At 32.0% G+C, this 60948-nt stretch overlaps 2 protein-coding genes across 6 annotated transcripts; one reads left to right on the forward strand and one right to left on the reverse strand.

Moving 5' to 3' along the window:
- Window positions 1–38083: 38083 nt before the first annotated feature.
- Window positions 38084–44954, forward strand: LOC129312326 (receptor kinase-like protein Xa21). Of its 5 annotated transcripts, none has more exons than XM_054954872.1 (5): window positions 38084–38836; window positions 39985–40128; window positions 40508–40636; window positions 41823–43826; window positions 44438–44954. In XM_054954872.1, the coding sequence occupies exons 1-5, from the start codon at window positions 38149–38151 to the stop codon at window positions 44797–44799; spliced, it is 3327 nt and encodes a 1108-aa protein (XP_054810847.1). In that variant the 5' UTR covers window positions 38084–38148; the 3' UTR covers window positions 44800–44954. The 5 variants fall into 5 exon arrangements, with proteins under 5 accessions (XP_054810847.1, XP_054810849.1, XP_054810846.1 ...); XM_054954871.1 differs by having other exon boundaries at window positions 38086–38836; window positions 40493–40636; XM_054954873.1 differs by having other exon boundaries at window positions 38086–38767; window positions 40493–40636.
- Window positions 44955–58117: 13163 nt separating this feature from the next.
- Window positions 58118–58818, reverse strand: LOC129312417 (thaumatin-like protein). Its single transcript, XM_054955040.1, has one exon. The coding sequence runs from the start codon at window positions 58798–58800 to the stop codon at window positions 58264–58266; it is 537 nt and encodes a 178-aa protein (XP_054811015.1). The 5' UTR covers window positions 58801–58818; the 3' UTR covers window positions 58118–58263.
- Window positions 58819–60948: the final 2130 nt, after the last annotated feature.

Consider the following 60948-nt stretch of genomic DNA (forward strand, 5'->3'; position numbering starts at 1 on the left):
CTTGCTTTGATTTTTTTTTAAATAAAATGACATAGGAGTATTTGATCATGCAGAGAAGATTCTTTCTTAATAAATAAGTAACTACTTTATTTTAAAAAATGACTACTTAAAACTAGAAAGGAATAGCAAATCACAAGTTGTTTTATGCAAATTTAAATTTTTAATCAGTAAAGTCCAATAATTAAAATTAGTTACTACTTTGTTTTGAAAAATGACTATAACAAAATAACAAATTACAAGTTCTTTTATGCAAAAATTTTATTAGTAAAGTCCAACAGCCAAAAGTCGGTCACTGTTTTATTTTAAAAAATGATAATTTTTTTAAAATGACTATAATGAAATAGTAAGTTACAAATTATTATTTGCTAAATTTTTTATCAATGAAATCCAATAACAAAAGTTGAGTTACCATTTATTTTTTTTAAAATGACTACTTTTTTTTGGAAAAATAACTAAAACAAAATGTAAAATTACAAATAATTTTTTTATTAGTGAAATCTAACAATTAAAAATCAATTACAACTTTTTTTTAGAAAATGATTAATTTTCTTAAAGAAATGAGTGGAAGAGAATAGCAAATTACAGTTGTTTTGTGTAAATTTTTTTTTTATTAATGAGAAACTTGTAATTAATGGGGCTTTTGTAGATATAATTTATATTATAAGACCAAACTAAATAAATATTTATTATATTTTACATTATGACTAATTTATTATATTTGTTAATGATATAGTGTTGTATATCAATGATAAACCCTTATAAATTTTAATAATAAACTCTTTATATATCAATATGAATTGATCACATTTTTTAATTTTCAAAAGTTTAGTTCACATTTTGTAGCACAATTTTTTTTTTTTTTTTTGGTTTTAAGGTTAGTGAGCCAATTTACCGGTAGTTAGTTGACTATTTCGCTCTAATGATGTAAGTGTCACTTGTGGACAAGCCCATGGTGCTTAAGTGGCGATAGGCCCATCCTTGTTTGGTCTCTATTAAACCCAACCATTACTTATGCCTTCGTGGGTTCTTTTTTTTTTTTTTTTTTTTTTGGCGCCAACTTCCCTCTTCACTCACTAAATGCACGCGTTTACATGTAGGAGCACCGCATACCCATCAGCCATTTGGCTGATCTGAGCTTTTTATTTTATTTTAAAATGACATTTGTCATTTATTTTAAATAGATTTTTAAGTATTTTTAATATTGTATTTATAAAAATAAAAAATTAATATTAGACATAGACCATCTTCAATATTACTCATCAATGATGATGAGGTTTGGACCATTCAGACTTGAGAGTTTTGTATTTTTATTTTTAACAAAATTTAATTTCTTTAATAAACACTTGTTCACCGTCAATCTAACCAGTGCAGATTTAATTTAGACTAATTAATTTAACATTATTTTTTAAAATTTTACATATTGTTTATCTGGAGTATTTTGGAAAGTACAAATATAATCTTGGTGATTTAATTTAATATTAAAATTTTTATAATTTTTACAAATGACTAGCTAGATGTATTTTGAATAGTATAGATTTAATATTAAATTTTATATTTTAATAAATATAATATTAAAATTATCAAAAATTTATTTAAAATGAACGGTAGAAATCATTTTAAAATAAAATAGAGGGCCCAAATTAGCCAAACGGCCGATGAGCACGCGGCGCTCATCATGATGTGAATATCTAACTGTGAAGAGCAAGATTTATTTAATCTGGGTGATGACTCATAGGGGCCGCTTCTCCACCTCCCAAGATTGTGCGAAGAAGTTTGGAGATTTAAAACGAAAATATTATAAAGGTTTTAAATGAGTGAGAAGCTCATATCAACTGTGAAAGATTACAGAAATTTTGTTTTAAATGCGGAAGATTGGGACATGAACTGAAGAATTGTGCTCATGTTGATCAAACTGATGGAGCAAGTGATTTATCCAGAGAAATTTTAGTCCAGAACGTTGTGCTAATTTTACAAAACCAATTGGTAATTGGATCTGGATCAAAAGGATGGAGTGTTTCCGACTACTAAAGTGTAACATGAGTTGATAAATTTTTAATTTGATCTGATAATTTTAGACCCAGGATAAAATTTTTATTTTTAATTGAATAAAACTATTTTTATTTTCTCATAATTCATCGAGTAAAAATTGTTGTGAAACAAAAAAAGAAAGAATGCAAGAAAATAAATTGTATATTATTAAGTATTTGTAATGATCCAAAATTTTGAAGTAAATAAATTTTCTTTCCTCCAATTAATATTTTATTTATTTATTTTATTATTTGACAAATGAAAAATATTAGCATAATAAAATTTATATTAATAATTTATGGTTTAGAGTTTGAATCTTTCTGAAAGAAAAAGATTGGTTTTATTTTTTTTTAATTATGAAAATTTTTTTCAAATACCCATGCCTTTTAGGTGGTAAAAGAAAGGTGTTATGGGCTTTTTAAGTAATTTTTTCAAAATAGTTTTTTATTTAGAATGTCGGTCCCTTTTTATTCGATTGCCTGTGCTGAAACAGAGCATCATAATCTTTCCTTCTAGTCACCGCCATAGTATCCCTCACCGTCAAGCCGCTCGTCACTGTCAACTGTGTCTTTTCTCCTCATCACGTTCTGCCATTGGGGGGGTGCTGTCATCGCCGGATTTCCTTCCTTGTCCGCCACCCCTGTTTCATTTCTCATCTTTTCAACTTCATCCATGGTGTGTAGGGCCTAAATTGAAGTTATTTTCCTGTCCTTCAGTGGTATCCATGAATCGAAGTGCGGCTGAAGTGATGATAAATTTGGTTGAGGTAAGTTGCTAGTTATAGCAACATGAATTACTCTTCCCTCCCCGCAGACGCGCCCTTGCTTCTCTTAGTCCTGTAATGAGATTTTTTTTTTTTTTTTTGAATCTGAGTTGTAATTTTGGTGAAGGCTGTGCATGATTTTAGTTGTGATAAGCTGGATGTTGATTTTAGAATTAATGTTGGAAGTTGCTTAAATGGTTAAATGGGTGGGTGATTATTGTGAGCGGAATTTTGATGCACGAAAAAATTTGTAGAAATAATGTTGCTAAATTAATGTAATTTAACTTAGATAAATATATGTGTAAGAAGTGATTTGAACTATTGATTAAAATTTAAAGATATCAAAACAGGGTAAAAGATTATATAGGATACTTGTATAATATTTTATTGAGTCTGGAAAAAACGTAAGAATGATTGATATGATTTATTATGATTTATAATTGAGAATGAGTTACAAGAAAGTATGAGGATAAGTTGATGTTTGCAAATGGTTTGACTAACTTGAGTGTACTGGGAGCATAATTAGTTAGAGTATTATCTTTAATATTGTTGGATTAAATTTAAGCGCCACTAAGTGCTTGAAAAATTACTTGATAAATAATTTTAGGATTATGATTTATTTGTTTGTTAGGAAATTGAGAGCATCACTAGAATTAAAGAGAAAAGTTAAGAGAGGTAAGCTTTAAAATTATTTGAAAAACTCTTAGGTAAGTGGGTAGCATTTTGAATCAATTTCTAATAAAGTATTTATAAAATCTCTTTATTTAAATTTTACTATTATTCTTTTATAAATTGTACAAATATTCTAGTAATTCTAGTTTTCTAATAATTATTTATTTAATGATATTGTGTTGATTTTACTGATTTATATTGCTGATAAGTAATAATTGAAACGGATATATGACAACTGGTATTATTTCTCAAAAGCAATTTAATTATTTAATTCTATATTGATATAAATTTTTAATGCAATGATTCATATATGGAGAAAATGATAATAAATTTTGAACAAAAGTGATAGTTGAACAGTGTTTGGAAGTGAAAATTTTAAAATTATTTTCTTGTTCCATACACATTTGATTTTAATTAAGTGGATTGAGTTCAAAACGCTAAATGTTAATAGCAGTTTTGTTAGCCTTTGATGCACCATGATATACCTAGTTAGCAAAGTGTTTACAGGAGGTATTAGTCTCGTGCGAAGAATAATGCACATGGATCGGAGGGATGGTAATTCGTGAGTATTGTGCTCACGTTTATTTTCGTAGGCCTTATGCTTGCGCTTGATTTATGGCTTTTTCCACACTTGTTTCGTGGTTTTGAGCCACGTTTGATTGGTTATTTACCCTCGTGAATTATATGTCCACACATGATTGATTATTTGCCTTCGTGGACTCTGTATCCACGCTTGTTATATGCTTTGATTGAGCCCCCTAAATTTAAATTTATCGTTTCTATGTTTATTCTTTAAAAAACATTCTATTTAATTATGTCATTAATTGAAAATTTTATATTCTATGCACAATACAAATTTTGATAAATTTTTTATTGTTCCAATAGTATTGTTAAAATTTCACGATTGCATTACTGAGAAACTTATTCTTTTATTATTAGCTTATGTATACGTTTCATTATTTCATTGAATTTTTTTGAACTAAGTCTATCAATTCTATTTTATTAAATTTTTGAAATTATAATTCAAATTGAAATGCTACTCACCAAAAATTTTGTATCTCAAATATTATAGTTGACCTTGCACCTCCTGAGGATCATTGAGGGGCCATACTATTTTTGGAAAGAAGAAGCGTACCATAAATATCTCTTTTTGGTGAAATTATGTGTTATATTATGTGATTATAATTTAATATTTCACGTATATCATAGTTTGATTCTAGTTTCATTTTGTTATAATATAATTTGCTGGCATGGAGCTAGTATCTTTGTAGGTTTGTTATTGTAGAAATTTTGAGAGGTTCAAATCACTAGGGAGATTCTATTAACATTTCTACAAGATAATTAAAGCTTTACAAACTTTATTATTACATAACTTATAATTTGACACTTTAGTCTAACTTCTAGCCAATTAAGGTTTATAAAATATGAGTTCACTTTATATTTTGTGCCAGTCATATCTTTGATATCAGTATTCATGAAGAATAAAGATAAAAATATTTTTATAGAAGGATATTAAAATATACAAAATCTTTTAAGGATATTAAAATATATATTAAAATAAATTGTATATAATTTGGGTTTGATTGGCTTTGATTATGCCTTTAATTGCCTCCCGTGAGATCTTCATGAAAACTTGGGCCTCCAATTGGCTTCGCAAAGTAGTGTGTCTCGTTCAATGTGCGGGCTAATGTTTTCAGGAATATAATTGTATTTTTCTTCCATTACAAGCATTTTAAATACAGAAGTTATAATTTATTTTAAAACTAAATTTTATATCACTTATTAATGAACTAAAATTGAATTATAATCACTAGATTGATTTTTTTTTTCAACAAAATTTTATGGCTTCAAATTGCAAATGTATATCAAAGCAAGGCTTTGTCAATGTGGATATTCTCAAGTCAATTGATATATAATCGTTGTGGTGAAAAAACTGGATCACTAGAGTCAAGTGAATGGAGAAAATGGCACAAAGTAGTTAATTCTACTTTGCCCTGATTATATTATTCCTATTCTATATCTATCGTTCAAAATTATGGTACGCAAATTAATAAATCTTTATCTAGTGGAAAATATCATGTTGCCATATCTTTTCTACTTAGACTCTATAGTCGTTCAGGTAAATGACAACAAATGATAATGTTAAAATTATGTGAATATATAAATGTTGCCATGACTTTTAAAAGTCGATTGACGTGTTCAAGGAGAAAATAATGAATTTTCTGGCACACAAATTAAATATAGATTATAGTTAGATAAATGTTAAATGAATGAGTACAGAGTATGCTAATAAGGTTAAGAGGTTTCTAGAATTTGTACATGTAATAACTCTAAATTTTAAATTGAATAAAAATTATTCTAATAAATATTTTATTTAAATAAATTTTACAGTAAGTAAGAATTGGTAGTTTAGAGGAACTCATGTTGAAAATTTTTCTGAGCAAAATTTTAATTTTAAAATTGTAAGAAAATTTTGTATCCTTTCTTGTAATTTTTTTATACCTTTCCTTATGATTTTTTCATGCTCCTTTTTGTAACTTTTCTCAATTCTTTGAATGAGAAACTATTTCTTTGTGCAAAGAAAACAGAGCATCTTACTTCCTTTTCTTCACCGCCAATATACACTCTTCGAGACATTCATAGTCGGTCCATTTCTAGCCCTTCTCAACGTCTAAAGCTTGCTGTCATGGGGTGTCGATTTTCGCTGCTGTTGCTTGGTCCACTGTCATCGTTCTCGTCGGCGTTTGCCAGCTATTGTGAGTTGGATTGCTTACATTTTCCACTATCATCGTGCTATTCGATGTCACCGAGAGTCTGTCACTAGGTTGCTTTCGTTGCTGTCACCTTCTTCCTCTCCCTTATCTTCGTTCATCTATCACAGTGGAAAGAGGAGGATACGATTCTATCGTTCTTCTCTGTTACAGGGATGTCGGTGGTGAGTGCAAGTTCAGACTTCATCCTTCCTTTATTTTTTTCTGCTGAACGTTGGTGTGTGATGAAGCTTTAATTTTTAATTTTTATTTTTCTTCCTGTCAATAATTTCTAGCTCTGTCTCCTCCTTTTTGGACAGCTTAGTTGAAGTACTAACACTCTTCTTCGTTTGGTCTGTGATTTCGGTGCATAGCAGCTATTATTGCACTTTGATAGAGGTAAAACACTGATTCATCCTCCTACTCCTTCAATTCTAATAGTAACGTGAATCCTTCCTTTTCCCTTCACTGGCCGAGGTTGATGCTTTGTTATTCAATGTTTCTATCATAAGACTTGTAGGAAGACTTAGGTGTGGTTTTAGTTAATATTGGACACTTATCTTTTCTTGTTACGCGAAGCTGAAACTGTGGTGAAGAAACTAAATGTGAAAATTATTGATTTTGCCTGAGTGCTAGCAATATAATTTAGTTAATTGTAAATGTTCTTATAATGTTTGTCAGAATTGTTGAAAGAGGAAATTTATGAAACTAGGATTGTTAGATTTTATATTAGAGCCTGGAGAAATTATAAATATGCATAATGACAAGAGGATTGTTGATATATGTGTTAAATTAATTTTGAAGCACCATTAGAATAAGAAAGCAGTTGTGGGGTTGGATTGTAAGATTTTAAAAACTCAGGTGAGTGGATAGCATTCTGAATAAATCTTTAGTAAAGTGTTTATAAAAATCCTTTATTTAAAATTTTACTATTAATCCTTTATAAAGTGTACAAGTATCATTGTTAATCCTATTTTGTGTTCTAATAAATGTCTTGTCAATAAAAAAATGTCTTGATTTTATGAATGAGATAAATTGTCGATAAATAATGGGTGAAACGTACATATGATTAATGATGTTCATTTTTTTAATAGTTTAATTATTGAATTTTATGTTGATATAAAATTTTAATGTAATAACTCATTTATGGAGGAAAAAATGATCAATTTGGACAATAGAAATGATGGTTGAATGGTATTTAATAGAGAAAATTTTGAAAATATTTTCTTGTTTCATACATGCTTGATTTTATTGACGAGAGCTGAGTTTAGAATACTGAATGCTCACAGTAGTTTCATTAGCCCTTAGTGTACCATGATACACCTAGCTAGCAATGCGTTTATAAGGAATGCAAGCCCCATGCAATGGGCAACACACGTGGAACAAAGGGATAGTTATTCGTGAGCATCATATTTATACTTGTTTTTATAGGCTTCAAGCTTGTACTTGGTTCATGGCTCTTGTCCCACTTGTTTTGGCCTTTGGCCCCAATGACTAGTTACTTACTATCGTAAACTGTGTATCCATGCTTGTTATTCATTCTAATAAAGCCCTCCTAAAATTTTAAATTAAAATATATCATTTTTTAAAAATTCTCTAGAAGTACTTCATCGAATTGTATTTATTGTAAATCTTTATATTTTATGAGTAGTAAAATTTTTAATACACATATGTGATTCCATCGGCCTTATCTAAATTCACAATCACACTATTATGAATAAAATCATTATTTATTTCCAATTTTGGATAATTTATTATTTCATTAAGTTATTTGAAGTTAAATTTGTTATTTATTATCTTTATATTTTTTTTATTATGATCTTGATTAGAACAATACTCACCGTAAATTTTTTAATCTTAGATATTATAACTGACCCTACGCCTTCAATAGACCATTGAGGGCCCTTTTTCTTTTTAGATAAAGGAAACACATGGTGATTACTCTTTTTGGTAAAATCTTATATTGTATTTTGTAAATTATAAGTTAATACTCCACATACACCATAATTAGATTTTAGTCTTATTTTGTTATTGTGAAATTGCTGGAATGGAGCTAGTCTCCTTATTGGTCTAGTTGGCAGGTTTTGTTGTTATTGTGAAAATTTCGAGAGGTCTAGATTATAGAGGAGATTCTTTTGAAATTTCTACAAAAACTTTAAAACTTTAAGAACTTTACTATTATATCTAACTTGCATATATTGTTAATTTAGCTTAATTTCTAGATAATTAAGGCTTATGGTATGTGAGTCCACTTTATATTCCATGCCAATCATACCCTTAGTATTGAGGTGTGATAGTTCAAACCAATGTTTAAAATGATAGTGGGAGGTTTTATTGTTCTTGTAGATATTGTTTGAATGAGAGGCTGCTAAGTGCAAATGTAATATATGAACACTACATTTGTGATGGAGTATATAGAAGCATGAGATATCAATTATTTAGAAAACATGACAAAAAAAGGGGCAAACAATGTTATTTCACAAAATTATGGGTTGTTTGCCGCAGCCAATGATGCATTCACTATGGTGGATCACGTTGAGACTAATTTAGTCTACATAACAGTCAGTGTTCTACACATAAATGGTGAGGATAATTTACTTTGAATTTTAAAGTTTAGGGTCCAAGATGCTATTCGCACAATAGTTTAGGATTTGTGGTGCTAATTAAAAATAACACATCAATAAGAGATTGCAACATCAGCATTTTGACTAGGGCCCATTGAGTGGATAGTAATGGCATTGATGGTGAGTTAACGGTGGGGTATAATTTGCTATGAATTTAAAAGTTTAAGGTTCATTTTGTACATTTTAAGAGTTTAAGGTTTAGGGCACTTTTTGTGCAATACCTTAGGGTCTAGAAGGTTCATTAACCCTTTAATTTATCTACACATATCAAATTATATTTCTTTTAAAACAAGCATAAACAATAGGAAAAATTATATAGAGGTCCCGTAGAGTATATTTATTTACAAATAAGTCTAATAAAATTTAGAAACAACAATCAAGTCCTTTAGAACTTGAATATGATTTGAATTTGGGTTACAAAGACAGTACCATCTCTATTAAAATTACTAAAGTTACAATTGTAAAATAGAAAAGTTTGAGTTGTAAATTACTTATATAGTACTTATAAATAATTAGTATTAAATTTTTTTTGGTAACATTTGATCTATTTAACTATTAGATATGTGAAGTTATTATTAAACTTGTAATGCACGATCAATTTAATTATTAAGTATATAAAATTATAGTTGTGAAAAGTTAAAATGATAGTTGTAAATTACTAATGAGATAGTTATAAATTATTTGATTGATGTAATGTATTTTTAGGACCCATTTGTTTAAAATTAAAAAATAAGCATTTTTTAGTTAGTTTAGAGATTTTATAAAAAGAAGATATTATTTTATATTTAGTTACAATAATAAAAAAATAATTATTAGTTAGTTATTTTTAAATGAGTGTCAATTAAATTGCAAATTGTTCTCTTGGTGGGGCGGCAGCGTCTGGTGAGCGTGAGAGAAGTTGTTGGCGAGCTAAAAAAAAAAAATAAAGAGAATTACATTTAAATTTCACACAAAAAAATTAATTATTATAAAATCAATTGATAATTAAACTAAGGAGATTGATAACACAATTAGTTGTCAATCTCCTTAGTTCAATTGTCACTAAACCTTATAATAATTAATTTTTGTATATGAGAGTTCAATGTCATTCTCTCAAAAAAATATAGATGAGCTATGTATGGATACTTTCAGAATGAATTGAGGCTTTCTAAAATCGGGTAAGTATATTAAAAAATTTGTTCTACTAAGATTATTAGTTTTAAGTGGATTTAAAATTGGAGAGAGATCCTAGAGACTAGGAGGAGATGTTGAGTGGTGACTCTAGAACTATTCTGAAATGATAAAAAATAGTTTTAGAAAAACTCTAGGTGACTTTGAATAATTCCAAGAGCTGTGGATATTATTTTTAGACCTCTTTAGAATAATTTATAAATTAAAGGTGAATCTAAAAATAAATTATAATTAATTGAAATTTATTTTAATTATTTTGGAATAAAAAGTTTACTTATTGGATGTTAGGACTTATGAAACGTGCTCACGAGCACTTAAAGTTAAAAGTATTGATTAATGTGATTTAGAATTGCTTTAAGGAATTTTTGGAAAGCTTCAAGGTTAGAAATATATAAAATAAAATGAATAGAGTTTAACGAGAATAGTTCTAAAGTTAAATATAGATTTCATGAATACTAGAGGGTAATTTGAGAGTAATAAATAATTAAATATAAACTTTATGAGTCAATAATCTTTTAAATTATAATATTGTCTGTAGAGGTATTTGGAGTTCATAAGGTACTCCTTAATTTTGCTTTGATGTTTAAGTTTGCTGGAAGATCTCTTATAGAGACACTTCTATAATAATTCAAGAATTTTAAGTAAAAACTAAAATATATAATAATATATTTTAATTGAAATTATATTAATTTCAGGAACATATTTAGCAAGAAGAAGAGTTGATCATGTAGCAAGAAGAAGAGTTGATCAAGTGGCTACTATGTGCCAAGAATAGAATTTTCATTTTTTATTTTTTTCCTTCAGCTTCATCAAATTATCCTTTTGCCCTTAAAAAGAAAAGATAGGAACAAAAAGAGAGCAGAACCCAATAATCCGTATTCCTATTCCTCATCTCTCTCGTTTTTTTCCGAAAATTCAAGATCCAAAACATAGGGAGTGTGGTCGTCCTCTCCAGCCTTCTTCCCTCATCGTTCAGATCGCCGGCGATGATAGCAAGAGCGGTGGTCCAAGTCGCGAGTCTTTGTTCCTCACTTCACCGTTGATTTCTGCATCTTTCTTGCTGCCATCAGTTCTCTGCTCCGTCTTCCATCTTCTTCCTTGCTCAGCAGCAATGTTTCATTCTCTTAGCTCTCGCCATTTTTTATGTTGAGAAGAAGACAAACCTTTTAAGAATTGGAGGAAGTGAATTTTTGGAGCTGTATGACAAGCAAGTGAATAACATCATGACTTGTTATCACAATTTTTTTATAAAAAATATATAAATAAAAATATTGATTGAGTATATTTATATTTATATTTATAATATTATGATTTTCATTCAATTTTGATATTAACTATTATATATGAAAATTTTTATTATATTAAATTTTGTAGAAAAAGTTGGAATTGTGTTTCAAATGAATGCCATAAGAATTACTTTTACAAATGATATTTTAGTATTTGTTATACCTTTAACTTTAACTACTAGTTTTAATAAGGTAGGTTCCATAAAGACTAGTTATTTGAATTATATTACTTTCTTGTTGACGTTTTAAGATTAGTTTAAAACAAGGATTTTATTTGATAGTATTTATTTTTTTATATTGATTGTAAACATTCATGCATGGAATAGATAAAGCTTTTAAGACATCATTCATGAGAACTTGTGTCAAGAAAGTTTTATGTTCAATAACATTCTTTTCTAAATTTCAATTGTAGCACCTGATTCAAAATTTTCAGAGGAGGAAAATTGAATAAAAATAAATATTTTGAAGTCGTCATCAAAATTTTAAAGGGTAATTTTGAAAACTTTTTTAACGTGTGGTCTATTATAGAAAAAAGGATAAGATAGTCAATTGTGTGTAGGGAAGGTGTTAGGCACCCCACAATACCTATTCATGTGAATGGTTACCTTAAATTTGCTATATAAATTTAAATGGCCTTAAAAATATATTGGTTATCCTTAATAAAAATAGATAAAAAAGGTTAGAAAATTAAAAAGGAAAAATTTTATTTATCTATAAGTTGGACTTGACCTAATATAAAACCCTAGGGCTTACATACCCTTTTAAGGGATCAAAGCCCATGTAGTCCGAGGTAAAAATACGTGCCTCTTGGTTGAGATTTTTTCTAAAGAAAATGTTATTTATTAATTTTTTATAAAATAGTTTTAATGTTGGTTTGTGTTTTTTATTCATGAAAATACTTTATTTCTTTATTTATGGCAAAACTCTAAGAAATAATTTTGAAAAAAATATTTTAATAAGATTTATGAGAATTTCATACATTCACCTTTGAAAAAACATTTTATTTTATTTCTTTATTTTAAAAAAATTACTTTCTTTAAAGATAAAATATTTTAAAATGTATTTGCGATAATTTATCGTTGCTTAAGATAAGTTATTTAATTTATAAATTTGTGAGGACTTTGAAAGTCTCATGTAACTGATGATGTCAAAACTATATACATACAATAATTTTTGCTATGTAAGATAAATTAATTAATTTATAAAATGTGCAAGGACTTTAAAAGTATCGAGCAATCAAAATGATATAAATTTTATAGATGTACATGTTGATAATTTATCCACATGTATACCAAATTAATTAATTTAAAAATTTATGAGGACTCTGAAAGTCCCTTATAACAAATAAATTAGATAAAATCATATAATGAGGAATCAATTAAAAAAGATTTGAGATCTAAGTTTTGAAATTGCTTTTTTCAAAATTTTTGATAATGATTCTCACATGATATATACTTCCAAATTCAATTATGATGCCAAGCTTTCCCATATATTACAATCAAATGTCATTATAAAAGTAAAAGAAGTTCTCAGCCAAACATCATATCAAGCTTAAAAAAATGGTATGTGTTGGTAGATGTGGGCATAAACAATGGACTTAAAATGAAGGAGTTAAGATTCAAAGCCTGTGAGATTGTGCATATGGAGAAAGCAAGAAGACAAATAGAGGATCCAAACTCAAATCTTAGATTGAAAGACAAGAGGCCAAATAAAATAATAATGATGTGAATGATCAAGTTTCATTCAAAAAATGAATTAAGGAAAATAGAGGGTGGAAGAATAAGATGTGCAAGCATTTATAAAGTTTAAGAGGGATGAGCTTATCTCTAGTTGCCTTTATCAATTAGATCTTTTGTTCCACTATTTTCCATCATGCTATTTTTCTCTCACAATTTTTTCTTGAGTCTCTCTTCAACTGTCTCCTACTCTACCTTTGCTTTTCTTTATATAGACCCCTACACTTAGGGTTTCTCTAATATCTCAATCCTATCGTGATCAATATTATTATTTTATATACTCTTATATTATTATTATTATTATTATTATTATTATTATTATTTAGATATTAGGTATTAATTGTTATCTTTCCTATTATTATATCCTGATTATATATTGCTTTGAAATCTTCAAATCTTAATATTAGATATTACATTAACTTGAAATCTTCAAATAAGATTAGATTATATTACCTTGAAATATTCAAATCATATTATATTATATTTTGATTATTTCAATTATTAGATTGTGATCTAGCGTGAATATATTTTTTTTATTATCTTTGTACCCAACTTTTATATATATATATATATATATTTATATATATATATTCTTGTTGTGAAATATTATTTTTTATTCTTATTATTTTCATGTGAAATATTATTTTTTATTCTTATTATTTTCATTTTTATTTATTTTACTATGGATATATATATATATATATATTCTTGTTGTGAAATATTATTTTTTATTCTTATTATTTTCATTTTTATTTATTTTACTATGGATATTATCTTATTTACTTATTAGGACCCAGACAAAATACGATGTTCACATAATATTTGAAAAATGATATGATATGCTGATGATAGTTTGATTTCGTACATGTTTGTAAATATTTCGATGGGACTGAATATAGAACGCTAGTTGTTAATAGCAGTTATGTTAACCATTGGCGTGGCATGGTTAAATCCCAACTAGCTTGTCATTCATGAGTTTCATACTCACACTTGTTCGTGGCCTCCTGCTGCATTTGTTTCATGGCTCTTGCCATGCTCATTGGATATTTACCCTCATAGACTGTGTGTCTATATTTGTTAGTTATTTATTCTCATAGATTGTGTGTCCAACCTTGTCAATCGTTCTAATTAAGACCTACTCAAGAATGGGTTTTGAAACTTGTTTTTCTTATATTTGATTTATCTTGTAAAGCAAACTATTATTCTTATTATATATGAATATTGTATTAAGTTACATAATTTTTCAACGAAATTTAAATTTCTAATAATTTTTATTCAAACTCATACATTCATGATTTATATAATTGTATAATTGTTGATGTCTGTGTATATATATATATTATATGAATTTTGTATTAAGTTACATAATTTTTTAATGAAATTTGAATTTCTAATAATTTTTATTCAAATTTGTACATTCATGATTTAAACAATTATATAATTTTTTATGCGTGTATATATATGGGGTTCGTGTTATATTTTTTTAAATTGATTATTTTTATTAAATTTATAACTGAATTATGGATATACTTTTTATTATTTTTTCCAACTATAAATTGAAATGTTATTCACCGTACAAGCTACGCAGCGGTATTTGCCAGGATTTGTCTTTTTGGCTGCAACTTCCTCAATCTCTCACATCTTTATATTCTTTCACTACTACACAAAAAAGACATATTGAATCTGAATGTCTCTTAACTGTTATTAGCACTGCTGTTCAATAGGTAAAGATAAATAATATTGGACAATGGTTGTCGCAGCAACCCATCCAATATTACGCACATACTCCCTCATTTATATTTATAAGAAAAATTATTATTTTTTACTTTTTTTTATATAAGCAAAATTACATATTTCAATAAACATTTATTATACATTTTCTAAATCAACCCTCATAATTTAAATTAATGAAAAATAATTCATGCATGTTTATGTTAATTAGCATAGGGCATTTTAGTTTAATTTCTTTATTTTCAGACATAATTATTATGGCTAACTAATTTTTTTTAACTTGTGTGATATAGATTTTTTTTCTTATATATAGAAATAGAGGGAATATATTAGACGGTTAACCTAAAAAACATCTAATATGTGACAGGTTGTTTGAAACAAGCTCATACATACATACATACATACATACAGATACACACACAAATAGAGTTATTCTTCTAAATATCAATTAATCCTTTAACTTCGACTTTGCTCTGATCTTGAAACTGCACACATTAATTATGACATGATGTCGCCTTCCATAACCATTATGTCCTATAACCTATATTTATGTTAAACATCTTTCTAGTTATACTTCTTATCTATTTCCCAACAACAAAAAGGCAAGGAATTGATTCCAAATCCAAATCAAGAATAGGGAAATAAGCAACGGAGAACTTACCCGAAAATGAGCTAAGATCTCATTACACCGGAATATGTCAAATATCCGCTCAATAATTTGATATAATGATTCAATTTCCATCAAGGGAGGATTGGTAATTCCAACAATTATTGTCCCTCCTATTTACTCCCTCCATTCAATATTATTATAAGACCTTTCAACTGAAAAACACTTCGCAATGAATTAGTTCATTATCTTTAAAATATATTATATTTTCATGTTTATTTTTATTTAATAGGATGCCTTAATTAAGAAATTTTATATTAAGTATATCCCCTAACTAAGGGTATTTTTGAAAAAACCTCATTAATTGTACCATGAAAGAGTAAAAATACTTCATATTTTTTAACATTTTATCTTAAAAATATCTTATAATTTTTAATCAAGGGACTAACAAGTATGACAAATAAAGTGCATTAACTCTCCCAAATAACATGTCTTCTCCATGCGTGCGGCGCAGTAAGGTACGTTTTTGCTGATCTTTTTCTTTTTCATTTGTGAAAAAGTTTTTGTTGATCTTATTTAGGAATATTTTAAAGGGAAAACTAGAGTGAAAAAATATTTAATGAGGAAAAAGTATTAACAAATAATAGAGTGAAGTACAATGATTTCCCTTAAGTTTTCCTAACATCATCAGGGAGACCTTGCCTCTAATTTTAAGACCTATACTTTATTCTGATTTTCAAATTAAATTTGTTTAGAACATTCCGTTAATCACTGTAAAGAACTTTTTTATTAACTGTTCGTGGTTAAACAATAAATACCAGGCGTGCTAAAGACGCTGAGTCTCAATAGATAACGAAAAGGGTCCCGGGTTCTTTTATCACAGTTCGGTCGGATGTAAAAAGATAGAAGGCTTTGGTAGAACAAGTGTATAATTTTTATTGAGGTATAGAAAATTACAGACTAAAAACTAAGAACTGAAAAGGGCTAAAGACTTAAAATGTGCTAGTCTTGATTGAGTGTTGACTAGCTTTCTCTATTTTTCTTCTTTCTATTTATAATGTCGAATAGCAAAAGCTTTTCCTTTGGGACTTAGCACGTTCTACCGAAGAATCAGGAATTTCGTGCAATTTACAGCACGGTCTCTCCATTTTGATAACCATCCTGTTTCACCGAATTACTTGGGCATAGATTTCGGCATTACTTAGAATCGTGTCTTCGTGCCAACAATCTGATATTTGAAGCTGACGAGATTTTAGCATATTTACTTGTTGTGGACTTTATTGAGCTTCGGGGTTGGCTTCTTTTGTTCATATTAGGCCTGACGCTTTGATTACTTAGCCTAACTAGACTCAAGACCTATTTAAGCGACGTTTCATATTTAGCCTAAACAATGCCCCCCGCTTGCCAATGGCTGGTAACATAAGCCACGTGGCATGTTTGAAAAATCTAAAAAATTGCTTCGCTTCTGAGTGCCCTTTGCCAGTATAAACTTGTTTCTATATTCTGGTCACTTCTCTTGCTTTCTTTACCAGTTCTTGAACTTCAAGTTTTTTAGTCCGCTATATTTCTCTTACCCTAACTCTCAAATGGCTTTATCCTTCTTCTGCTGTTTCCTCTGCTACCACACCTTCTTCTACTTCTGCTGGTAGTTTTCCAGATTCTCTGGCAACTATCCGAAACCTGATTAACCAACTAGGCGGGCTCGTGACGGTATGTATTTAGTAGTCTAAAAAATCCTCTTTTTTCTTTAAACTAGTTTCTGCTCTAATAGTCATTCATTTCCTTTTAGGATGATTCCTCATTCCACGAATCAATGGCTTTTTGGTAAGTTTCTCGCTTATGTTGTCTATCCCTTCTATTTTATTAAAAAATATTGTAACTGTGTTTCCTTTTTGTCCAACACTTCACCTTGGAGTTTATAAATCTCCAATAAAAGCGACATCAGGTATTTGACAATTTCTCTCGATCTATCCAAAGTCACTACTCCCATGCAGTCGAATCCATGGCCACTAACCTCCATTCGTAACTTGGTCTTAGCCTAGATGACCTTGACCTTCCCCGAGTTGTCCTGCAGAAAGCTCAAGAATTGGCCTCGGTCTCCTCATGCTTGGGTCAACTGGGTAAGGCGTTTAAAGTCAGATCATGTGCCTCAATAGAAGGAGATAAGTCTATATGACCTCATCCAATTGTCCTTGGCTGATGTAGATGTCCCTGTGGATCTTCTAACCGCCCTTCTCAGTTTCTGGGCTTCGGGCTATAATGCCTTTATCTTCGAGCTTAGCCCGATATCCCTCACATTATGGGACATCTTTATGCTCCTGGGGCTACCTATCACTGGGGAGGAGAACTTTTATGCAATCCTTGAGAAGTATGACTCCTATACTGCCCTTCCTGCTGATTTGGAGAGCAAGATCAAGGGCGCAGACTCCTATACAAAGATTATGGAGCTGTTCTTTGAGAAGCCAGTCTCTGAGCCTGTTACTGCCACAGAGCACATATGGATCCTATTAAGTCAATGGATCCTGGCCTTGGGGGGAGGGAACCCTGTGCAGTTGCATTTGAGGATCACCCAGTCCTTGCTCTGTGGCAACCAAATAGGCCTGGGGACTATGTTTCTATGCTGTCTCTACAACGGCATAAGGGAATCACTGACTAAGAAGCCCTTCAGCAACTTCCATGGGCCTGTCTAGTTTTTGAAGTTGTGGACAACGGCCTACTTCCCCAACCTTTGGCAGGAGCCCTTCCCAGATGATTCCTGCGCCAACCACCCCTTTACTTGTCTCTTGAGTGGTCATCCACTAGTCAAGTCAAAGAACTTCGAGTTCTTTTGTCAATAAAGTTGGTCCTTAAGGAGGACCTTAAAAGCTTTCAATATCCCCGACTGTCGCCTTCCTACCTGGTATAAGTATATAGTGGAGAAGAAGAATAAGCCTGCTAACCCTTTGAGGGATTAGATCTTCCTTTTAGCCACCTCTCCCCGGGAGATGTGGCTACTGTACACTAGCTCTTCCTTTAAGTCTCTCAAAGTATACTTGGAGTCTTATCATCCTCAACTAGTAGCTGGCCAGTTTGGACTGAGCCAGTGCATCCCTCGAGGCCTGTCCCCCTAAATTAACGTGGAGCTGCTGGACAACGAGGCTATTGACCAGATAGCCGTTCCACTCATCACCTAGAGGCAGTGTAAGGTGAAACTTGTAGATAGAGATGCCTGCCTCCCCTTCAATAAATGGTGGCCCCAGCGCTTTAGGCACATAATAAAGAGCCATGCCAGTAAGTATTTTCTCCGCTTTTGTCTTAGTTTTATCCTTCTTACTTTGTTTCCCTAGACTAAACCTGCTTTGTTTTTTGTAGGCCGTGATTGGACACAATCCCATACATTGATGACATTTTTGAGGGGCAATATTGATGCCCTTGCCACTTTTGAGACCCCGACAGCCCCTTCCTTGAAGACCATGGTCCAGGGGATGGAACAAGATGATGCTTCCTCCCAAGTTTCTATTCCCCTAGTCTCTAAAAAATTTAGGGCCAAGAAGAACTCCTCCAGTCGTCCCGACAGAGGAGATATTCTCGATAAGAGGAAGCGGGCTCCATCCTCATCTCTTGAGGCTAAGAGAATGAAGAAGACAATGCCTCCACTGCTTAACCAACCTACTTCTACCCCTCTCCTAACCGACCCCACACCTCAAAAAGGAAGGAGCACACATAAGCGCCAACGAATGATGATCTTGTCAACAGACCCTGACAATGGCAGAGTGAGTCTGATTCAATAAGGGGAGAAAGAAACCTAATGCCTAGATCTCCAGATAGTCCCTTTCTAAGCTGTTGCTATTCCTGAGCCTACACCTATAGACCCAATTAATGTTGCTCAAGAAGTGGCCCGGGAGGTAACAAAACATGATGAAGGTCTAGCAGCTGCCCTGTCTACTGTAGACCCAGGTGATTCAAAAGACATCAGGGCTACCCTTGATCAAGGAGAAGCTTTTGCTTCCGCCTCAAGTGACAAGCTGGAGTTTGGAATCCAGGACTCTACTACTACTGCGGGCCCCCAAATGGTCTCCCCACTTAGTCTGATCCTTCCCTCTTACTTGTCAAGTATTTAAGAGGGTAAGAGCTCTGAGGGGTTCCTAGAGGGGTTGTAGAAGAAGTTCATGGGTAATGCCTTAATCGCTCTAGTCTCTACTCAAGGTGGCTCAGCGTAGGGTCAAAATGACTCTTCTACTCTGATAGGCCATATGGAGAAAGCTCTGCGCTTAATGGCGTGGTCTGCATGTACTCCTCCCCCTTCCACGAGCAAAGATAAAGCACTCGTAGACCTAATTTAGGTATAGTCTTGTTTGCCTTTTTCTCTTTAGTCTTTCCAGTTTTGCCTTAGTCCTTTGCTGATGTTATTTTGTTTTCTTCAACTGGCTACATTGGAAACGGTACCTACTGATGTCCTCTTCTCCCTCATTTACATCCCTGAAATAGATGTTATATTGGATGGTTGGAGGGTCATACAGTTCCAACTCAATCATGATCCCTTCCTCATCCTTGAACAAAATTTTAAGGAAATGATCCCAGCTCTCGAGGTTGTAGAGAAGGCAGTCTCCATGTCTGAGTTGTCACTCCTGCGAGCTCAAGTCTCAACATGTTATGGCATTATCAGCCAGTACTGCCGTAAAGAACTCCCCCTCCTGTCTGAGTATTTGAAGAACAACTGGGCAGTAAGGGATGAATATTTGACCGCCAAGACCCGAACGACTGCTGCTACTGATCGGGTCCAAGAGATTGCCCCCTGCATTAATCACCTCTGGGCACTACGGGTTAAAGTGGCAGACTTGAGGCACCAGCTCACAACAACTAAAGAAGAGTTGGTAAAAATTGAAGTTGAAGACAGTCCAGTAGAACCCGAGTTGGAGTTTGCTACTAAGGTTCTGGATGAGGCACGGGCCATTTCGGATACTAAGCTTCAATCTATGCTTGAGTTCAAGACGGTCCTTGCTCACCACCAGACCCTTTCTATGGACTTGGACTCGACTTTGGCAACGTGGAAGCTCATGTGCAATCTCTATAAATGGTGTACTTGTGTATATATACATACTAACATTTTTTTTATTGTATTATTTATTCTTTATTCTTTGTAACACAATTTAACATAATAATAAAGAACAAACATTTTTCTCATTGTGTGAGTTTTGTATGGCCGGAGGCCATTCTAGGCCTCGGGTCCTTTATTATTTTTCTATTATAATGATGGCTAAATTTCTTCAAATATTTCCTGTTTATAGCCCGTATGTGTGGAATTCCATTGATGTTAGCTAGCACGTACGTGTTCCCTTTAAGTACTTTGTCTACCTTGAATGGTCCTTCCCAATTAGGTAAAAACTTACCAAGTGTTCGGTCTTTAAAACTAAGTGGTAACACAACTTTCCATACAATCTCGTCCGCTCGAAAGTATTTCTGTCCTATCCTCTTATTGTATATTCTTGAAACTTCTTTCTTCTAGGTGATCATATGATCGAGTGCTTGTAAGTAAATTTTATCTAACTGAATTAACTCGTTCATCATGGCTTCGTTATAGTTATTAGATGGTCTTCCTAGACTGCTCACAATATGTAGCAAAGGGACTGCTATTTCCATAGGCAGAACGACCTCATGCCCATATGTTAACATATACGAGCTCGTGCCTGTAGCTTCTCTTTTAGATGTCCAGTATGCCCATAGTGTCTCCGGTAATGATTCGTGCCATTCTCGATGATTCTTTTCAATTGTTTTCTTTAGAATTTTGAGGATGATCTTATTGGAAGCTTCGGCCTGTCCATTTACCTGAGGGTAATATGGTGAGGAGGCCAACAACTTAATCTCACTTTCCTCAGCGAAGGCCTTGAATTCACTTCTGGTGAACATCGTCCCCTGGTTTGTTGTAATCGTTTGAGGAATCCCAAACCAAAACACGATTTGTTCACATACAAAGTTAATGACATTGCCCTGTTTTACTTTCTTCATAGGGAAGGCCTTGACTCACTTAGTGAAATAATCTGTGGCCACCAAGATGAATGAGTGGCCCTTGGATGAGGTTGGATAGATTTTCCTTATTATATCCATGGCCCATCCTTGAAAAGGCTATGGTTTGATGATCGGATGCATGTCTGATATTGGCACTCGTTGTGTTGGCCCGTGAGTCTGACATTTCTTGCACCTTCTAGTGTATTCGATGTAGTCTTTTATCATTGATGGCCAATAGTATCCATACTTACACACTAACCATTGCCCCACAGACTCCTTCATGTACCTGTCTTAAAACCTCTATATAATCAGTGAAGGCTAAACACTTGAGTAATAACCTATCAGGGCTTTTTTTGTATAACTCATCTCCAATTAAAATAAAGTGTTGAGCGCGTATCCTTTTTCTGTAAGGGTAACGTTGACTGGGATCTTACAAATAACTCTTAAAATCATCTCTCCAATCCCGAGCTAACCCTTGCGAGACCGCATTACATTATACTGTCAAACCATGCTGAACGACCGAGGGATGTTCTTTTCGTTCTACCATAATTACTTTTCAGTTGAGTTCAGGTAACAACCTTAGCCCTAACGCTATTTGAGCCAGTTTATTGGCTTCCCAGTTTTGAGCTCGAGGAACGTGAATCAGCATCATTGTTTTGAACTCCTCTAGAATCTAGGAAGCCCTGACATAATACATCACTAGAGCTGGGCTTGTATAGTTGTACTCGTCAGTTAACTATTTAATGACTAACTAAGAATTCTGCTCTATGACCACATCACAGGCCTTCATTTCTTGAAGAATCTCAAGCCCTATGAATAGTGCTTTGTATTTTGCCTGATTGTTAGTACACGCAAAATTTAATTGAAGAGATAGTATTGTTTTTATCCTCATAGGAGAGGTTATCACTATACTAGCTCCAGATGCATGTTCAGTACCAGATCCATCAAACTTAAGCACCCAAGGCCTTGGATCTACTGAGAACACAGGTAGTTCCTGCTCATCTTCAGGGAGCGTGACTAAGGGATGATCAGCCAGGAAGTTTGCTAATGCTTGGCCCTTTATTGATTTTTGAGATAAGAATATTAAAGAAAATTTTGCTAAGGCCAAGCTCCATTTTCCTATACGACCCATCATGATTGGTTGATTAAGCATATACTTAATTAAGTCAGAATGAGAAATCATATACACAATTGCGTTTATTGTATAATGACTTAACTTAGTACAAGCATAATGTAATGCCAAACACGCTATTTCCACAGCTGAGTATCTGGCCTTAATGGGAGTTAAACACCTACTTAAATAATAGACCAGCTGGTCATGACCCCCATCAACATTTTGGGCTAACATACAACCTATGGATGTGGTTGTAGAAGCTAAATACAATAGAAATGGGGTGTTCTCCCTCGGGGCTGCTAAGATCGAAGGTTTTATCAAGTGTTCTTTAATCTTGTCAAAGGCCACCTGATGATGTCCGGCCCAGGTGAATTCCTTGGCATTTTTAAGTTTCAAAAGTTTGAAAAACTCCTTCATCTTTCCTACAAGGTTCGAGATAAAATGCCTGAAGTTCTTTCTTATTGCTTGGCGCTTTTGCCTCTAAAATAGCCCGCGCTTTGTTCTAGTCTACTTTAATCCCCCTTCTGTGGACTAAGAATCCAAGAAAGTTACCTGTGGTTGCACTAAAAGCACACTTTAATGGGTTTAACTTAAGATCGACCTCCCTCATTCGGAGGAAACTCATCCTTAAATGTTTAATATGATCATGTGCCTTCTTAGATTTTATCATTATGTCATCTATGTATACTTTTAGATGCTTCCCTATCATATTGTGAAAGATGGCATTCATAGCCCGCTGATAGGTGGCCCCGACATTTTTAGACCGAAAGGCATAACTACCCATTTGAATGTTCTAGTGGAGCCCGGACACCTGAAAGTGGCATTGTAAATGTCTTCTTTTGTGATAAATATTTGATTGTATTTAGAGAAGCAATCCATAAATGACAATAAAGCATTTTCCGGCCCAGCATCTATTAACCTATCTATAATAGGCATTGCATACACATCTTAAAGTGTGGCCATATTTATATTTTGAAAATCTATGTAAACTAACAATTTCTCATTCTTCTTGATTACTGGGACTATGTTTGAGAGACATTGAGCATATCTGCAGGGCCATATGAATCCAACCCGTAAGAGGTGTTTGATCTCCAGCAATGTTAGCTTGATGGCATCCTTTTGTTCATTATCTAGTAATGAGCTAATGCATATGATCCTTGGCTCTTCTAGGGATCTGAGGTTTACTTCTTTTAGTGGATCCTAGACCTCTAGGGCTATGTCTTTGAATTTCAGAGGTGCAGGGTCTAGCTCGTGTGGTTGTGTTATCTTCTGGGTCTCATCTTCATATACGACTTCAGTCCCATAGATCTCGGGTCCATAGTCTTCTAGTTTCTCTTGTATATTATGCAACCATAACTTTTGGATGGCACACGGCTGCTATGGCCTTTCCTCTCTTTGTTTTAGTCATCAATCAGTTCTATGATGGGCTCGCGCCTTTATAAGGTTAAAGGCATTATAGTGTCTATTATTGTTCTATATGAGAGGATTCCTTGAGCCTTTTGAAATATGAATGGGCCCACATCAGCATCATAATACCTTACATCCACAAAGTTAGTGGCTTTTGTGAATGGCTTGTCTTCAGCCCAAACCACCTCTACCTCCTCTCCTTTCCATATAAGGAGTATCTGGTACAGTAAAGAAGGTATGTACTCATTGGCATGGATCTAATTCCATCCTAGGATGCTGTGGTGCTAATCAGGAAAAAGGCCGTTAGTGATGACTTGGTCCCGACATCAACCTGTAATAGTAGTACATCTAGGACCTTAGATGTAGTCTCAGTAAACTTTAAAATTGATACCTCAGTCGGCATCAGATCATGCTCCTCTCGTCCTATCTTGATCATCATATAGATTGGCAAAATGTTCACCGTTGAGCTATTATCAACGAGGACCCTAGTCATTGGTCTCCTATCGAAATGTGCCCTAATGTATAAAAGGCTTCAGGTGCTGAGTCATCTTCACGTTGGGTTTCTCCAAGATGGCCCGCTTTGGTTTTCCTTCTATTGCTTGTAAAGTGATTTGGCAGACGGGCTTTGCAATCTCTCCTTTCTGTGCCTGCATGCTTATAGGCTCATACTCTTTTTCTTCTCTTAGCTCCATTGGGCAATACTGATACGGGCTCGTTTGTGTCGGCCCCGAGAAGTTCTGGTTTTGCTGGCCCTAGATATTACTAGTGGTGGACCAAAATTGAGAAGGTAGTGTTAACAAAACCACGCAATAGAGGTTGAGCAATATCTCTCCAACGTGAATGGTCCTATTTTTCTGATTTTTGGCCTCGCTTCCTTCATCCTGATCCTCAGTAGATTTCCTTCTAAACTTGCTAGTCTCTTGTTGAATGTCAGGGCTATCTTGTACCTCAGTTTTTTACTATTTAAGGTACCTTTGTGTAGCCTATTTTGCATTGAAAACGTCGCTTTTGGGTTCTTGTCAAGGTAGCTAGGAACTTCTTGTGCCTCACAACTCTCCATTTCAAAAGTGGCACATTGCCAGGCAGCGTAACAAACCTACCCAAGCCCTTAGTGTCTTTTGGTTTTGAAGGAAGCTCTGTGCTATTTTTTGATGGCGTTAATGGTGGTAACGGTAGGCTGTTGGGGCCTACGTCCTAACCTGTTGGTGTCCTCGTAAATGGTTTACCTAATCCAATGGGTGCTGAGTACTTTACAAAGAAGTTAAATCTGCCAAATAGTTCCCTTAGGTGGTCCCAGACCACTTGAGATCTATCTAGTTCTATCATCACTAATCCCCCTAGGTTAATATCCCATCCTGAGGGTTATTTGCCATTTTTCTTCCCTTTCTACTGACTGTCTCCGTTCTAAGTTTCTCCCAACCAGTCCCAAACTACTTTGGAGCCATCCGGGCTTTTCATGTTTTACCCTTCTAGGCCAATGTCCCATTTAGAAGACGTACTCTTACTAGACTAGCTCGTAGGCTTCCCCAGGCAGTCCCATACTATCCTAGAGTTTCCTTGAGTTACTTCACCCCTATTCCAGACGTTCCAAGGTCTCCCATCCTTCTGCTTACCATCACTTTTCTTGAGCTGTCATTTGCCAAAGTGTATCTCCACCATGTTGACCATAGCAAATAGGGGAAATAGGTTCTTGTCTACTGCCATGGATTCTTTCTTAGGGAATTTTAGAACTCCCTTGTTGATCTAGTCTTGGACGACGTTCTTGAATCCCCAACATGCCTTGGTGCTGTGGCTCCATGAGTGATGATACTTACAGTATTCCTTCCCTCTCTATTCTTCCTTCGAAGGAATCTTATGATCCATGGGTAGGGAGATGAAGTTTTTCTTGAGGAGGAAATAAAAAATTTCCTCAGTTTTAGTAGTATCAAAGGTGCATTGGACTGCGCTCGGTCTTTTGGATAGTTCTCCGGCCTTCCTTACCAGAGCTGGGCATGTGTCGTTACCAGCATTCTTCAGTTCTACCACCGCTACATCTAGGTCCCTAAAATAGGTTCCAGCTATAGTCCGTTGGCGATGGTCCTCTTCCTTGAGTAGTTCCTTATAACCTTCCACTTTAGCCGCGAACTCATAGAAATATCAAAATTTCATCCCCTAAAAATTCTTTCGGAGCTCTATATTTAGCCCTGCCTTTGCTAGCTTGACAAATTTATTTTTTGGAAGCGGCATGTGGCACTTGCTCCTCAAATGTTTGAACCTTACCAAGTATTGGTCTGCTGTCTCTCCAACCCATTATGTGAGCTTGCAGAGTTCTACTATGCTGAGCTCTGGTTCTAGTTTATAGAACTGGATGTGGAACTTCTACTCCATTTCCATCCAGCTAATGATTGAGTTATGAGGTAGTGATATATACCATGTAAATGCTAGGCCCATAAAAGTACTCGGGAACAACCTCAACTTTAACTTGGCAAAGTTCTCATAATTAGCAATCTTACCATACTGGATTGTGAACCTCCTAATGTGCTCCAAGGTTGACTGTGTTACGTCTCTTAAGAATAATGTGAAGTCAGGGATTTTGTATCCCCGAGGGTATGGGTTGTCCCTATCTATATACTCCGGATAAGGTTTTGATAAGGTGGGGCAGCCAATTAGCCTTAACCCTAATCCATATATATCTTGAATGGCATCCCTCAAGGCCTCCATGTTTACCAGTTAGTTTTGAGGCTCGATCGGACATTCTAGGATCACTGTCGTGCTCCCCGGGCCACTCGTGCCAAGTTCTTGTGGATAAAATGAAGGATTAACTAAAGGATGAGTGTGTGCAAATATTTGGGGGTTAGGGATGTCTCTTACAAGTGTGCAGCCCTAATAGCTAGCACCTATATTGATTCTAGTTTGCTGACCTCCAAGTGGCCCTACACTTGAGCCTGCTTCCAGATAGGTGCCTCTCAATGATGTGGCTATGTTCTTCATGCCTTCATGTAGAGCTCGCATCATGATCTGCTGTCACTCTTTCTCCCTGTGTTCTGACATTTCCAGGGATATTACAAAGAACCTTTGGTTCTCTTCCAGCTATTTATCCATCTGGTCTTGAATTCCTATCAACACTTCTGCCACAGGTCTGTTGGGTATGATTAGTGGGTTGGGTTGGCCACTTCTTGACTTTGAGCTAGGGCTCGTGCTGCTGCTACTTGTTGTCACCAGCACCATGTGCTCATGATGTTCAGCTGCTTCAGCATTGGGCGATAAGTGTTTCGATCCTGCGTGCACAGAGATCCCTTCTAGTTCATGAGAACTAGCACCTGTTTCATCAGTCCTTTTGTCTTTTTGCATCCTTGCCATCTTTGTTACACATGTCCCATTGGGCGTGCCAGAAATTGTTCGTGGTTGAATAATAAATACTAGGCATGCCAGAGATGCTAGGTCTCAATAGATAATGAAAAGGGTCCTGAGTTACTTTACCATAGTTTGCTCGGATGTAAAAAGATAGAAGGCTTTGGTAAAACAAGTGTATAATTTTTATTAAGCTGTAGAAAATTACAGACTAAAAACTAAGAATTGAAAAGGGCTAAAGAATTAAAATGTGCAAGTCTTGATTGAGTGTTGACTAGCTTTCTCTATTTTTCTTTTTTTTATTTATAGTGTCGAATAGCAGAAGCCTTTCCTTTGGGACTTAGCACATTCTACTGAAAAATCAGGAATTCCGCAAAATTTATGGCACGGTCTCTCCATTTTAATAACCAACCCTTTTCACCGAACTACTTGGGTGTAGATTTCGGCATTATTCAGAATCGTGTCTTCGTGCCAACGGTTTGATATTTGAAGCTGATAGAATTTTGGCATGTTCACTTGTTGTGGATTTTATTGAGCCTCAGGGCCAGCCTCTTTTATTCATATTGGGCTTGACGCTTCGATTACTCAGCCCAACTAGTCTCGTGACCTATTTGAGTGACATTTCATATTTAGCCCAAACATTAACTAAAATTTATAAAATTTCTAAGTACAGTAATATCTAACTAATTTTTTTTAAAATTTCTAAAATTAATATTAATTTATTGATAAACACATAAAACTAAATTACGCATTACTCTTTTGAACTTTGAACCATATACACATAACTTTCTTAACCTTTAAAACTTTACAATGAATCCCCTTCAACTCTTATTTTATACAGATAATTCTATATAATTAATTTTATACATTAATTATCTACACATGACTAAAGTTTAGGAGGTCAGTCATATATCAATTAATGTTTGGGAGCTTAAATGCACATAAAAATAAAGTTTAAAGGGTATATAATTAATGATTAGGGGTTATTTGCATAAACTTGAAAGCTCAAGGAGGTTTATTATTAAATTTTAAAGGTTAAGAAGGTTATTTGTACATAGTTCGAAGCTTAGGGGAGTTGTGTGTAATTTAGCCTCAAATAATTGATAAATTATTCTATAAAATTCCTAATAAAATTTCTCTGTGTATGTGTGTGTGTATAGGTGATTGAAATAATTTTTACCCAACACGCTGTTTGAAAATCTAATAAATATATGTTTAAAATTTTAAAATTATAAGTTTATATATATGTGTATTAAAATTACTTTTTGGATAACATAAGTGTTTAAATAACTTTTAAAGAGGGATTTTAATGATGGTTAACTGCTACTATACTACTCTTGCATGTGCTTGTTCATTTTTTCATGTTCATTATATATTCTCTCCCGCCACTTTTTTCACATCTCATTTCCTACTTAAAGGAGTCATTAGTGAATAATAAGGAAGGATTCCTTGCTATCATTGAACACCTTGCTAGGCCTTTTATTTTTAATTAATTTGTTGCATTTATTGCAGTAAATTATCTGGAAGACAGTAAACCCAGTTCAGAGGGAATTCATTTTAGGAAAAAAATAAAAAAGATATATATCTTAATAAAATTGAAGATTAAGCCCAGTAATAAAGTATTCATTTGTTTATATTATAAACTAATTTTCTCGTGGATAATAGAGGGATTTTGTTCTTCTTAAAATATATATATATATATAAAGTCATTTTAATTAGTTAAAATGCAGATGGAGATAAAAAAATTTAAAATTTATCTTCAAAAGCTAAAACATATATAGAATATCTTTTGTGCTTATAAAAAATAGAAGATTCTTTCTTTTGAATTTTTTTTTCAAACCAAAAGACTGTTGTTCTTACAAAATAATTCTTAATTGACCTTTTTTCTTACTTGCGCGTGTCATGGTTTGATAAAACCGTGAGATATATAAAGAAAATTTATTTAAATAAATATTAATTTAATAATTTATTAAATGTAATAGTATTTAGAATGCGTAAAATAGGATTGTATAATAATTCCAAATAAAAAAGGAAAACTAACAATAAAATCCTTTTGAATTATATAAATAATAATATGATCCCTCAAAATGTCATAATTTCAATGAATTCCCTAAGGACATTTGTGTTAATAAATTTTGAAGTAAAAAGATCATTTTACCCTTACTGAAAATGACAAGCCCAATCCCAACTTTTGTCTAAGGAATAATAACTTTTGTTATGTACAAGAGTTGAATAAGAAATCACAACTTATCAAATGTAATTTTTATTATTGAAAAATAAGCCCCAACCATAACTGTTGCTTAAGAAATAATAACTTTTATTTTGTGAATAATAAAAGTTAAATAAGAAATCACAATTTGTTAAGTGTTATTTTTATTATTGAAATACAAGTTCTCAAAATAAAAACTCCATTCATAACTTTTGTTAAAAAATAATAACTTTTATTCAAAAAATCTCAAGAATTAAATAAGAAATCACAACTTATCAATAAAAATAAAATAGTCATTTTAATTTAAAATTTATTAATAAAAAGATCTTTGAAGACTTTAATAAAATTATAATGTTTTAAATAATTAAATTATTATTTATATAATTTGATAAAATTTTATCGTCATTTTCTCAGTACAGAATGTAAAAAGTCTTTGTTACCAGCATAAAAGTGTAATAATAAAAGCATAAATAGGTATCATAATTCGTTTTTTCTAGACTTTGAAAATTATGGAGACAAGCAGAAAGATGAGAATTAATTAGGCCACTATATCGGTTGACTTTTAATTATTCTGGACACAATTGAATATAGAAGATAAGATGACAGCTATCATTAAGTTACTCCTCGTCCTATTTATAAAGTAAAAAAATATTTATTTTAATTTTATTTATAAAATATCTCAATAAATATTATATAATATCTCAATAAATATTATATTTATTTTTACCCTTTTTCTTTATTGAATATTAAAAAATTTATTAAATGCTAAAATTTTTAATTTTTAAAATATATATATTTAATAAGAATGGAGTTGGAAATTTGTTAAAATTTTAGAAAAAGTTAATGAGGTTTAATCTCTTATTTAATTTCAGTAAAAATGCTGAAAGTGATTTATAAATAAAATTTAAAAAAGTATACTATAAATTAGGTTGATCTAATTTTGTCTTAAACGAATACTCCAGCGTTTAATACGGGGAAAAGCATTAAGTTGCTAAATAGACCAATTACCCACCATTAAATCAAGAATTTGCTCTATTTGAGCGTTAGTTAATTTGATTGTAACTAAATCAAATTATATTATATTAATTTTTAATATTTTTAATTTATATACTTTAACTTTAGATTTTTCAATTTTAATTTTTTAAATATTTTAAAAATATTTTTAAAAATTATTTAATATAATTTATAATTATGATCAAATTTTTAGCTTTTTAGGAAAAAAAACACTTTTAGTTGTAACTATTTATCATCACTAAAGAGAAATTTTGACAAAAATATTTTTACTCGATAATTGGCCAAAGTGTTTTTTGCATACAAAACAAGAAAAAAAAAAGGACTTTTACAGATATAATTCATGTTATAAGACCAAATCAAGCAAACAACTCAATATTTATTATATTTTATATTATGACCATTTTATTATATTTGTTAATAATATATTATTGTATATCAATGATAAATCTCTTGTAATTTTTAAATTTTTCATGATGAATCCTTTTGTCAATGATAACCAACTACACTCCCAAATTCTTAAAAATTTTGTCCATGTTTTTTGGGTACAAGATTTTTTTTGGCTAGTGGGCTGATTTATCCAAAAAAATTGTCTAGCAAGCCCATTAAAAATGTGAACCAAAGCAATATACTTACATGTTGTTCTTGCAATAAATAAGACTACAACTTAATATTATTTTTGAGAGTCACTTAATTTTGTATATTTTAAAACTAAATTAGTTATAGTATATATATATATATATATTCAATTGTATAAATAATTTTTCTCAATTGTAAAAGTGAAATGTAATGCAATTTAATTCTATAGATATATTTTTATCAAAATTTCTTATATAGATGTTAGTGAATGTGTGATAAATCAATATTGATATTATTGCATAAATTATAATCATATGTTATATAATATTTTAAAATAGGTCCTCTCTCTATATATAAATAATTATTAGTTTATTAACACTATTTCATGCTTCCCATGTCTATTGGAGATAACCTTATCTAATGTACAGTCAAGAACCAAATTGGGAAAAATTTTCAAACAAGGATTCAAACATTAATTCATTACATTATGACACTAGACCTAACCTTTATTTGTGTCTGCCCCCTCTTCTTTTAGAATCAATTTTGTCACATGTTGGACCATGTCATTCAATAATAGATGTATGTATGTATGTATGCATGCATGCATGCATGTATGTATTTTATAGTTTTTCTTGGAAAAATTTGAGTGAAATTTTAAAATTCCTCTCAAATTGTTCTAAGAGAAAAATTTAAATGTTTTGATAGACACTTTTCTCTTAACTTGTTTTGAGAAAAACATTTATTTATTTTGGCTTAAATTGAGAGAAACTCTCTAATTGGTCTAAGAGAAACTTCTCTTGACTTTTTTTTTTCAAAGAATATTTCTCTTTGTATTATCTAAAAAAACTCATTGAATTTCTTTTAGAAAAGCTTCTATCAGACAAATACTCTCTCGGACAAATTTGAGAGAAGGAACTTAATGAATTCTTATTTTCATTTTTTTTATTATCAATTTTTTATTTGTCAAATATTTTTTTGGGATTAAACTGAAAGAAAATTTTCCCACAATAAAATGGGTTCTTTCTCTCTAATTTTATTTTTCTTGTAGAATTTCTTTCTATTTGGGTTTCTGTGAGAAATTCCATGATTAATCTTTTAGAAGAGGCTTTCTGAAAAAAAAATTAAGAGAACTTCTCCTCAATATTTTTTTGAGAGAAAATTCCATGAAAAAATTATTGTTTTTTTTTGGTAGTGAAACATGTGGATAGATAGTTACTTTTCTTGTTAGATAAGATAGCTACTTTTTGGGTTAAAGGGCATTTTTTCTCTCAACTATTTCTTCAAGAATATCTAATATCCTAAACTTTTATGTGGTGCACTTTCTTCTTTCAAGATTTGAAAATGTTGCATTGAACACCTTGCCATTAAAAAATTTAATTTACCCATTCTTTGACCTAAAAATTGCAAAAAGGACCTCAAAAATTACACATAACTACCCTATAAGAAAATTTATATTAATTAAGTCCCCTAAATTATTTGAATAAAAGGATACAAATTTTATTTTTATTCACGTAAGCAGTCAAAAAATTTATTTTAGAGACTTAATCGCTATTAATTTTCTCATAGGGTACTTTTTTTTTTGCAACTTTATGGGCCTCTTTATGTAATTTTTCAGGTGTTTTTTTTTATAATTTTATTAGTTAACTAATGGCCAAAGTTAACTTTTTGAATGGTAAGGTGCTTGGTACACTATTTTCAAATGTTGAAGGAAAAATTATACCACATATAAGTTTATGATACTTGAAACTCTTGAGCAAATAATTGAAGGCAAAAATACCTTTTAACTTGTTACTTCTTCTTGTTGCTACACTTGTTTATGTGTCTTTTTCATTATTAATTCATTTCCAAGAGACAATAATCTTCCCCATGTTTTATAAAAAAAATATAAAGACATTTCTATATTAAAAAAATAAGGTTAAGGTACATTTTTGTTCCTAAACTACACTACTAGAAAAAATTGAATTTGTGACGGATTGAAAATCATTGCTAAATATAACAACTAGTGATGGAAGTGAAAATCTGTCACTATTTTATCAAAATATCCAAATTTAGTGGAAGATTGATTTTTGTCACTAATTTCCGTCACTAAAATATTATAATTAGCAATGAATTTGTGATGATCGTGACATCTGTCAGTATTTTATCAAAATTGTTAAACGCATTTACAAAATATCCTTCACTAATGTCTGTTTTCTAAAATGTAATAATTCATGATGTATTTTCAAATCCAAATTTATATCATTAAGCTTTGTGAATTGTCAAATTTATTATATTTCAATAAAAATGGATTTTGAAAATTTAATTTGTTATTGGATGCATAATATAATGTTGTTTTTGGTGCACATTAATCTGTAAATATTTTATCATTTGATATTTTGACAAATATATTTTGTTAACGATATGGGATTAAATGTAGTTTTCCATTACCAAATTTTATTTCACTAAACTATAATATTGGTAACCCTTTAATATTGTCATTTTTCTGTAAAAGTTATATTATTAATATTTATATTATTATTTATTAAATTTAAAACTTATATATATATATATATATATATCAAATATATGTATTTTTATATTGAAATGTGTGCATTAAGTATCAATAGTTCAAAAAAATTGAATATATTTCCTTCATTAAAAAAATGCAAAAAAAAATATATCTTTTGGTCTTCACACTTTACTCGTGTTTTACTATAGGTCCCTGCATTTTTTTTGGTATTTTGAGTCTTTACATTTTCATTTTCTAGTGTTTTATGTTCATCCAAAGTCCCTACACTTTATTCATTTAGGGACCCAAAATACTAAAAAAATAAAAGTTTAAGGACCTAAAATATTAAAAAAAGTGTAGGAACCTATAGCAAAATACGAGTAAATTGCAGGGACTAAAAGATATATTTTTCCTATTTTTAACATAATCTCATCTCTCTATAAAATAGTTAATTATCTATAAATCTAATATCATATTTCTATATTTACCCTTATTTAAAAATATATATAATGATATATTTATTAAGGATATTTTTTAAAAAAATATTAATTATATTTTGAAACACTAAAACAGCCTTACAGTTTTTATTGATTGGGCTATTTCACTTACAATTAATTAAATTACTAATTATATTATTGAAAAATAAAAATGAATAAAAATAATCATATTAACTTAAAAAGCTTGCCTTTACTTTTTTAAAGTTCAAAAGTTCAATCAGTTTTTTCATTTTTAGTTAAATTAATTAATTATATATATATATATATATATATTTATTTATTAAAATTTGAAGAATAAAGATGCAAAGTGTTTCTAGCATAACTGGCGGAAAAGGAGGCTTCACCATGCAGCAAACTCAAGGTCTCACGTTTGACCACAAAGGAGGATGCATTTCTTCAAATTCAAATTGTAAAGGTAACATGAATTGCAAGGAAATGGTGGCACGTGGATGTTTTAATGGTTATAATTGAAGGGAGGTGCCTGGTGGTGGGTTTAAAAGTGGGGAATGATATATAATAAGATTTTTTAATAATGAAATCAAAAAAATTAATAAATTAAATAATAGTAACAGATCTTTTTATTTTAGTGACGGATAACATCCTGCACAAAATTAGTGATAGATGCATTTTTGTCACATGGATTAGTGACACTATATTTCTGGCAGATTTTGTGACAAAAATTTCTATCACTAAATTAAAAATTAGTGACAGATTTTGCCATTTAGTGACAAATATATCTATCACTAATATCAATTTTCTTAGTAGTGCTATTCTCTAAGGAGCAACCAGTGTCCTGAACTATTTGTCGTAACAACTTCACACCTAACATAATTACAACGTAACATATTATTTTTCTCTCATGTTAAATAACCCAATGTTGAATGTTAAAAATACTGACTCGAACTTAAGTTTGACAAAAAATGCCACCTATTGTGTTTGGTGGATGCAAGTTAGGATGTATTTTTGCCCCCAAACTATATTTCTTTGAGGAGCAACTAATGTCTTAAATTATTTGTTATAGCAATTTTGCTCTTAACGTAATTAAAAAGTATCATATTTCCAAACCCTCAGCATACATGTTGCATTTTTTGTCAGAATTAAGTCCTAGTGAGGATTTTTAATGATCAACATTAGGGTATTTAATTTTGGGAGAATATACTATATTTTAATTACTTTAGAAGTGAAATTATTATGACAAATAGTTTAGAACATTGGATACTCCTTAGAAAATAATTCCAGGGCCTTAAAAATTATGCACTTTCATGCGATTTTTAGCATTATTAATAATATTTTTTTAGACATTTCAAATTGCATTTTTTATACAACTGTTTGGGATATGGTATTATTAAGTCATATTGGAGTTCTATCAAATCTAATTAGGGGTAGCTCCCAACATCATTCTAATTAAAATATCTTAATTTTTAATTTATATATGTGTGTGTGTATATATATTGTGATAACATAAAATTATTGAATAGAACTCTTGCCCATTAAATACCTGACCTCTATCTCAAGCCTAACTCTCCCACCTCTTCATCCCTCGAGGCTTGATGTCCTTTGAATTTCTCAGTGTACAAGGATAAATAAAACGTTAACCCGGTTATATGCCCTAGGAGAATATATTTTGAGATCATTTATGAGATCGAACCAAATAATCCATATCCAAGAAATGAGAAAAATTATTAGAAGAAGTTTCATAAATTCTCGCTCTCTTAGCTTGGAGAACATTTGTGGAGCCAAACCCAAATATAAATATAGATTTAGAATGGTTATCCAATTATCATCATTAAATATAGATTTAGAATGGTTCCAAACTAGGAGTTCATGTATAGATTTTCTTAATCTGCCTTTAGCTGATATTTCCTGAAATCAAAGCCTCAAGTATGAGTTAAAATAAAATCAAACTGAAAAATTTAAGTTCGCAAAATCAAGATTTTGTTCTATTTTGATCTCAGTTAATTTGATTGAAACTTAATTAATTAAACAAAATAATATTTGAAAAAAGTTTTTAAATGTTAAATTAAAAATTTAACCAAATTTAAAATAACGTATAAAAATGTCAGTTGAAATTTTAAAAAATTCAAAAAAAAAAAAATCATACACACACATATTTTTTTGGAAGAAAAAAGGAGTATTCAAGTGATTTAACAGAAAAGGAGTGATGGAAATGAAATTTAGAAAATAGAAGGGAGCTATCATCACTATAATTGACATGTATAGTTGTACCTTATCCTTCCTCTCCAATCTAAGAGCTATCATCACTATGGCAACCTTTGTCTTCATTTATCCTTCTGCCTCTTTTCACAGCTTTGTCTCATGGTTTGTATCACTTTATCATCTCACGCCAATGACTGTAATGAATAGTTTTCTTTGAATATTTGATATTTTCAGCTGGAAAATAAGTAGCAATATATATTGTGTTGGTCGTACTGTTGATTATGTTGATTAAGGGTATTTAAATCATTTTATTTTATCATATCCAACTGGTCGGCAATTTGTTGGCATTATAAATTTTCTTGTGACCTTATCATAATTAAATGACTCTTTCTGGGACAGGTAACCGTTATTGGTCCAACAAACTTCTGTCAAGAATTTAATACATTTCATAAGAGGAGAGAACACAGATGAGCCACCCAATGGTTTCAAGAGAAGACATATAAATGAGTATAATATCACATCTTAATTTAAAATCTTAAGATATTAAGTTTATAGGTCCTTTCTACTTATATATCTCTTCTCCAACCCAACTCTGTATGTGAGACATTTCTCTGGACCAAGTCTACTCACATTTGATAAACCCAACATATTGTAGCATTAGTAATTGATCAGTTTAAACAGTTTTTATGTTATTGTATGAAAGACGCTGTTTTAATTGATGCATTGTTAGTCAACACGGAGAAGTTGTTGCTAATTTCTTTTTAATATAGAAAGAAAAGATGAAATCTCATTTCGCACAGTACGACAACTGCATAATAGATGTATTTATTTTAAGCCGATAACCGAATGGCACGCGTGAAGCCAATAAAGATCAGTAGGTTATAGGTTGCGGTCGTCCTTGCTCACACGAATTGAAAGTGCACGACATTAGATTATTGATAAGAATTTGAATCTCTTTCTGATTTGAGATTTTTCTTCATATGCATGAAGTACAACAATATGAATTAAATTCTTGACAGAAGTTTGTTGGACCAATAACGGTTATCTGTCCCAGAAAGAGTCATTTAATTATGATAAGGTCCCAAGAAAATTTATAATGTCAACAAATTGCCGACCAGTTGGATATGATAAAATAAAATGATTTAAATTCCCTTATACAACATAATCAACTAGTTAGTAAGTCATATCATATCAATTTAACTAGTGACTTGAATTTGAGACATAGGAATAATGCAGTAATGTACTCTCTCCATTTCTATTTGTAAGAGAAAAAACACTGTATCATATATTTTAAGAAAATCATTAACTACATTAATTGTGTTAGAAAATAAAAAAAATTAAACTAAAATACCCTTCATTAATTGTTTCTTATAATTGTGAATGATAAAATTATGAGAGATAATTTAAAAAATTTATAATAAATGCTTATTAAAAAATATAATTTTGCTTATATAAAAAAATAAGCTAAAAGTGACAGTTTCTCTTGTAAATAAAAATAGATGGAGGAAGCAATAGAGCTTTCATTCAAAAAAGTTCTATTCTAGTTTAATTCAAATTAGTTTGAGTTTTCGTTAAGTCTCTCTAAGTTTGGTGGGGGCTAGACCCAAGATATTGAATTCCAAATAAAAAAATATCTTATAAAATTTACAATTAGTATTATGTCATTTGCAACATCAATATAGGAACAATTTGCAATTAGTTTTCCTTTATTTTTAAGTAGAATTTTAATTTTACAAATTATGGAATTACCCTAATTAGAGTCCAGAATACAAATAAGGCTTGTGGCTGCTCATTTAAACAATTTCAATTCATATTATCCTTTTTTTTCCAAGAAAAAAATGAGCATTTAAGTGAATGTGGACCATAAATCAAAGGTCAAGTGATTTAACAGTGAAGGAGGGATGAAAATGAAATTTAGAAAATAGAAAGGATCTATCATCACTATGGTTGCTATATAGAGTCTACCTTCTCTCCTTCCTCTCCGGTCTAAGAGCTATCATCACCATGGCAAACTTTTGTCTTCAGTATTTCTCCTTCTTCCTCTTTTCACTGCTTTGTCTCATGGCTTGTCTCACTTTATCTCACACCAATTTTACCATGAATGATGAAATGACACTTCTTGCTTTCAAGTTTTCCATCAAAGACCCTTACAATCACTTGGCTAATTGGTCCAACTCTTCTTCCATTTGTAATTGGGTTGGAGTTACATGTGATGCTCATAACAGAGTAAGAATCTTGAATCTTGCTGAGATGGGTCTCAATGGCACCTTACCCTCACAACTTGGGAATCTCTCCTTTTTAGTGGAACTTGACCTTCACAGAAACAACTTTTATGGTCAGTTACCAAAAGAGTTGTTTCAGTTACAGAAGTTGGAAATTCTCAACTTGAGTAATAACACATTAAGTGGAGAAATTTCTTGGATTCCAAGCTTGTTTACCCTTCAACAATTGATTCTTCATCATAATGGTTTTGGAGGTGTTATTCCCACAAGTGTATACAATTTATCAAAGTTAGTGACCCTGGATTGGAGTTTCAACTTTATCCAAGGATCTATTCCACTTGAGATTGGAAAACTTCAACACTTGAGGATTTTAAACATTGCAATGAACAAGCTTTCAGGAAGTATACCTCTAGCTATTTCTAACTTATCCTCACTTGAACAAATAGTTTTATCTCACAACTCTTTATCAGGTATGTCTTGCAAAATATGTTTTATTATTAGGAGAATTGCAATGTAGGCCCAAATAGAATCTAAAATAATTCTATAGGCCCAAATACCTCTCTCTCTTGCAATTAAATTTCATCATTCATTTTGAAATAATTGCTTCTTTTTGAAATAAACACACCTTTTATTGAAAAACAACAGACTTTAATTGTTGTATACATACATTCTATTGAAAATTTCATTTGAATAACTTATAAATTCCCTCTCCTTCATGTGTAAACCACGTGGAGTATGTGAAATAAATAAATATTTGTAAATAAATAGACTTTGAATGTTATTTATATAATTTTTGTTATAAATTTTATCTGAGTTGCTTGTAAATTTCCTCTCGTTCAATAAGTGTAAATTACATGGACTATGTGAAAGGATCAGGCATATTGTTGATAATAAATGGACTTTGAATGTTATTTATAGACGTTCTATATTAAATTTCATCTGGGTAACTTGTAAATTTTATTTCCTTCAACAAATGCAAACCACATGGACTATGTGAAATAAACAAATATCTTGTTGTTTATAAATGGTCTTTGGATGTTATTTATAGAGTTTTTGTTGTAAATTTCTTGTTATTCAACAAATGTAAATTACATAGACTATGTGAAAGAATAGAACATTTTGTTGTTAATAAATAGATTTTGAATGTTATTTAAGGATGTTCTATTTTAAATTTGATGTGGATAACTTGTAAAATTTATCTCCTTCGACAAATATAAACCATGTGGATCATGTAAAATAAATGGATATTGTGGACTTTAAATGTTATTTACGAATGTTTTGTTGTGTATTTTACAAAAGGGCCTTTAATGCACATGTAATGATTTTGGGGCCTGCAGTGCAATTCTCCTTCATTATTTTGTCATCAAGGGCATCGCATACAGTTTTCGTTTCCACTAGTCAATTTAAATTCATCTATAATGGTACTCTTCAACACATTATTTTGTATATCCCTATCTTGCTAGAAATTAAATTTAGATGTGAAGCAACATTTTAAATGTGTTGATACAGCTGTCGGAGATGATAAGTGTCAGCAAACATTGCCTAAAAGGTTTTGTGGTAAAATGCACGTACATATATGGAATTCAAATTGTTACGTAATTTTTTTTACCTATTACAGGAGTTATTCCCGAAAAAATTAGCCATCTCACAAAGCTGGAGGTTGTAAAGTTGGCTGCTAATCAACTATCTGGCTACATACCGGAGAATATTGGGAACTTAACTATGCTTCAAGGCATAATTCTTGACCGCAATAACCTACAAGGTACAATTTCTACCACTTTTTTTTTTTCAAATGGTTTTGTCTGCATTACCACAAACAACATTTGATTCTGCTTTTTTTTTTTTTTTCATTTTCTATTGTTTGTTTTCTGCATTATTGTTGGGGAGAGAGAGAGAGAGAGATTGTGGTGAACTTTTTGTCGTTATAATATACCATCCGTCAAGTTAATTGGTTTAGGTGATAGGCATGGGGTGATGTGTCAGTAGCTACAGGCTTAGGGTTTAAAATGTATATATGAAAATAGAAAATGTTTTCACAAAGCATCCTTTATATATATATATATATATATATATTCCCTGGAAATCCAAAAATATTCCAAAATTTATCTAATAAAATTAATTATCAGGTCCCATGCCAACAGATTGGAATCGATGTAAGGAGCTCAAAATCTTGTCGTCATCTTTCACCACATTGAGTGGACACATACCAAGTGAGATCGGAAACTTAACAAAGCTTCAAGAATTATATTTAGTAGCCAACTTTTTCACAGGTATGTGCTAGTATATAACTAAATATTATCAAATTTCAAACTTTAATTCCCTCGAAAATATATTTCAATTACACTTTATTTTATGATTCAATTGCACTTTATTATTCTTTGGGATCGCTCAAAACCATAGGACAAATTAAATGCGAATTCTTGATAGTCATTTAAGCGGGAATTTTCTTTATCAAAAGACTCATTTGCCCATGTTAAACATTTTTTTGAAAAATCAAAAGTAAAACAAAAAAATAATTTTTTATTTAAGGTAAGATTAATTTGGATAAATTGGCCCATTGGCCAAAAAAATCTTGTGCCCATAAAATATGGAACGATTTTTTGAAAATTTAAGAGTGTGGCCGGTTCACATTGATATACAAAGAATTTATTATTACTATGTAAGGAGTTTATTATTGATATACAAGGAATTTATCATTAAAATTTTAAAAATTTACAAGGAGTTTATCATTTATATATAATAGTATATCATTGACAAATATAATAAATTAGCCATAGTGAAAAATATAATAAATATTAGGCTGTTTGTTTAATTTGGTTCGATAACATGGGTTATATCTACAAAAAGCCTAATTAATTTTTAATTTCTAATTTTTTTAGCCATAACATAAATTTTAACCTTGTAAATGTCAAGGACATGCTTCAATTAAATTATTTTTAATAATGTCTCATGTTTGATTAAAATTGTTCGTTTTATTTAACTTTATAATCTAATTAATGACAATTCAAACTCGTTGCTTAGACAAACAATTTTCTTTATAATATATAATTATTAAGAAATATTGTGATGTGTTAATTTCGAATTCTCTAACCTATGATATGTAGATTTTCTCACAAGTTGGGATTTGGGAAGACGAGGGGTGGGGTGGGGGGTAGAAACATAGAGAGAACATTAAACCCCATGTCAATTTTTGACCCAAAAGAGACCCATGTCAATTCTTATTTTTATGTTGTTGTCTCCATAATATACTATACATATATTTCCATAAGTTATGAAACAAAATTTAAATGACCCAAACTCTTAATTGCATATGCCCAGCAACTCTAAGTAATATTAATAGAAAGCTGAAAAAACCGAAGAAGTCATAAATATAGTGACCCATCGTTGAAGCTAATAATATCTCGGTATTGACTTCAAAAACCTTCACTGAATTTTAAATTTAAATTTTGCTTCCAGGGACAATACCTATGGAAATAGGCAATCTTCATGAACTTAAGATATTACAACTGGCACAGAACAATTTGAGCGGATCTATTCCATCAAAAATTTTTAACATGTCAGCTTTGAATATCTTGTCCATATCAAACAATTCTATATCTGGTAGACTTCCAGAAGATTTTGGATGTGGTCTTTCTAATCTAGACGAGATATATTTATGGGGCAACAAACTTTCTGGAAGAATCCCGAATACTATATCCAATGCTTCTAAGCTAACCAGAATAGAATTGCAGAAAAACAAATTCACGGGAGTTTTACCAAGCACACTTGGTCATTTAAGATACTTAAAAATCCTTGTAGTATATCACAACAATTTGACCACCGCAGATGCTTCCAATTCTAAGACTAAGACTAGCTTTCTTAGCTCATTGTCAAATTGTAGACAATTGGAAGTCTTGGATCTCTCAATAAATCCATTGTATATAAAACTTCCCAAATCCATTGGAAACTTGTCAAGTTCTTTACAAAGGTTGATCTTACATTATTCTGGTATTCATGGAAACATTCCATCAGAAATAGGGAATCTCACTAATTTGGTGGTAATATCTTTGGATGGAAATGTTTTGAATGGAACAATTCCAAAAACAATTGGTAGCTTACAAGCTCTTCAGTATTTGAGTATTGAATTCAATGAGCTAGTTGGTTTGATCATTGCTGAGCTTTGTCAAATCAAGCAACTTGCCTATTTGCAGCTAAGTGGAAATAAGTTTTTTGGAACAATGCCACATTGCTTAGGAGATCTTACCTCTTTACGATACCTTCATTTAGGCTCCAATAAGTTGAGTTCAATGATACCTTCACCTCTTTGGAATTTAAAAGATATATTGGAAGTCAACTTATCTTCTAATAATTTTGTTGGAAATCTTTCATACAAGATTGGGAATTTAAAAGCTCTCGTGTCATTGGATTTGTCAAGAAATCAAATTTCAGGCATCATTCCAACAACCATGGGTAATTTGCAAAATTTGAAAATTCTCTCCTTAGCTATTAATGAACTGCAAGGGCATATTCCTGAATCATTTGGGAATTTGCTAAGCTTAGAAAGTTTGAACCTCTCTCAAAATTATTTGTCTGGCGAGATCCCTAAATCTCTAGAATCACTTACATATCTTGAGTTTGTCAATCTTTCCTACAACAAACTACAAGGAGAAATTCCAAGTGGAGGAGTTTTCACAAATTTAACTGCTCAATCTCTCATGATGAATGAAGGTCTTTGTGGCCAACCACAATTAGAAGTTCCTCCATGCAAAAAAGGAAGAAAAAAGTCAATGGCAAGGTTGATTTTTTTGAAATGCATATTACCTGTGGTTGTGTCAACAATAATTGTTGTATTAGCCATTACCCTTTTACAACATAAACGACAAAACACAAGGGATGCAATTGAAAGGGATTTATCAACTTTTGGAGTACCAAGAAGGATTTCTTATTTTGAAATCTTGGAAGCAACCAATAGATTTGATGATTGCAACTTACTAGGAAAGGGCGGTTATGGTTCTGTGTACAAAGGAAGGCTGTCAAGTGGGATGATGGTCGCAATTAAAATCTTCAATTCTAATTTAGAACAAATGTTAAGGAGCTTTGAAGTAGAATGTGACATCATGCGTAATTTGCGCCATCGTAACTTAGTCAAGATCATTAGCAGTTGTTGTAATATTAATTTCAGGTCTTTGATTATGGAGTTCATGCCCAATGGGAGTCTTGAAAAATGGTTACATTCTCATACAAATTGTTTAGATTTTCTACAAAGATTGAATATTATGATAAATGTAGCGCATGCTTTGGAGTACCTCCATCATGGCTTGTCAACTCCAGTGGTTCATTGTGATTTAAAGCCAAGTAACATCTTATTGAATGATGATATGGTTGCACATGTAAGTGATTTTGGAATTTCCAAACTTTTAGCTGAAGGGCAATCTATGACATATACAAAGACAATACCTACAATTGGCTATATAGCGCCTGGTAATTATTTTAATTATTCCATGTTATTTTTCTTTGGTATTTATATTCTAACAGTAGTTACATCCACAAATTTCCTGCACATTAATTTAGGAAAAAGGATTAGCAATGTATTTTTTCCAAATAAATTACTTTGGATACTTTTCCTTCAAATTTTTTCTAAAGGAATTTCTTCTATTAAAATAGGCATCTAAAGAGATTTCATGTTTTAGGTATTTTGCAATCATTGGGCCTTGTTAGTTTAATTTACTCATATATATGTATGTGAAATACTTTAACTAATCCTAGAGCATTAAGATGAAGATACATTTAGTAGTTTATAAATATGTTCCATATATAAAATTATCCTTTCAGTTAAAAATATTTTCTATCATTTTTGTGACATATAAAAATATACATTTCAAGAACTATTTGATTGTAAATTTAAACACATGATACATATTAAAAAGGAAAAAGAAAGCCTAAATATTACAAGGGAATCTGTTGTTCGATTAAATTTACTTTAATTGTATACGTTTTTTGGTCCAAATGAAAGAGTAATCTTTTTTAATTCTAGTTTATTGTTTTTATTATGAGTGAGACTTTTGATTGTTTGAATTTAATTATATATGCAGAATATGGATATGGAGGAATTGTTTCAACTAAAGTAGATGTGTATAGTTATGGAATTATATTATTAGAAGTCTTCACAAGAAAAAGGCCAACAGATGATATGTTTGCGCCAGGATTGAACTTGAAGAGTTGGGTAAGTGAGTTAATGTCACATGCAATAGTTCAACTCATGGATTCCAATCTAATAGAAGGAGATGAATGGCATATTGAAAACATTATGACATCTGCTTCCTCAATTTTTGAATTGGCCTTGAAGTGTTGCAATGATTCTCCAGAAACACGTAGCAATATGATAGATGTAGCAACATCTTTAAACAAGGTCAAGGTCAAGTATATGCAAAGGCAGAAAATCATACAAAAATAAGCATGTTTGATTTGTTGCATTACCTAGTTATTAATGACTAGTTATTGAATTGTTTCCAAACATTGAAGATAAAGTATTAGTGTGATTTGTTAGTCTTTGATGTTGGAATATTTTTTTTATCTATATAGTGTGGAATAAGATTTGTTGTTGTTGTACTATTGTAGAGTTGTATTAATTAGTTATTGAGCTCCAAATAGATTGATCCTTTATGACTTCATATGAATTGTGATAGGTGAATCACACAAGTAAGTTTATTTGGGCAAAGGTCCAACCTACAATCCTTTACAAGTTAGTTTTCTCCCTATAACAAAGCTAAGTCAAAGAGTGTATATAAAAGAATTAATTGATTAGTTAATAATTAATTAATAATATATAAAATTTTGAGTAATTACTGACTTAGTCATCATGCATTATAAGAGATCATAAGCCATATTAGTAACATATAGATACTGGTTTATACTTTCTCTGCTTTTGTAAAGTTAAAGGAGTATAGTAGGTTACGAATTTGCCTACCTTTGAGATGGTTGAGATTATCCAACAATTTATAAAATCATATCTAAGGATGTGAATTCTTCAGCTACGCACTATCAACTCATTATTATATCTTTGTGTAATTATTTTGGCTAATTAATGAGATATTTTATTCCTATCAAAAATCAAAATTCCCTTTAAATGAGTTGATTGTTGCAAGTTCATGTAAAAAAAATGGGACAATTTATTAACCCAGTGTAAGAATTGATTTTACTTCAACTTTGCCAAATTAATTAAATTCTTATTAGAATTGAGTGCTGATCGACAAATTGCCAAATAAAGAAATGAATTTTGTGCAGTTTCGAAACCCTCTTCGATTCGTTATTTCTGGTGTTAAATTCTACAATTTCTTTTCATTTTTCATTCATGAGAATTAATGATTTCTAATTATATGTATCTGGGTGTTTTCCATTTGCACGATTTAGATCTTGTTTAGTTTACCATGTCTTAATATAATTTTCATTGAGTCAAAGTAGGTTGTAGTATGACGTTTTAGATGAAAATTTTGAGATTTTAGTTTCATGATTCATTCGTTAAACGAACTAAACAACCGTAGAGAACAATTCCTGATGCTTTTCCAGTCATCGCAATGTGTTTCTGGCTGGAAACCACCGCTCGGAACATTGGGAACCACAGGAACATGCGTTTTGGTTTCTCACATGTATTTTGCTATTGAAGACAATCCTATTTAAACTCTAACTCCCGCTAATCAAATAGTTCTACTTAAATGGAACGACTCATTTCACTGTAGATCAAAAGTTTCAGTCGAGCGAATTTTTTGGATGTCTCACATCTATCCTTGTTTTAAATAAAAAAAGGGAAAATTAATCTTAACCCTTATAATTTTAACTTGTTTTAAATCTGATTCCTCAAATATAACTTGATGCAATGCAATCTTTTAAATAAAAATATTTTTTTGATTGCTCATATTCTATTTGATTATTCCAAGCTGAGGATTTACATCTTGGTTTGTTATGATATGTCAGATTAGCATCATTTATTAGGCCCAATTCCCAATAATACTTCATAGGGATATAGGTAAGCGCAAAATGTTTATTTTAATTTGCAACGGTGTATGACATGGTATCTGAATTTTAAGGGCCCACAACTTTGTTTCTTAGTGTATGGGGCTCTCAAGCTTTGGTCCAAGCTCCAGTTATTAGGACTTCAGTACCTTGTAATGGATTCTTTTGAGTCTGAAGCTTGAAATGAGCTTTAGCATGTGGGAACATGCTTTCTTGGGCTTTTCCTTGAAGACTCCAAGCACATCACTTTGCTCTTTAACTGGACCAAGCTCCACGTGTACTCTATCAAATTGTACGGTTGTTTTGAGAAGAAAAATATTATTCCAGTCCTTAATATAAGATAAAGTTAATAAATTTGATGCTTATCAAGAAATATTAGTTATAATCTTGAAATTTTAAAAAAATCTATAAATATTGAATTTTACCCTTTTTTATAATTATTGACCACAATAAATTGTTATTGAGGAATTCAAATGACAATAAACAAACAAGGGTAAAATTAAGAAAAATCAAATGTTCTAACTTTATCTTATATTTAGGACAAGAAAAAAAAAATCTTTCAAACTTCATTTTAGTATAAATTGATCCCCAAAAAAAATAATTTCGACCTGATCCCCAAAAAAAATAATTTCGACCATATATATATTTATATATAGATTAAGCTAGTAAGCATTTAAAAAAAAAACAGAGAGAGAATAAAAGGGAAAAGGGGTGAGCGATAAATGTATCAAAATCATATGGTGGGGCACTGAATGTTATATGAAATAGCACAAAACTACAAATTGCAAACTAAGAATCTTGTTTAACATTAATGTACACGAACTTTTTTTTTCTTTTTTGCCTGAAAACGAGCCAAGAAGACTTTGTGATTTGTATGTAGAGCTATATTAGAAGCTAGGAATGGCTCCAACACATTTTAATGAATAAAAATAATCGGCATCAGTATTGGGGATTTTATTTATTGTGTGATGTAATATAATCTTAATTTGTATCATTTTTATATAAATTATAAATATAAATTTGTTACCTCTTTTAAACTTTGACAAGAGATTGTTAATTCGTATGGCCTTTTTTTTTCAGATAAATTTTTGCTCAAATCATTTTAACTCTCATTTAATTTTACGGAGTAATCATCTTTTAGTGCACTAATAGGTATTACTTTTTTTTTAAAAAAAAAAGGCAAAACAGAAGCCAATGTTATTAACGACAGAAAAATATTACTCACTAATAGACTAGGAAAGCAATAATAGCCTAAAATACAACCTACAAACAAAAGAACAAAGCAACAACAGCAAAGGAAAAGACAAACAGTCAACGAAACAAAATCATCCTATGCCGGATCTATTGCCTAAAGAAGAATTCAAATTACATCAGTCCTCTAGCAGTACAGTCAACAGAGAGGATGGTGGCTTAACAAGCCATCCATTAGGAACCATACCCCTCATAGAAAGAGCTGCTAAATAGTCCGCAGCTTTGTTTCCCGTTCGAGCAACCAAGCACAAAGAAACCTCACTGTAGGACCTCCACAACTGAAAACAATTCTGCAAAATGTCTACACAACCCCATTCACAACCATTCAAATCAAAAGAATTCAATCTTCGAAATAAATCCAAACAATCAGTTTCAAAAATCAAATCCTTTCCTCCAAAACCACCACAAACCTCCAAAGCCTTGTGTAAACCAACACACTCAGCCATAAAAGGGGAATTAGCAGCAACTTGACAGCACATGCCACCAACAAAAATGACCCTCCTCATTCCTACCAACTATACCAACAGCAGCTTTCATACTTTTCGGACAAAAAGCAGCATCCACATTAACTTTGATCTTGCCCAAATTTGGAGGAATCCACCTGTCAGCCCTCTCTGGCTTATTAACAGACACAATGCCATCTTACTACGCACATCAACCTTCTAGAATTCATTAGCAGGTCTAATAGCACAGGATAGGCAGTCCATAGCATCCACATGCTCATGCTCAAACATAAACTTACATCTGGCTTTCCAAATCTCCAAACATATACTAGCAAATAGAGCTACATCATAATTCTCCACCCCTTCCTTGCTAATCAACCACTCCTCCAGCCATTTATCGAACCTTCTCACACCCACTTCATCAAATTTCAAACCCAAAAGTGAACCAAACCAACACCCTCTAACCCAAGGACAAAGAAAAAGCACGTGCTCCACAGTTTCAGCCAGAGACTTACAAATTTCACAACCAGGTCTACTTGCACGCTTTCTCTTATATAATGCTTCCTTGGTAGCAAGCTCATTATTAACAGCACACCAAATAAAATGATTCGCCTTTGGTGGCATCTTGATCTTCCAAATTCCCTTCCATAACAGATTAGAAGCTGAAATGGATCCACCTGCAACGTCCTTTTCCACTTTCATCAATCTTGCACAAGCCACTCGATACCCCTTCTTCACAAAATATATCCCATCTTTACTACCAAACCATCACATTTATCTTCACCACGGATAGTAGGAATCCTGACGCTCCTTATCATATCCTTGTCTTCATCAGACAAAACCCCATTAATGGCCTCAAAATTCCATTGCCCATCTCTCAGAATGTCACACACCTTCAGCTTCTTCCAATCCTAGCACAAATCCCTGTGCCTCAAGGAGCAACTAACAATAGATGGAATCCATCTATCCTCAAACAAGCTGACCCTTTCACCATTAAAAATCTGCCAGCACAAATCCTTTTCCAACAACTTCCTCCCTTCCAAGATACGCGATCATCCCTAAGAAGCTTTCCCCCCTTTTTTTGCCTTTAAAAACTAACAGTTAGGGAAGTACAACCCCTTCAAAATCCTACTCCACTGTTTATCAGGATGTTGTAGAAGTCTCCATGTAGTCTTGGCCAAGAGAGCTTTATTAAACAATTCAAAACCCTGAAACTCCATTCCTCCATCATTCTTAGCTTTACTCATCAATTTCCAGGCTTTCCAATAATGGATTCTTCCTTCATGCTCTTTCTGCCCCCACCAGAAGTTAGAAACCATGCTGTCAAGTTCATTACACACTTTCTTTGGAAAGCTAAAACAAGACATTGGGAAAACAGGGATAGCATTAGCCACTGCTTTAACCATTACTTCTCTTCCAGCAAAGGTCAACAATCTTTGCTTCCAACCTTGCATCTTAGCAACCATTTTATTCTTCACAAAACCCAGTGCCTCAGATTTTACCTCCTCCACAGTATTAGCAAACACAAATACTTCCCGGGATTCTCACTTGCATTTATATTCAAGTCGTCAAGCACTTCCAACTTAATATCATCCGATGTATTTTTAGAAAAAAAATACACAAGACTCATCAAATTTAATAGCTTGCGCTGAAGCTCTGCAATATATATGCAGAATTTTCTTCAAGACTCTACAATTCTGCCTCTTAGCATTTACAAAGAATAAAGCATCGTCTACGAAAAAGCAATGCGAGAGGACAGGACACTTACTTAACATCTTAATTGTGATAGCCTTAAATAATATATATATATATATATATACACACTTATTGAATTAATTATATGAATATATTTTAGTTATGTTTGGGATGATAACAATAAGGAGTGTTGATAGGATGGAAATATGTATGCCAAACAATCTAAAAGTCTTCGGTTCGAATTCCTAATGCAACAAAAGAAAGTTTTAATTTTTTCAACCTCTCTGAAATTATGAAATTACCCTTTTTTAAATAGGATAAAAGCTTCCTTCTCTTCCTCGGCCATTCCAGAAAAACAGAGAGAGAACGAGAGTTCGAGAATATGACCGACTTAACCTTCCTATATCTCTGACCTTTCCTTGTTTCAGTGATCACCGACTCATTCCCTTTGTTGTTCGCGGCGGTGGCTGGTGCAGTAGATGCTATAAGTTTCTCTGGTTTGTTTTCCTCATATTCTTTGTTTTCATCATCGTTCTCTGTCCTGTTATTGGCTGTCTTCGTTGGATTCGGTCGCTGCTCAGTTTCTGTCACCTGTTCGGTTTGTTACTGGCGTAAGACTAAGTCGTTGGAGCTGGACTCACGATCTTTTCCTTCCCAACTCAACCGTGAACGTTGTGTTCTGTTTTACCGGTCTGTGCTCCCTGTTTTTGCATTCTCTTTACTTGCTGTCTGTTCGAGCTATTCTGTGCTGAGAGATCTTAAAGTGGTGAGTGCTAGAAGGCTATTACTGTAAGCTTGTGTGGTGCGACTGAACCAGACTTCCTCCATCGTGTGGTGTAGTGCTAGTGATCAGTTTGTATCTCCCCTGTTCAGCGTAAGTTTTACTTTTCTCTTCCTTATATGTAGGTTATTAGTTGCTGGAATCAAGGAAGCTTCAGGACTTGCTTTCTCTTGATGAATATACGTGTGATTTGATCATTGAAGTTGAAAAAAAAATTTGGCTCCCCTGCTACTGTGGTTACGCGTGCGTGAAGAGGAAATAGAATTTTAATTTAAAATAGAAATTACAAGTATAGGAGGAAGTAGATGATGTTATAGCCTAGAGTTTTATTTAAAGATAAGTGAATTATTAATATTGTAAGGAAAAGAATATTGTAGTTGTATAATTAAGGAAAGTGATTGAATTAGTGATAATACTTGGACCGATTTCAAATTATAAATTTAGCTTTAAATTTTAGATAAGGATGGTTAATTTAGAATTGTTTTTAAAGATAGGAAATCTATGAAATGATTTTTATCTTGATAGGGGACGAGGAAGAACGAGACCCTGATCAGAATTAAAAGAAAGGATATCTTTAAGAATTTAAAGTTCTGACGAGTAAGTGAATAGCATTCCATTTAATTTAATTTATTTTTATTTTTATTTTTAATAGTCTTTTTCTTGAAATATTTTATTCTTATGAATTTTATTAATTTTGAAAATTTTGAAACATCAATGAAAGACAAACGAGTTATGATACGTGCAGTTATTTTTTCAAAAGTGTATTTTCAAGATTAATGAAAGTATTTTTGTAAGGTTGTTAAGTTTTGAAATGTATTAGCTATTTAATTACTGCAAGTTTGATATATTAGCCATGAAAATATGATTTTTTGCAAATTTTGAGAATTGAAACTATTCATACAAGTTTGGTACTAAGAATGGTAATTTTATTATAACAGTAATTATTCTTCTCGCATGTTTGAAACGTAATTTTTAAGAGGACTCAAAACAGAACACTACTGCTAATGACAGTTCCATTAGCCCATAGCACGCTGTAGTTAAATACTAGCTAGTTTATTTCGTGAGTCTTATCCTCACGTTTGGTATTCGTGGGCTTTGCACCGGTGTTTGGTTCCGTGACCTGAGCCGCATTTGGTTACTTACCTTCGTGGACTGTGTGTTCACGTTTGTTTTGTAGCTATGGCTGCGTTTGGTTATTTACCCTCGTGGACTGGTGTGTCCACGTTTGTTTTCGTGGTATAAGCCGCGTTTGATTATTTACCCTCGTGGACTGAGTGTCCACGTTTGTTACCTGTTCTGTTAAGTCCTCAAAATTTTTAAATTTTGATCAATTCGTTCATTTAAAATTTTAATGGTTTTAATTATCAAGTGTACTAGTTTAATTTATATGTGAGTAATTTAATTTCTTTAAGTATGTTAGAATAAAGTGCTTCCAAATCCACTCTCATTTCATGGGTATGATTATGATTCATAGATTTTTAAAGTTATTATGTTGAATTATCCTCTTTTTAACTATTTTACATAATTATTTGAGTTTAATACGTGAATTCTTTTAAATTTTATTTTGAGAATGCTATTCACTGAAAAATTATTTTGGCCTTAGATTTGTTAGCTGACGCTGATCCTACCATTGACCTCTAAAGGGCAACTAGCTATAATAGGTGGACCTTTTGATTGGTACTGTTGTTTTAATGTAAATATATAATATATATGTCTTTTTGATTTAAAAGAAAGAGCAGATGCTCCACATAGGTTGTTGATGAACTTTATTTATTTATTTATTTTATTTTTGTTTGTATATTGACAGCTGGCTGAAAGGAGCTACGCTCCTGAATTATACTGTTATTTGTAAAACATTTTTATTGTAGAATTTTCGAGAGATCCTAGTTAGAGGAGAGGTTTTGTCAAAATTTTTACAAAAATATTGATACTTTTTTTAAGATAATGAATTTAAAGAAGTTATTTAAATTCTCACATGATTTGATTGAATTTTGCCTTTCAAAAAAATAAATAAATATTCACTTGAAGGCTTACAGGAATGTGAAAGTGATTCACACCTATGCCGATCACCCACTATTTTGGGGTGTGACATTAATCCCTCTTAACAGATCACTGATAAATACATCAGCTGCTAAAATGAACAAATCGGGAGAGAGCAGATCCCCTCGTCTTATTTCCCTTTGCATATTCAAATAACAATTTTCTTCCCAGCTACAACCAGATTCAGATTAACAAATTGAACACAATCCATAACCTATGCAACCCACTTCTCACTAAACCCCATGCGTACCGCCACAGCCTCAATAAAATGCCATTCCAGCCTATCATAGACTTTATTCATATCAATTTTAACAGTCAGTTCACAAATTCCACCCCTCTTCTTCCTTTTCAAATACTGAAATGCTTCATAGGCTATGATTATATTATCTTGAATTAGTCTATTAGACATAAAGGCTCTTTGACAACCAGATATAATTCTCAATATTACACCTTTTAACCTATTGGCCAGGACTTTAGCTACAATGCAAAATTGCACAAGCCAATAGGTCTAAATTGACCCACACTTTCAGCATTTTTCACTTTCGGAATCAACACAACATTTGTACAGTTAATACTCTTCAAATTGATTTTATTATTGAAAAAATCAAATATCATATCAACCACTTCTTTACTAAGCTCATTCCATGCTTTCTAATAAAAAACTACAAAAAACTCATCCAGTCCAGGGGCCTTCATACTGCCAAGCTGAAAGACTACTTGGTTGATCTCTTCCACAGTGATAGCCCTCTCCAAGAGTCGATTACCATCATCAGTCACTACTTTTTGAACAAAGCCGAGAGCCTCTTCCATATCATTACTTCCAACAGACGAAAACAAGTCAGAATAAAAAGATTTGAAAGCTTCATTAATATCTTCCTCTTCTCTGACCACTGTCCATCATTAACCTTCAGCCTAGTAACCTTATTTCTTAACCTCCTCTGAATTGTACAAGAATGAAAAAACCTTGCATTTCTGTCACCAGCTCTCAGCCAATTCACCCTATGCCTTTGCCACCAAAACATTTCCTCCCTATCCCAGGGCTTTTCAATTTCTTTAATCAAAATCTCAACCTTCAGCCTCTTCTCAGCATCAAGAACCCCTTTCCTGCAATCTGCTAATTCACTGGTTAGTTGATCAACCACCCTTCTTGCATTAAGAAAGACATCTCTACGCCATCTCAAAAGTATCTTCCTCCAATAATTCAATCTTTCCACTATGCCATCCACACTATCCAGTTCAGCTAAATCTTCAATCTTCCATCCTAAGCGAACAATTTGCAAAAAGTCATCATGTCCAGCCCAAAAAACCTCAAATCCAAAGGCCTTTGGCACTCTCAACAAACAAGCTTCATAATTTACCAAAACAAGATGATGATTAGATCCTGCTGGTTCTTTATGTGTCACAATAGCATTACAGAAAGCCTCTCAAAATTCAACACTGGCTACTGCTCTATCAATCCTTTCTTTAACATGATCATCACCTAATCTTCTATTATCCCATGTGAACTTAGAGCCTTTAAACCCTAAGTCAATCAATTCATAGTTAGACAACATGCTTTGAAACTTCAATATTCTTCTAACATCCATCAACCTTCTCCCCAACTTCTCAAAACTCGAAGTAATATCATTAACATCCCCCATGCAAACCCAAGAACCATGAATACCAGCAGCAATATTTCTCATCCTACTCTACATAAGATCCTTATACTCATCCCTAGGCGCCCCATGCACAAAGGTAACAAAATCAGGCACCTTCATGCCCCCTACTTCAAGACTAACATGGATAATATTCAACGAATTATGCCATACATTAACAACCACATATCTCTTCCACCAAAGAGCCAAACCCCCACCTGTACCCTTTGGCTCAACATAAAACTCCTTATTCGACCTACACCTTTTTCTAATTTTCCCCAGTTTTTTTCCTTTCATACATGTTTCCATTAGGAAGATAATAGAGGGATTATTTTTCAAAATCTCCTCCCTTTGTTTTTTAACTATCAAGGCTCTCCCCATACCTTGATAGTTCCAAAATAAGAACTTCACGACTCCCTGGTGGCTGTTTGAGGCCAACCACCATCACCCTCAGCAATAAAATTCCTCCATCTCCTACCACTCCTAGTGCTAAATACAAAATTACCCACACCTGTCTCAACATCACAAGTGTTAGGATAAACCTCTTAAAGAATCTCAGCCTCTTCTACTCCCAGCTCTATAACCACCTTCTTCACTCTCTTCTTCTTCCCTTTTCTTTGCTTAGCCTTAATGGGCTTAGAATACACTCTTCGTCCAGAGTCGACTAGAGTAACTTTTCTCTTTTTGGCTTCAACAAGATTCAATTCCTTTTCAACATCCCTCTTAATGCCCATATACTGGACCCCCTCAACAATATCTAGAAGATCCTCATGTGAATAAGGAACAATAGTCGAATTATTAATTGGATCATCATCAGCCACAAGATCCACTTGACAAACATGATCACAATCCATCACAGGTTCGCACGAAATATCTTCCACTACAATCTCCCTACCAAGCCCATCTTTATATCCACTTGGTCCACTCTGATCAAGCCCAACACTATTCAAGAAAGGCCCCCAGAGAATCTATCTCCTTAGATTCAAACTTAGTCCAATCTTCTTTATTCAACTGAACTTTGGTCTTCATAATCCCCTTATCAACATACTGATCTTTCTCAGCCATTTGTCTCCTCTCAAAAACCTTCCCTCCAACATTAATTACAAAAATATCATCACGAGCATTCTGATCCCCCACCTCACTCTCTCCTTTCATCCCCTTCCCCATACTCCAATCTACCTTCATTTTCTTTCTCCTAATTAGTAATTTTTCCGACCATCCATCCTTTACAATATTCGTGGCTTCTTCTAGACCCCTAACCTGATTCATTGAGAGCCATGCACCATATCTCGGCTTATCAGCATTGACAATAGACATCAATCTCATCAACTTGCACATTCGCAGTTCATGTCCAATTCTTCCACACTTGAAACAATAATTCTATAACTTCATATTTGACATAACACCATACTCGATCATAATCTGGCTTTGGAATCCAAAAACTAGCAATAAGAGGCTTCTTCAAATCAAGAACCACTCTAACACGCAAATAACTTTGCAACAATCAATCATCATACTGAGATCCTCTACCATCACAACCTCACCAATATGACCACCAATCTGAATCACATTCTCAACATACATTGCTTCAAGAGGCACATTAAGTAATTGAATCCATATAAGACATGTACTAAAATCAAATTCATCAAAAGCACGAAACCTCTTCCATTCTTGAATGTTCAACAGTTGGCACTGATCGACCATGGCCTTCCCCTCAAGATCCTTTGGCACTCCTCTTCCTCAAATAAATTGAATAAAAATGCATTTCCAGGAACATCCGTTATATCCAATCCTTCTAGCAAATTCCAGGCCTTACGCAACATTGTCTCAAATGTTGGCCTATTCATATCCTTCTCAAAAATCAATTTTCCAATGAGAAATTGCCTCGAATCATCCTCCTTCTAGATCAATGGCGTCCTGATCACATTTTGTTTGTCCACTCTGCCCTCCATATCCATCTCCATCTACCACTAATCTTAAATACAACGAGAAAGAAACCTTCCACCACCACACCAAATCCCCATACCTCCAGTCACCCCAATCACACTCACAGATCTCACAGCTCTCATGCACCTAGTGTAGAAAGAGTCACAGACTCTCATGAAGGAGGGAGTCAGGTTGATTGTGCACTAATAGATATTACTAAAGTCAACAAATATGAAAGCATCAACTTATCATATTCTTTTTTTTAAATAATATAAGAAGTAGACTTTGCTGATAGTAATGATTATCTCTCCTGAGATATAAGAGGTAAATAGTATGTCTCTTCCAACTAAATTAGGATATAGACAAGGGTTGGGATCCGAGTCCTCAATCATTTGCTTAAATGATGAGAACTTTTACCACTTAAGCTAACTATAGTTAGTCAACTTATCATATTCTATATATGTTTATGTCCCGAATAATTATTTATTCTGTATGTGTTTGTCTCTTACTAAAACATGACGTAAACAAGTAGAAATTTTAGAATGGTGAATAATCTTCAGTCCTCCGCTTTAAGTAATTTAACATATCTACATATATCAATTTATATGTTTTAAAACAAGCACAAATAATAATAGAAGCGTGAAGTGGTCAAAGAAGCTAACAGCCATGCAGTTAAAAAAAAAAAAAAAGGGAATCGCGCATAGGTTCTAGTTCTAGAATATCAATTCAATGATTATGAGGTGCTAATAAATTTGGAAAAATCAAAATCAGATACTAAAATGTTGAATTAATGACTATTAGATTTTAAAATGAGTTAAAAATATTGATTTAGACAATTACAAATTTAAAAGTTTCAATTATAAATAAAGCATTTAAGTTTCAAATGAAATCCTCATATGTCAGTCAGAATTCATGTTTATTATTGCTTGAGTCCATATTTGCAACTCATTTTTTTAGAACATTTTATCGAAAATCTAATTGTAATTAATTCAATCCTTTGAGGCCTAACTATTCTATCATTTTCCAATAAAGCTTACTTAATTACATATACCCATCCTGCCCATTTGTGTATAAGGCATATCTAACTATATCACCAAAATTAAGAAGATGTGATTAAGTTGTTAACTTTATTTGAAATTTAAAAATAAAATAAACTTTTAATTTTATCCTTATTTAAATAAAAAATTTTAAAACTTGCATTACATTCTCTGTCATAATCAATGAATTTAAATAGAAATAATATTAAAAAAAATATAATCAATGCCTTATATTAAAGATTAAAAAAGCCTCCAAAATAAGAGCTGTAGCAACATTAATTTAGACACTTGTAATTAGTTGCAAATATCTGGTAGTGATGTAATTAAGATACTTAAATACCTCACTTGTGACTAACTAACGTCACATATAATTTATAATTGTCTGAATTAATATTTATATCACTTTATTTTTAATAAAACTCTTAAGACGAGGGACGCGTGAAGGAGTTTTGGAGCCTAAGCTGAAATTATCTACGAAGCCTGATATATTATTATTTATATATCTTCATATCACTTTTCTAGCCTTTTGAATTGCAAAAATCAAATATTAAATTTTTATAATCAAGTAATTATAACATTTCACTTCCAATAAATAATATAGCTAATCTACTTAATCTATTTTGTAATATGATTGATTTTAAATAAGATTTAAGTAAATTTAAATTCAGAAAACTTCTTTCAACAATAGCAATTGTTACTGGTATTGTCAATAATATTCTATAAGCAATAAAAAAATAATGACTAATTATATAAGTTATATAATTAATATTAATGCTTAAGGAGAAAAATAATAACCGATTATATGAGGTATGAGTGGACTTTTTTTGAAGGCCTTATTAGCCTAACATGAGCCACGGCTAGTAAGACCTGATTATATATTCAAGTGATTTTTTGGAACCAATACGTCATACACCCTAAAAAAATTAAAAGAGATCCATCCAAATACACAATAATCGAAGCCAAGATTTATTTATTTCCCAACAAGAGAAGTGTGCACACACATTAGATATGCTGAGAACGGAGTCGTATTATTGCATATAGTTCCTTATTTGGAGGTACGAATAGGGAAACAAGCAGTGCAACGATCGACTAATAACATATTCAGGGGCATAAGACAACCCTATAGTTGGTTCCTGATCGGCAACTGTGAGTTTTAGTATTGTCAGAAGGGAAAAGGTAAGCATCGGGACACCTATCGGCGGGACACGGGAGTGAAGTACAGCCATTAGAGGTTGGACTGAAAGCCATCGGAACATTGAAACCGTCGATCACAGAGATATCGTAGAAGTCCAAATTGTTGGGTTGGTTAAGAGAAAATTCTGCAAGCGTAGTTGGTTTTGCCCCAGAGAGTCTGCATTGGAGGACACCGCCACAGTCACCGGTTCGGCAACTTCCACGACTAGTCCCGTCAAAGTTGCAGTTAGTTCGACCCCATATACGAGCGCTAGTAGTGCCGGCGGGCACGTTGAGGGACCATGTCTGGCCAGGATTCAACCGTTGGCCGCCACCCATGGGCAAGGCAGCCGGCCACCCCGTGTAGGAGCATCGGTTTGTAATGTCAAACCTGGCGGCCTGTGTGAAAGTGAAGCTGAGAGCTAGAAGGAGGGAGAGCACAGAGATGCTTTTGAGGATCGTCATTTTTGGAGCTATGAGAGATTATTTGGTGATTGCTTTGTGAAGAAGAGGGACTGCAACAATGGGTATATATAGGGTTCAGCTAGCATGTGGTGTTACGTTTTTAAAATTTAAACGGTGATGCCATGACGTGTGCACGTTTAATAAAATATATAAGCGAGTTAAGCACATACCATAAGCCTAGGGGAATTCCATGGTGCCAGTCAAGTTACGCATCAACATATAATAAGATATATATACTCTCTCCTGATCATAATATAAGCATATTCTAAAAATAATCTTGCTGGGTTTAAAGTATAGGAAATTAGATAAATTTTATATTTATTTTTTTAACTATGACCCTATTTTATTTATTACTCTTTTTGAAATAATTATGCATTGAAATTTTAATTACTATTATTAAGGTTTTTATGTAGGGTATTTAATGAGGGTATAAATAGAAATATGATAATATTTTTAAAAAATTAAGGTTTTAACTAACATTATTTGTAAACCATGAATTAGTTAACTATGATTTATATTGTGATCTAAAGGGAGTAAACTGGTTGGATACAATGGACAAGCTTTTACGCAAGGGTCATAAGACACTAGTGCGTTCAAAACTTCAAATTGACTGACTATATATGCGTATGACTTAGAAAAAGATGGCTCACACCCTTTGCTGGTATTTGAATAATCCACACTTATTAATTTTAATCTCGAAAAGTTGAATAAATAATTATTTTTAAAAAAGGCTTATATGTTGATACGCTGGAATTTATAATAAAAATGCATTTTTTTTCTGAAATAGGAATTTTTGTTGGTTCGTTAATTTAACTGAAAAATTATTACAACGTGATATGTGTGTCTGTGTGTGTTTAATGCAGTCAATGAACAAATAGACCCACATGAAATAATTATTTTCATGCATTATCATATCATTAGAGATTCTATAAAAAAAATTATGCATTAATTTTTATCATTTTTTACATTGCATTAATTATTATCAGTAATAATATTACATACTAAAAGCATTGAGAGCACCTTAACACATTTGTATATACTTTACTTATTTTTATGTAAAATTCATTTGTGTTGTTGAAGATGCAAAATTTCATCGCCTGGGAGAAGAAAAGGATGTTATTAAATTGTAGGCCAAAAATATTATAACATTATTTCTAAGCTAGACTGGGTTCCGTGCGTTCCATACGGATTATACCTAAGACAAGTGAGTAAAGTACCTTAAACATCAATATTTAAAATATTTCAATAAAAATATTAATGTTCCTTTGTTGAATAAACTCATGAACATTAAGATTCATTTTAGAGAAAAATTGATGCAGAATAAGAATCATGTACTCTTTTTTAGTATTTGTGATATATTGAACATGATTAGACTAGATGCTGTACATTGCATGGGTTTGATTCAAGAAAATTAAAAGAAATAATATAAATAAAAATATTTACAAAATTCCAATTTAAGTTTTATTGTTATCTTGTTAGAGAGAATGAGATTTTATTTAGAGATATATATACATTGTATTTATTGCGGACAGAAAAAATATAGAGCTTAAATAATCTTCTAGATCTCCATAATGATTCAATTAAAAGATTTATGAAAAATTAAGTAATATTGTTATCTAAATGCTTCGATTATTATTGTTGAAATTCGGAACTTGCAATGTATGACCTTTCTATGTCATTAAAATATTTATGAAACCTGACTCGTGTGTTTTGCTTCTAGAACTAAAACAAATTCGAAGCCCAAAATAAATTATTTAATGCAATATGAACTTAGCAATTCAATAAAAAAAAATTACATGCTCCCTTTCTTCTTATTTATAAAGACATCTCTAACCAATTGGATTTAGATCATCTCCATTGCACATGCTCAATTAATTCGTCTCAGAAGTTTTATCCAACGGTCTTACTTTTTCAGAATCTGCAGCCGTTGTGTGGGAAGATTTGAAGAAACGGTTTGACAAGCGAGACACAAATAGGATTTTTAGTCTTCATAGATGTATTCACTCGCTAACTCAGAGATCTATGACAGTTTCCCAATACTATACGAAGCTGAAAGACCTCTGGGATGAGTATGCATCAGTGGAAATCAGTCCTACTTGTCAGTGCCAAACGTACGTCCAGAGAGTATGCTCTGATCGTTCAAGAACA

Source organism: Prosopis cineraria, unplaced genomic scaffold (genome assembly GCF_029017545.1).
Source record: "Prosopis cineraria cultivar Desert tree isolate PC_DT_omini unplaced genomic scaffold, ASM2901754v1 PC6, whole genome shotgun sequence".
Lineage (NCBI taxonomy): Eukaryota > Viridiplantae > Streptophyta > Magnoliopsida > Fabales > Fabaceae > Prosopis > Prosopis cineraria.

Bases quoted from the DNA above. Each gene is read 5' to 3' on its own strand.
- LOC129312326 (XM_054954871.1), top strand. From the start codon at position 38,149: ATGGCAAACTTTTGTCTTCAGTATTTCTCCTTCTTCCTCTTTTCACTG. The intron at 40,637-41,822 runs GTATGTGCTAGT...TTTTGCTTCCAG, and splicing joins AGTAGCCAACTTTTTCACAG to GGACAATACCTATGGAAATA. The intron at 43,827-44,437 runs GTAATTATTTTA...TTATATATGCAG, and splicing joins AATTGGCTATATAGCGCCTG to AATATGGATATGGAGGAATT.
- LOC129312417 (XM_054955040.1), bottom strand. From the start codon at position 58,800: ATGACGATCCTCAAAAGCATCTCTGTGCTCTCCCTCCTTCTAGCTCTC.